The sequence below is a fragment of the Helianthus annuus genome, chromosome 1, assembly GCF_002127325.2.
Source record: "Helianthus annuus cultivar XRQ/B chromosome 1, HanXRQr2.0-SUNRISE, whole genome shotgun sequence".
Lineage (NCBI taxonomy): Eukaryota > Viridiplantae > Streptophyta > Magnoliopsida > Asterales > Asteraceae > Helianthus > Helianthus annuus.
In genome coordinates this window covers 12574056-12646144 of record NC_035433.2, presented here as the reverse complement: position 1 = coordinate 12646144, position 72089 = coordinate 12574056, and the positions used below count along the sequence as shown (strand labels likewise).

The 72089-nt window shown below is 39.0% G+C and overlaps 4 protein-coding genes across 5 annotated transcripts; all 4 read right to left on the bottom strand.

Annotated features, from left to right (window-relative positions):
• Positions 1 to 6123: 6123 nt before the first annotated feature.
• LOC118485940 (secreted RxLR effector protein 161-like) lies at positions 6124 to 6795 on the bottom strand. Its single transcript, XM_035982484.1, has one exon. The coding sequence runs from the start codon at positions 6793 to 6795 to the stop codon at positions 6124 to 6126; it is 672 nt and encodes a 223-aa protein (XP_035838377.1).
• Positions 6796 to 35263: 28468 nt separating this feature from the next.
• Positions 35264 to 37175, bottom strand: LOC110943994 (F-box/kelch-repeat protein At1g30090). Of its 2 annotated transcripts, none has more exons than XM_022185724.2 (2): positions 36982 to 37175; positions 35264 to 36901 (listed from the first exon to the last, which is right to left on the bottom strand). In XM_022185724.2, exon 2 carries the CDS (start codon positions 36618 to 36620, stop codon positions 35412 to 35414), a length of 1209 nt encoding a protein of 402 aa, XP_022041416.1. In that variant the 5' UTR covers positions 36621 to 36901; positions 36982 to 37175; the 3' UTR covers positions 35264 to 35411. The 2 variants fall into 2 exon arrangements, with proteins under 2 accessions (XP_022041416.1, XP_022041422.1); XM_022185730.2 differs by having other exon boundaries at positions 35268 to 36738.
• A 10469-nt stretch (positions 37176 to 47644) lies between these two features.
• Positions 47645 to 48127, bottom strand: LOC110931895. Its single transcript, XM_022175287.1, has one exon. It carries the CDS (start codon positions 48125 to 48127, stop codon positions 47645 to 47647), a length of 483 nt encoding a protein of 160 aa, XP_022030979.1.
• A 19625-nt stretch (positions 48128 to 67752) lies between these two features.
• LOC110931823 lies at positions 67753 to 68628 on the bottom strand. Its single transcript, XM_022175220.1, has one exon. The coding sequence runs from the start codon at positions 68626 to 68628 to the stop codon at positions 67753 to 67755; it is 876 nt and encodes a 291-aa protein (XP_022030912.1).
• Between the last annotated feature and the right edge of the window lie 3461 nt (positions 68629 to 72089).

Here is a 72089-nt window from a genome sequence, read left to right as displayed (position 1 = left end):
GATTCGGGTGCATGGAGGGTAGAAGTGATGGTCAAAATCCGTTGAAGGAGGGTGTCACTCCGGGGACGGAAGAGAAGTCACCTCTGATTCGGGGTATTGGATTGCGAGTAACGAATATTGAGGGCAACAATTGGCTTCCTAGGCGGGGTATGTACTCAACTAATAGTAATTCAGTTATTGATGGGCTGTTCGAGATTTCTAAACCTGTTGAATTAAATGAGGATCGTGCATGTGGAGGGAGCTATGTGGCGGCAATGGGAGCCCCCCATGCAAACCCTATGTCGGCTGCTAAAGGGGTAAACCCTAATTCGGCTGGGCATGTTTCTTCTAATGTTCAGGGAAGTAGTTCCACTCCTAAGTCGTATGCGGATTCGGTGGTAGCTAGTAACATTCAGAAAGTTAATTTCCGTTCGTTGTCTAGCTCGGTTGTGCATGAAGGGTGTGACGTTGTTCTACCCAAGGAATCTGTCCGAACCGTGCAGGAGAAATTGTCTAATACTTTATATGGGTATTTTTTGGGGGACCGGGTTGCTTTCCCGGTTGTTGACTATTTTGTTAAGTGTAACTGGAAGAAGTATGGTTTGCAAAAGACGATGATGAATGCAAATGGTTTTTTCTTCTTTAAGTTTAATGATGAAGGTGGGATGATGAATGTCCTCAAAGATGGTCCGTGGATTATCAGGTCGCAACCGTTGTTCCTTAACACATGGACTCCTACTACCAAGCTAGAAAAGAAAGAAGTTAAGAAGGTGCAGGTTTGGGTTAAAATTCATGAGGTCCCTATTGCGGCATACACGGAAGATGGCCTTAGTTTGATAGCTACAACAATCGGTGAGCCAAAAATGCTGGATTCTTTTACAACTTCTATGTGTACGGATTCATGGGGCCGTAGCAGCTATGCTAGAGCGTTGGTGGAAATTTCGGCTGACAAGGAGTTTCGTGAGGAGATTACAATGGCGATACCCGAACCGGAAGGGGAGGGTTTTATTAAGGAAACTATGTATGTGGAGTATGAATGGAGTCCGCATCGTTGCCCTACATGTTGTGTCTTTGGTCACACGGTTGAGATGTGTCCAAAGAGGCCAATGAAAAATGTTAGGAAGGACATGCCAACTCGTAATGTTCAAATGAGCGTGCAATTGAAAAAGGTTCCGATTGTTGATCAGGATGGGTATACTGAAGTTCATGGGAAGAAGGCTGCTAGAAAGACGGGAATTCCGGTGAATAAACAGAAAAACAGATTTGAATATCGGTCGGTGGTCTCAAAACCTCAACCGAAAGGTAATAATGGGCCTTCTTCGATGCCTGTTAAATTGAATAACCCTTTTGATGTGTTAAATCAAGTTGATTCGGGGGAGGGTACAAGCAACAAGCATTCGGGTACGGGCCTGGAGGATACGGATGATGAGGTTGAAGATGTGTATAATGAAATGGATGATTTTATGCAGCAAGGCACGCAAAAAATACAGAATAAACAAGGGGCAAGCACTCCTTCACAGGTTGTTGCTGATGATTAGTCTCGCGGTTTGGAACATAAGGGGGTTGAACCGCCCGCTTAAACAAATGGAGGTTCGACAAGCTGTGAAGGATTATAAGTTGAGTTTGTGTGCTATTCTAGAGTCCCATGTTAATGTTGCTAATCTGGCGAGTGTGTGTAAGTCCGTGTTCCGCTCGTGGGATTGGACTTCAAATGGAGGTTGTTGTGACAAAGGTACTAGAATCATTGTTGGATGGAATCCGGCGATTTTTGATGTGATGATATTGGCTCAGTCTGATCAGGTTATGCATCTCCAGCTGGTGTTTAAACTGGATAAACGGATGGTCTTTTGTTCTATTGTCTATGCAGCCAACTATTATGTAACTCGTAGGGATTTGTGGCACCAACTTTCTATGCACAAAACCCTTGTGGCGGATAGTCCGTGGTTTATCATGGGTGACTTTAATTCGGTGCTAAATATAGAGGATAAGTCTATGGGCACGTCTTCTATATCCATCGGTATGAGGGAGTTCCAAGCATGTGTAGATGATATTGAAGTGGTTGATATCAATCGATCAGGTATTCATTTTACTTGGAATCAAAAGCCAAAGCAAGGGGTTGGGTTACTGAAGAAAATTGACCGGGTAATGGGGAACACTCCTTTTTTGGCTGATTATTCGAATTCGGTTGCTATCTTCAAACCTTATCGGCTCTCGGATCACTGCCCTTGCATTTTATCTATCCCGGAAGCTATGAATCTGAAACCGAGGTCGTTTAAATTTGCTAATTTTCTCGTCTTTAAGCCCGAATTCTTAGAGATTGTCAATAAGTGGTGGGGGACTCATGTTGATGGAGTGCATCAGTTCAAAGTTGTCAAGAAACTGCGTTTGCTGAAAAATCCACTTCGGTCGCTTCTTTTTAAGCAAGGGAATCTACATAAGAAAGTCGAGAATCTTAGATTGAAGTTAGATGTGATTCAACAACACATTGATCAGGACCCGTCTAATGTTGATTTCCGAGCTGATGAGGCTTCAACTAGCCGTGATTTACAGGTAGCTTTATTGGATGAGGAGCGTTTCCTGAAACAAAAATCTAAAGTGGATTGGTTAGCTGCAGGCGATATGAACACGGCTTTCTTTCACTCTTCTTTGAAAGCCAGAAACCATTTTTCCAGGATTGATGTTATTACTGATTCAGGTGGTATTCTTTTTGAAGGCGACATGGTTTATAAGGCGTTTGTTCAGCATTATGAAAAGTTTTTTGGTTCGCAAGGAGATATTTCGCTACAGCCGGCCCCAGATTTATTCCCACGAACGTTATCTCACAATGTGGCTTCTCATATGGTTCGACAAGTTACGACGGAGGAGGTAAAAAAAGCGATGTTTTCTATTGGTAACGATAAAGCCCCTGGGCTGGATGGTTACACGGCAGCCTTTTTTAAAAGTGCTTGGTCTTTAGTTGGTAATGATATATCTACTGCGATTAAGGATTTCTTCGAAACAGGTAATTTGCTTCGGGAATTGAATCATACGCTCATTGTTCTCATTCCAAAGGTTTCGACTCCCATGCTTGTTACTGACTTTCGTCCGATTGCTTGCTGTAATGTTTTCTACAAATGCATTAGTAAGATTGTTGCAGACAGAATTAAAGGGGCTCTTAATGATATTGTCGGTATCAACCAATCGGCATTTGTTCCGGGTCGGAAGATATCGGATAATATTCTTTTAACCCAAGAGTTAATGCATAATTATCATAGAGATGTGGGTCCTCCTAGATGTGCGTTTAAAGTTGATATTCAGAAAGCTTATGATACGGTGGATTGGGGGTTTCTGAAAAATGTGCTGATTGGGTTTGGTTTTCACATCAAAATGGTGGAGTGGATTATGCTTTGTGTCTCTACTACCTCATTCTCGGTTTGTGTTAATGGCTCAGTGCATGGGTTTTTTAAAGGCAACCGTGGACTAAGGCAAGGTGATCCAATGTCCCCATATTTATTTACTCTAGTCATGGAGGTCTTAACGAGTATTTTGCACCATTCGGTTCGAATTGACTCTTCGTTTAAATTTCACAATAGATGCGAAAAACAGCGGATTATTAATCTATGTTTTGCAGATGACCTTTTTCTTTTTGCTAGAGGGGAAGTTAATTCGGCTAATTGTATTATGTCATCTCTCTCGAAGTTTACCAAGATGTCGGGTTTGGTGCCTAGCAACCAGAAAAGCACGGTTTTCTTTTATAATGTTAAAAATCAAACTAAACAAGCTATTCTGGATATTATGCCTTTTACGGAAGGAAAGTTGCCTGTCAAGTACTTGGGGGTCCCCCTGGTTTCGGCTAGGCTAGGGTACAATGATTGTCGAGTGCTAGTGGAAAGATTAGAAAAGTGAATTATGCATTGGAGGAATAAGCTCTTATCTTTTGCGGGTAGACTTCAACTTATTGTTTCGGTTCTATCATCTATGCATATTTATTGGTCCTCGGTCTTTATCCTGCCGGTTCGAATTATTAAGGAGCTTGAAGCTAAAATGAGAAACTTTCTTTGGTCTCAAGAGGCTGCGTTTAACAAAGGTAAATCTAAAGTTTCTTGGAAATTGGTTTGCACGCCGAAATATGAAGGGGGTTTGGGTATTCGTCGTGTTGGGGATATGAATAAAGCGCTGATGACGTCTCATATTTGGAGCATTGTCTCCAAGCGAGATTCCTTGTGGGTTGATTGGGTGTATTCGTATCGTTTAAAAGGTAAGAGTTTTTGGGTTTGCAAAACGCCCTCAAATAGCTGTTGGTCGTGGCGAAAGCTCACTCAATTGCGGCCTCTAATTAGACGTCATATATGGTCGGAAGTGGGTAATGGTGCTAACACTTCAGCATGGTTCGATAATTGGACTGATTTGGGGCCTCTGGGTGATTTTCTCTCATCTAGAGTTATCACTGATGCTGATTTCAGATTGGAAGATTCGGTGGCTGATGTGTTTTCGAATGGTGCTTGGAGATGGCCTACGGCTTGGAGGGATCTATTCCCTGTTCTTATTCAAACTGATCAAGTTCTATTGGATCCCTTGAAAAATGATAGGCTGTTATGGAAGGATGGGAATGATCTTAATGGGTTTTCGTCTTCTGGGGTTTGGCACTCGTTACGACACAAAGAGCCGGAAGTGAATTGGTGTAGTATCGTGTGGTTCGCTCAGTGTATTCCGAGGCAAGCCTTCATGATGTGGTTGATTATGAAACGTAAGCTACTTACGCAGGATAAAATTCTGCAATGGGATCTGTCTTGTCGAAAAAACATGAACATGATGTGTTGTTTATTGTGCTTTGAGGATTTCGATTCTCATCCTCACCTGTTCTTTGAATGTAAGTACTCTTCTCAGGTGTGGACGCAAATTCGAGATCAAGGAGGGATGAACTCGGTTTGCCCAAGATGGTCGGAGATTATTACTTGGCTTTGTGCTCGTCCTCATCATAAGAGGGCTGATACGTATGTTGCTAAGCTTCTAGTTGCGGCTACTGCATACAACATTTGGCAAGAGAGGAATGCAAGGCTGTTTAAAAATCAACTAAGACCTCCAGAGACTGTTAGCGATGTTATTATAAAAACAGTGCGATACAAGTCGATGGGTGCAAAACTGAAGGATACTGGGAGGGTACGGAAGATTCTTGAAGAATGGGAGATTCATGCGCATAAAGATGGCGACGATGGTTGCTGATTAGTTGTTTTGTTGTGTTGGCCGGTTGATTCTAGAGTTTAGTCTAGTTGTCGTTCCTTTGCTTGGTTGTTTGTTTAGTGTTTTGGTTTTCGAGTTTACTTTCATGGGGCATGTCTCATGATTGAACTAGTGTAGACTCACTACACTACTTATGTTTTTTGGTTGTGAATATATAGAATCACCGGGGTAACCCTTTACCCCAAAAAAAAAAAATAATGTTTTATTTTCTTTTTTCATCTTATTACTATTAATAAATAAAGTTTGTTAATTATATTATAAAAATATTTAAATATAATAATAATACTAATAAAATAGAAATAGAAAGATGAAAAAACTAAAATATGAAATAAATTAAAAATATAAAATCAAATATTTTTTCCTAAAAAAGTTCTAAAACTTTTTATTGTTTAAAAATATCTTTTTTATTAATTTGTAATGATGTTTTGTAGAAACATAATAAAATACTAGTTAGAGAAAAATCTTCAAAAACAATATTTGAATTGTATAGAGGGGTGAAATTTAACAATTTTTAAATTGTATTTTTAGAAAGGAGGTATGACTAGTAAAAGGGGTGCATTAAGCCAATCTTTTTTTATATTAATATTTGATAAAAACCAAAGAGAAAAGAGATCAAAACTGAATTCTCACTATTCAACATTACAATATATAGATGAACATAGCTATAAACCCTAAAGCCCATAAGTAATGGGTTGGGCCTAAAATGTCTGGTTTATAACACTCCCCCTCAGACATTTAGAATTATACACAGTTTAACAACGTACTTCAGGATGATGTTAAATAGGTACTTTAGGACCTGAATAAATAAACTGATACTACTGGATCAGCTATGCTGCCTCATTAAAAACCTTACTAAGAAAACCCAGTGGGATAAAACTTAGTTAAGGGAAAAAGAGTACAGCGTGTATAATTCTCCCCCTGAATTTAACAAACGTCTTTCAATCTACGAAGACCGATCTTGTGTGATAGCTGCTCGAAACTGCTTCTAGGTAAAGATTTCGTGAACAGGTCAGCTAGATTTTCATTTGACGTAATCTGGCGAACATCAATTTCCCCTTCTTTTTGCACGTCATATGTTGAGAAAAATTTTGGTGAGATGTGGTTTGTTCGATCACCCTTGATATAACATTCTCTGTTCTGAGCTATGCAAGCAGCATTATCTTCATAAATAATTGTCAGCTCCTTCTTGAGCTGTTCTAATCCGCATGCTTCTTGTATGTGATTAATCATTGATCTCAACCACACGCATTCTCGACCAGCATCATATAGTGCTATCAATTCGACATGGTTTGATGATGTTGCTGTAAGTGTTTGCTTAGTTGACTTCCAAGAAATTGTTGTGCCACCATATGTGAATATGTAACCTGTTTGAGATTTTTCTTTGTGAGGATCTGATAGATATCCGGCATCAGCATACCCAACAAGCTGGGACTTTTGATCTCTCTGATAGAAAAGACCTAAGTCTTGTGTCCCGTAAATATACCGGAATATATGTTTTACGCCATTCCAGTGTCTACGTGTTGGATTCGAACTGTATCTCGCTAGTACATGTACTGCAAATGCAATGTCAAGTATTGTGTTATTTGCGAGATACATACGGGCACCGATCACGCTTAAGTACGGTACTTCTGGACCAAGTACTTCTTCGCCTTCTTCTTGAGGGCGATAAGGATCCTTTTGTGGATCTAGCGGTCGGACAACCATAGGTATGCTAAACGGATGTGCTTTATCCATATTGAAACGTACTAACATCTTCTGGATGTAGTTTAATTGATGGACAAATGTGCTATTGCACAGATACTCAAATTGTAGTCCGATACATAATTTCGTCATACCAAGATCTTTCATTTTGAATTCCTTCTTTAACAACTGAGCAGCTTTCTCTATCTCTTCAGGAGATCCGATAATGTTGATATCGTCAACATAGACTGCTATTATAGTGAAATTTGAGAGTGATCGTTTTATAAAGACACATGGACTGATTACATCAGACTTGTATCATTCCTTTTCGAGATATTCACTAAGTCGATTGTACCACATACGACTAGATTGTTTGAGACCATATAAAGATCTCTGGAGCTTTATAGAACACATATCTCGAGGTGTTGATTTTAATGCTTCAGGCAATTTTAATCCTTTAGGGATTTTCATATAGATGTCATTTTCAAGTGTCCCGTATAAGGGGCTGTTTGGTAGCCTCTGAATGGTCATTAAGAGGCTACCTCTTAATGGAACCATTAAGAATTTTACCAATGAGAATGTAGAAGAATGTGACATGTGATGATTTACCATTCAGAGGTTACCTCTTAACCATTCAGACTTGAGGTTACCTCTTATTCATTCAGAGGTTTTAAACCATTAAGAGGTAGCATCTGAATGATCATTAAGAGGCTACCAAACAGCCCCTAAGTATGCGGTGACGACATCCATTACTCATATGAAGTCCTTCAGAGATTGTGAGGTGGGGGGGGGGGGGTTAGTGCACGGTCCTCCCAACCGCCGGAGTGATCTCACTCCGGGAGCCGCTACCCGACCAAGCTAGCTCCGCGGTGACTTCCCCATGCCGAGCTCTTACCCTAGGCGACATATTTCACTCCCAAGACTCGAACCCGGTACCTCTAGGAAGAGGTGGGTGTCGGTGGCCAACTAGGCTACCCCAGTTGGTTGAGATTGTGAGGTCGATTAGGAACCTAAGGGTTATCGCATCCACTACAGGGGAATACGTTTCCTCATAATCAACTCCTGGGATTTGGGAAAACCCTTGTGCTACAAGTCGAGCCTTATACCATACAATCTCATTCTTTTCATTTCTCTTTATTGCAAACACCCATTTATAACCTACTGGTTTGACGTCTATGGGCGTTCGGACTACAGGTCCGAAAATATGTCGCTTTTCGAGCGAATTCAATTCGGCATTTATGGCTTCTTGCCTTCTTGGCCAATCATTTCTGTGCATGCACTCTTCTAAAGTTTTAGGTACGTAATCATTTTCATTGATTACATCCGTTGCTATAGCATATGCGAATATATCATCAACACGTGTTTTATTCCGGTTCCACATTGTACTATCTTGTACGTAATTAATAGAGATCTCATTTTCGTTCGGTACCGGTGTTTCTTCTGAAACTTCATTTTCCTCTGGATTCATAGTTGTCTCTTCTGGGACATTTACCTCTACCGGGGTTTTTGTCTTTTCCTCTGGAAGTTTTCACCAACTGCGTTACTTTGCTCTTTTCGTTTCCGTGGGTTTTTGTCTTTGGAACCGATTGTTCTCCCACGCTTTCGTTGTATAGTAATCGCTTCTGGGATTACTTCAATTCAAGCAGGTGCATTTGATGCTGGTACATGTGACTTTGTCACTCTATTCGTGTATGTGAATGCATCTGGTAATTCATTCGTTATTCTTTGCAAATGTATGATCTTTTGGACTTCATATTCACATTGACCACTTCGGGGGTCGAGATTTGATAGAGATGATGCATTCCATGTTATTTCTTGTGTTACCAGTCTTTCTTTGTCCTTATCTCCCCCTAAGACTGGGAACATTGTTTCATCAAAATGACAGTCAGCATACCGTGCTGTAAACATGTCTCCCATCATTGGTTCTAAATATTTAATTATGGACAGGGAGTTAAAACCAATATAGATATCGAGTCTTTTTTGGGGTCCCATTGTAGTACATTGTGGTGGCGGTATTGGTATATATACCGCACAACCAAAAATTCTAAGGTGGGACAAACTTGGTTCTCATCCGGAGACCAGTTGCAATGGGGAGTATTCGCGATCAGCAGTTGGTCTCAATCTAATTAGTGTAGCGGCATGCAAAATAGCATGACCCCATGCAGAAGATGGTAATTTACATCTCATTAAGAGTGGTCTAGCGATTATATGTAATCGTTTGATTAGAGATTCAGCTAAACCGTTTTGTGTGTGAACATGAGGTACTGAATGGTCAACATACAATAGTCGTTAAAAGCTTGAGATGTGAACTCTCCTGCATTATCCATCCGGATGTTTCTAATTTGATTATCGGGGAAATTTGCTCTCAATTGTATGATTTGAGCTAAAAGTCGGGCAAATGCTACATTTGGAGTAGCTAAAAGGCTCACATATGACCATCTGGAGGATGTGTCTATTAAGACCAAGAAATAGCGGAATGGTCCACACGGAGGATGAATAGGCCCACAAATATCCCCTTGGATTCTTTTCAAAAATGAGGGGATTTCATGTATTAATTTAGTTTGTGAGGGCCGAGTTATAAATTTGCACAGAGAGCATGCTGCACATAATAAGTCTTGTGGTAGCAAAACTTTTAAGTTTTTGAGAGGGTGCCTAGTTGCACTTTTGATTATTCGTCTCATCATTATGCTACCAGGGTGACCTAGACGGTCATACCATATATTGAATGTATCTTTATCTAACAGCTTTTGGTTACTCATGTCACACCCTGGCTTTGCGGAAGCGTGGTTAATTTGGTGTAACTTCTTAATACCATAGCTTAACCATAAAAAAGCTATATGAATAAAACCATGCAAGATCATCCATTCAATTAAGTTTTAAAACCAAATACAACAACATTGTATCAACGGGAACACACCCTAACAACGTAAACATTGTTCAACAAACACAAACATCAACATAACACAAACACAGTTTAAGGACTGTGACTTGTCCAGGAAAGAGTCACATTCCCTAAACCCGGATGACCTCGTACTAGTGCAGCGGGAAAACGTGCCATACCGTGCCAGATCCTTTAATTCCCTGAAATACATGTAAGTTGAAAAATCAACAATAATGTTGAGCGAGTTCATGTGTAAGTGAGCAAATAAACCTTTGTTTGTATAAAAATCTTGGTATGTAGCAAATAAGGAAAAAGAGATCACCAATGGTTTGCAAGGCCATTGATATGTGTGAAATGCAAGTAGGAAGGCTCAAACCTAGCAGATTTATGCGTTGGGTACAAAGTCACCCCGAGGTCCGTTATGCTGGGCCTGGGGTTGGGCTCGCTACACCCAAGTAGATCTACCGCTCCTGCCCCTCTGTCCTATCCTGAGGATTAATGACCTCAAGTTTCCGCCTACCCATTCACATGATCTAAGTAACAACCCTCCTTACGCTAACCATACCATGTAAGAAATATTCGTAATCATAGTAACATGTATTTCACCCCCGCAGTTTAGAAAACTGAAAACAGTTAAGAGAAAAGGGGGACATGAACTCACAGCGGTGCGTCTCTACCAAGTATGTCTCCAAGTCAAGCAGCTATGCAACGACCTATATGTGCTAACTCTATTAGACGGACGGCCGTGCCTTAACTTTATGGTTTAAGTTTTGGGAAATAGTTAGACAACTATTTCGTGTTTACATTCTGCGCATACTTGGTAATTATTTTCCTTCCCAAGGATGGGGGATTTAATACATGTGTGTTCGTAATATATTATTAAGTCTCACTTAATATATTTTATTTCCAACTCCAAAATATAAATATTCTTCTCAAAAATATTATATTTTAACACGTATGATTTTCCCAAAATAATACTTTAACAAAAGTACGCGTTCATAATTATTTCCGTAAAATGCGTAAGTTACGTTTTAACGGTCGAGTGGTAATAATAATTACCGGTGTAACTTATATATTTATCGTGAAAGCGTTCGTATTATTTTGGATTCGTTAACGTCTGATAATATTATTTTTACCCTAAAAATAATATTTAAATATCTTCACAAATAAGTGACAAGTAACGTTGTGAAAAATATATTTACTAAATATATATTTATCACGTTTAATTTTATGAAAATCCCACCTCCGATATTTGTAAATAAAGTCGTGGCGAAACCTGTATTTTAAAAACATGTCGAAAAGTATTTCTAACACTTATGGTGAAAATAATTCTAAGTGTTAGGTTTTTGGAAAAATTTCGCCAGAGTTTCCTCTGTAACTGGAGGTGGCCACGCTTTCAAGCGTATCATTTTCTTTTATAAATCAAACCAACCATTTTCTTACTTAACCAAAACAATATTCAACACATCAACTAGTCCATAACATGTAAATCGCAAAGATTTCATGAACTTGTGATTTACTCAAAAATACGAAGTAAATCTCATTACTTTTAGTGGATCTTTATATAAATTAGTCCGGTTTCGTAAAAACCTTGCTTTTAAAGAAATTCCGTCTTCACAACTTCTCGTCATCTTTTACAAAAATTGTTATTTTGTCGAAACTTTGTGCTACACAAGTGTTTACACACTTGTGTGTTCTAAAAATCATTCTAGTTAACGTAAGATCCGTCTTTAGAAAACATAATTTCCTTGACACTCGGTCCTTTGAAAATACCACTTGTAGATCCGTAGATCTACTAGTTTTAAACACTATTTTGTAAGTAAAATCACTTTTACACAAGTTCATGATTTGTGTGTGGTAGAGTTTCATCCTTTAACCCTTGTTACTTCCAAAACATCCTTATGTCATTATCCATGATCATGACCAACCCGGGTTAAATGATGATCCGAGCTACCACAACATAGATCGGGTCCAAATAACCACACAAATCAATTACTACAACATTTACACAACATATAAGCTTTTATCCATCATTACAAGCATTTTTAGTAAACTTTAATGTATCATCTTGTAAGATTACTAGTTTTAACCATTACAAATCGTTTTAACCACTTTAAGATAGTTCAAGAAGGTGATTTAAGCAACATACCACTAGCTCGAGGCTAGGGAAGAATCTAGACGCAAAAAGGGTGGATAAAAGCAAGAGAGTGAGGTCCTTTAAGCTCCGAGTGCACCAAGACTCCTTATACGTGATCCTTGACACTTGTGTGTTCTTGAAATGGGGTGATCAAAACCGAAAATATGATGGATGGATATGGGGATGTTCGGCCGAAGCCTCTAGAGAGAGAGAGGGAGTGTGTTTGAGTGGTAAAATGTGATGAATGTTCTTATGTGCATCACTTGTTACTTATAGGCAAAATTAGAGTTATGATCCATTGGACTTCATGTTCTCTAGATATGGGACCAAAGAAATAAAATAATCAAACGTTGTACCATGGTGGTCACAAAGTGACCGAAATCGGCTAGGGGGGGGGTAGTTTGGTTAGATTTCAAGTGTTAGTTAGATAATAGTTAGGTTAATCTAGTTAAGTTTGGGATTAACTCGGTTAGTTGTGCGTTGTGCTTTATGGCGGGTGTTAGGGTATTCGGGGATCCTAACTGGCTCAGAAAAAGACAAATAATGTTATTAACAATATTTTCATGTTCCGGGTATAGTCCGGTTGTCTGGTTGGATAGTAATCCGTTAAAGCGCTTAACAAAGCTTTAAAGTGTCGTTAATACCATTTTTAGTGACACAACTTATTCCTGACACTTTGGAAAGTGTCTAGTAATATTTTTCTCATGTTTTGGCACTTTATTAGTTAGCTAAAAGCTGGATTGTTTATTAAAGTGCTGAGTTTTGTGCTTAGTGTATGTCCTAGGCACATCCTGTCATTGTATCTTATTCCTAGAGACGCAGTTCTACAATCCTTGTATCCCTACACTCACTATTGGTGTAGTGAAATATTTCTGGCTCATACAGGCCTTAGAGGCAGTGTCTGCCTGATGCTGGCTTTATCAGCATGTTCAATAGGTTATCCGTTTGTAGTGCTACTGTGCTTTTGTGCATCATGTTTGTCACTAAGGTTCAACGTGTAAGTAATGTAGTGACAGTATGTAAAGTATGATGCAGGAATATGCATGTATCAACATTCAAGTAGCAGTTTGTTCACAAGTTCAAGTAAGCACAGTAATCAAGCAGTAATTAATTATTAATCAAGTCGTACGGATACCTGGTTTAGTGAGGGTTGTCACATTCTCCCCCCGTTAGAAAAATTTCGTCTCGAAATTTTAAGTTCTGCTTCTAGTCGCAAGGTTCTTGGGAAATAAGTGAGGGTATTTCTCTTTCATCCGGTCCTCACGTTCCCAGGTGTATTCAGGACCATGTCTGGCATTCCAACGAACCTTGACGAGCTTGACACTGCTCCGGCGGGTCTTGTTCACTTTCCATTCCGTAACCTCAACAGGTTCTTCAACGAAGTGGAGTGTGTCGTCAACATGAATTTCGTCGGTAGGAATGACAACGGTATCTTGCGTTGGACTCTTCCTCAAATTTGATACGCGGAACGTATCGTGAACACCATTCAGTTCGGCAGGTAGATCCAACTTGTATGCTACGGACCCAATTCTTTCCAGAATTCTGAACGGGCCAATATACCGCGGATTCAACTTCCCACGCTTCCCGAAGCGTGCCACACCCTTCCAGGGTGATACCTTCAACAAAACCATATCTCCTACCTCAAATTCCAGAGGTTTCCTTTTTCGATCCGCGTAGGCTTTCTGACGGTCACGAGCCGCACTGATGCGATCCCGGATCTGTGCAATCTTGTCTGTGGTTTCCTGGACCACATCAGGACCAACCAACTGTCTATCACCTGCGTCAGACCAACAATGCGGTGATCTGCACTTGCGGCCATATAGAGCTTCGAATGGTGCAGCACCAATACTGGCATGATAGCTGTTGTTGTATGAAAATTCGACCAAAGGCAAATGCTTACCCCAGCTACCGCCCAAATCCATAACACATGCCCTCAGCATGTCTTCCAAAGTCTGTATAGTCCGTTCGCTTTGCCCGTCGGTCTGCGGGTGAAACGCGGTGCTCATATTCAATTGCGAGCCAAAAGCTTCTTGGAAGGATTGCCAAATCCTTGATACGAACCTTCCGTCTCTATCAGAGATGATGGAGAGAGGTACTCCATGGCGTGTAACAATTTCTCTCATGTAAATTTCGGCCAACTTGCTCGTATTATCCTTCTCTCTGATAGGTAAGAAGTGCGCTGACTTCGTTAATCGATCCACTATTACCCAAATAGTGTCATGGCCTTTTGGCGTTCTTGGCAACTTCGTAATAAAATCCATGGAGATTTGTTCCCACTTCCACTTGGGAATTTCCGGTTGTTGCAGAAGTCCTGAAGGCTTCTGGTATTCCGCTTTCACTTTAGCGCATGTTAAACATTTGCTCACATAAACAGCAACATCGCCTTTCATCCTAGGCCACCAGTAGTAATCCTTAAGATCTTGGTACATCTTATCCGCTCCTGGGTGGATAGAGTACCGCGATTTGTGTGCCTCATCAAAAATAACCTTCCTTAAACCTCCAAACAGAGGAACCCAAATCCTTTTCTCAAAACATAACGTCCCTTCCTCGTTTGGTATCAATATCTTCTCCATCCCACGGAGATATTCTTCTTCAAGGTTCCCTTCCTTGAGAGCTTCTTTCTGCGCGGCACGAATGCGCAAGGAAAGATTGGTCTGAATTATCATTTCTAAAGCCCTAACCCTTATGGGCTTGATCCTTTCTTTTCGACTTAGGGCATCGGCGACCACATTCTCCTTTCCTGGGTGGTACTTTATTTCACAGTCGTAGTCATTCAACAACTCTACCCATCGTCTTTGTCTCATATTCAACTCCTTCTGGTTGAATATATGTTGTAGGCTCTTGTGATATGTGAAGATTGTACACTTCGTACCATAAAGGTAGTGTCTCCAGATCTTTAAAGCAAAAATTACTGCGCCAAGTTCCAAATCATGTGTGGTATAGTTCTTTTCGTGCACTTTCAATTGACGCGATGCGTAAGCAATAACCTTTTGGCGTTGCATCAACACACAACCCAATCCTTGACGTGAGGCGTCACAATATACCACAAAATCATCTGTACCTTCCGGTAGTGCTAAGATTGGTGCGTTGCAGAGCTTTTCCTTCAATATCTGGAACGCTTCCTTCTGTTTGATTCCCCAATCAAACTTCTTATCCTTCTGAGTGAGGAGCGTCAATGGTTGAGCGATCTTTGAATAATCCTCAATGAATCTTCGGTAGTAACCAGCCAAACCTAAGAATTGTCGAATCTCGGTTGCCGTCTTTGGCGTTTCCCAATTCTTGATCGCCTCGATCTTGGTTGGATCCACGTGGATTCCATCTCCATTTACCACATGTCCAAGGAATTGGACTTCGCGTAGCCAAAACTCGCACTTAGAGAACTTGGCATACAGCTGTTCCTTCTTCAGCAGTTCCAAAATGGCTCTTAAATGTTGTTCGTGCTCAGCCTTCGTCTTTGAATAAATCAAGATATCATCGATGAATACTATCACGAACTTATCCAAGTACGGCTTGCAAACTCTATTCATCAAATCCATGAAGACTGCAGGTGCGTTTGTTAACCCAAACGGCATAACTAGGAACTCGTAGTGTTCATAACGAGTTCTGAAGACTGTCTTCGGGATACTCTCCTCTTGTATCCTTAACTGATGGTATCCAGATCGAAGATCGATCTTTGAATAAAAGCTTGAACCTTGCAGTTGGTCAAACAGATCATCAATCCTTGGCAGAGGGTATCTATTCTTGATCGTCAACTTGTTCAACTCCCGGTAGTCAATACACATACGAAAACTACTGTCCTTCTTCTTGACAAACAGGACCGAAGCTCCCCAAGGCGAGAAGCTTGGTCGGATAAATCCCTTGTCTAACAACTCCTGAAGTTGTGTCGACAGTTCTTGCATCTCAGACGGAGCAAGTCTACAGGGTGCCTTAGCCACAGGCGCGGCACCTGGAACTAAGTCGATGCGAAACTCCACTTGTCTCTGAGGTGGTAGTCCAGGTAAATCCTCTGGGAAGACCTCTGGGTATTCCCTCACGACAGGGATGTCTTCGATCTTCGGTTCTTCAGCTTTCTTATCTACAATGTGTGCCAGAAAGGCAGCACATCCCTTCTGTAAACATTTTCGCGCATCCTTAACGGTGTATCACGTTTTTCTCCGTGAACCACAATTGTCTCACCATCATCAGTTGGGATACGAACTACCTTTTCGTGACAAACTATCTCAGCCTTGTTGCCTGATAACCAATCCATTCCTACCACCACGTCGAAGCTTCCCAACTGGACTGGTAGTAGATCCAGAGCAAACTCACGCTCTCCCAATTCGATCACACAACCTCTGATAACTTCATTGGCTTCTACTAACTTTCCATTAGCCAATTCGATCGAGCACGGAATATCTAACTTACTAGCGGCTAATCCAAGCATATTCTTAAACTCTAATGGTACGAAGCTATAATCGGCGCCAATATCAAATAAAATGGATGCATAGCGTTGGTTTACAGGGAACGTACCAGTAACGACATTGGGATCTTGGCGCGCTTCCCTTGCTTCAATATTAAACACTCTTCCACGGGCTTGGTTCAACTCTGAGCAGTTCCTTTTGTAGTGCCCAAGATCACCATAGTTGAAGCATCCGGATCTTTGCCCATTTCCACCAGCTTGATTATTCCTCTGATTACGATTCACAGCGCCCGCTTGATTAGCATTGTTAACTCGATTTCCATCACCTCCATTGTTCCCTTGTGGGCGATTTCCATTTCCGCCCCGGTTGGTGTTTCTATTTCCGAATCCTCCCTGGCCTCTCTGGCCAGCTATGGCCCAACAAGAATCCTTCAAGTGGCCAGTCTTTCCACAAGCTTCACAAACTTTCAAACCACAACGGCCAGAATGGTGGTGCTGGCAGGTATTACACTTGGGTTGGGTGCCCATGTATCCTTTTCCTTTCTTCCCACTACCAGCTGTAACCTGAGCTGGCGTGCTTGATTCCCCTTTCTTAACCACACCGCTAGTGCCTTGCTTGAAGTTCGAAAACTTCCGCTTGTTACCTCCTGATGACTCCACATGAGTCTCTTTCTTCTTTGGCTCAGCTTCATCAAACTTGTTCAGGCGAATAGCTTCCTCTGTGAGAGCCACGCTCAAATCAATCGCCTCAGTAATAGTCGCAGGCTTGGAGGAGGTCACCATGCTTATGATTTGAGGAGCTAATCCCCAAATAAAACGTTCAATCCTTTTGAACTCTGGAGTGACCATGTAGGGTACCACATGCGATAAGTCATGAAACCTCTGAACGTATTCTGCGATCTTTGGACCTTCCATCTTTAAATGCCAGAACTCTGTTTCCAATCTTTGGATTTCAGCGCGGGAACAGTACTTTTTGCGCATAAGTTCCTTCAGTTCGGTCCAGGTTAGCGCGTAGGCAGCAGCTTCACCAAGTGTCTGTACTTGCAAATTCCACCAAGATAAGGCTCCATCCAAGAATAGCCCAGAGATATAGGTGACTTGCTGATCTAGTGCGCATTTGCTCATGCGAAGAACAGATTCAGTTTTCTCAGCCCAACGAACAAAGGCGACAGCACCTCCTGTGCCATCAAAGTTGACCGGCTTGCAGTCTAGAAACTGTTTGTAGGTGCATCCTGCACGTACAGTATAACATGTGAACGGCATTAGCATCTTTGCTATAGATATCCAATTAGGTCATGGTATGTCTTAATGACTTAGTATTACCATGAGGTGGGTTGTTGTTGTTGCCAGTATTGCCTGAGTTGCTTCCACTAGTCCCTCCTTGAGAGGCGGCATATTGTGCGATGGCAGCAGCGATGATTTGCTGGAGTTCTGCCTGATTGGTAGGCATTTGCGGTTGTTGACGTCTCGGCGGCATCTTCTAAAGATGTGCTTACGTTGGTCAGGCAATAGTAAAGTGTACGTATATAATGATAGTAATAGTACATAACATCTCATGTTATCAGTATATCATTCACATATCATCTCATGTCACAAATATCATTCACACAACATCCCATGTCATAAAAATATAAATAACCAATCAAGCATCAAATATGATGAGAATACTGCGATTGCCATATATCGAGACCACATAGTAAGTGTACAAGTACATCACAGTGTCATACAACATCAATCGACTAAGGGCTACATCACCCCTGTCCAAAAACTATATCAAATCAGTGTCACTACATCCCATGTACAAAATCAACAAAAGTCATAATCAGAAAGTAGTCTCCAAAAATGTTGTGCAGTCAAAAGCAATCGCCGTCTTCTCACCAACGTCTACCCATACGGTACTGATGAGCTCTACACGGCTGGCGGTGGAGGAGGGGGAAAGTGAGTGTAAAACAAACGACGCAACTGGAGCCAGTCCTCCTCCATGGCTCTCTGGGTACGCAAGAAAGAGGCAAACTGCTGCTCTAATGCAAAGAGGCGTGCAGCATAGTCTGGTGGTAAAGGTCGAGAGGGTTGCAAAGGGGTGTGGGTCTGACCCTGGCACTGACACGGCGGAGGCTGAGCTCTCTCGAGCTCCTGAATGCGCTGTGTGTGTGCCTCATGCTGGGCGACAAAAGACATCAAGACGTCCTCAATAGTGTGCCCCATGTGGAAGGGATGGTAGGGGTCGGTCGGTGGCATAACAGGTGGTGATGACCAGAGAAACGGCTCCCTGGCTGGATCAAAAGGTGCCACATGAAATGGAGAAACAGGGGGTAAAACAGGTGGAAACTGTGGCATGAAGGGAACAGATGTCGGCACATGCCCAAAGGGATGGGCCGAGGAAACCTCTCCAGGTCGCGCTGGAGGTGTAAACTGAGGGAATGAAAAGGAGGTATCAACGTGACGAGTATCAGTGATCTGAGGGGGAATAGGTGGAACCTCATCATCAGCAGGAATCCACCCGTGCTATGCGTGCTCATCTCGTGGATCCATGTGGGTTGCGAATAGTGCATGCTCGGGCTCTAGTGGAACGGGATCAGGTGGGGGAGCAACAAGAGGGTGAACGGGTGCATCAGCAATAAGTGGGGGATCAACATGATCAGCAGCAATGACATGATCGCCCTCCAACAACGGAGCATCCACAGGGTGATCATCAGCAGGTGGGTCATCAATCATAGGCTCAATAGGTAGGCCAACATGAACGGGGTCATGCTCAAGCACTGGGTCTAGAGCGGCTGCCTGCTCAGGGGCCATGGCAGGCTCGAGATCATCAAAAGCCATCTCAAATTCAAACTCAGGGTCAATGGGATCAACTGGGTCAGCTGGGTCGACTGGATCCTCCATAGGCTGATCCATAGGTATAAACTCTATATCCTGATCCGGGTCGAATCCTGGGGGAAAGATAGGATCGGACTCCTCCACATCATCGTGGTCGAAAGCAAAGCTAGGAATAGGGGCAACAGAGGATGTCTGGTCAGGATCTGAACCATGTGAAAAGTGTTGTGCGCTCAGAGTGTGGGAAGGTGCGGAGGCCACAGACTCGAAGGAGTCTGGAGCAGGTGAGTGTGCAGGTGACTCCGCAGCTGGAGCATCTGCGAGCAGTAAAAGTCCTCCGTCGGCTATGAGGGCCTCGCCCTCCTCATCGTCCTCTAGGAGATCATCGTCAAACAGATCAATATCGCCATCAGCCTCGGCGTCAAGAAGTAAATCGTAGGCAGGGTAAACAGCTAAGGGTATGGGAGCAGGGATCTCCACTAACGGTAGGTCCCCAATAAGAGGGCCATCGGCGAGCTCATCAGCCTCGTCAGGTAGCGCGAAGGGCTGAAAGTCGTCCTCATCCATGCTAGAAACGTCCGACGTGTGCACCTCGTGCTCTGAAGATGCTAGGTCATCTGATACTATAGGTCTAGGTCCTGTGGTGTCTGAGTCGCCAGTGCCGGGCAAGTCCATGTGTCTGTAACATAAACACAAATATGCACAAATAATCAGTCATACAATCAGGTAAACACATTAGTCACCAAGTAAGAAATCACATAATTCTCCTAGTCCCACTAGCCTCCCAGTCTCCTAGACTGACATTCCTAGTCCCACTAGCCAAATTCTCCCAGTCTCTAAGACTGCTCTATCATCTACCTCGACCTCTTAGATCGAGCCTCGGCCTCCAAGACCGAGCCTCAGCCTCCAAGACTGAGCCTACTCTTCCTAGCCTCACTAACCATCTACCTCGATCTCTTAGATCGAGCCTCGGTCTCCAAGACCGAGCCTCAGCCCCCAAGACTGAGCCTAAAAATAATAAATAAAATGTGCTCAACATTTGTTTGGAAAAATGTTTTGGATCTGGACTTAAGTGGTATGCAGTAAAAAATGTTTTCGTGAGAGCCCTAGTGATCATAGTCTAGACTCGAGAAGGAATCCTAGTTCGCTATGATCAGAGCTCTGATACCAAGCTGTCACACCCTGGCTTTGCGGAAGCGTGGTTAATTTAGTGTGACTTGTTAATACCATAGCTTAACCATAACAAAGCTATATGAATAAAACCATGCAAGATCATCCATTCAATTAAGTTTTAAAACCAAATACAACATTGTATCAACGGGAACACACCCTAACGACGTAAACATTGTTCAACAAACACAAACATCAACATAACACAAACACAGTTTAAGGATTGTGACTTGTCCAGGAAAGAGTCACATTCCCTAAACCCGGATGACCTCGTACTAGTGCAGCGGGAAAACGTGCCATACCGTGCCAGATCCTTTAATTCCCTGAAATACATGTAAGTTGAAAAATCAACAATAATGTTGAGCGAGTTCATGTGTAAGTGAGCAAATAAACCTTTGTTTGTATAAAAATCCTGGTATGTAGCAAATAAGGAAAAAGAGATCACCAATGGTTTGCAAGGCCATTGATATGTGTGAAATGCAAGTAGGAAGGCTCAAACCTAGCAGATTTATGCGTTGGGTACAAAGTCACCCCGAGGTCCGTTATGCTGGGCCTGGGGTTGGACTCGCTACACCCAAGTAGATCTACCGCTCCTGCCCCTCGGTCCTATCCTGAGGATTAATGACCTCAAGTTTTCGCCTACCCATTCACATGATCTAAGTAACAACTCTCCTTACGCTAACCATACCATGTAAGAAATATTCGTAATCATAGTAACATGTATTTCACCCCGCAGTTTAGAAAACTGAAAACAGTTAAGAGAAAAGGGGGACATGAACTCACAGCGGTGCGTCTCTACCAAGTATGTCTCCAAGTCAAGCAGCTGTGCAACGACCTACATGTGCTAACTCTATTAGACGGACGGCCGTGCCTTAACTTTATGGTTTAAGTTTTGGGAAATAGTTAGACAACTATTTCGTGTTTACATTCTGCGCATACTTGGTAATTATTTTCCTTCCCAAGGATGGGGGATTTAATACATGTGTGTTCGTAATATATTATTAAGTCTCACTTAATATATTTTATTTCCAACTCCAAAATATAAATATTCTTCTCAAAAATATTATATTTTAACACGTATGATTTTCCCAAAATAATACTTTAACAAAAGTACGCGTTCATAATTATTTCCGTAAAATGCGTAAGTTACGTTTTAACGATCGAGTGGTAATAATAATTACCGGTGTAACTTATATATTTATCGTGAAAGTGTTCGTATTATTTTGGATTCGTTAACGTCTGATAATATTATTTTTACCCTAAAAATAATATTTAAGTATCTTCACAAATAAGTGACAAGTAACGTTGTGAAAAATATATTTACTAAATATATATTTATCACGTTTAATTTTGTGAAAATCCCACCTCCGATATTTGTAAATAAAGTCGTGGCGAAACTTGTATTTTAAAAACATGTCGAAAAGTATTTCTAACACTTATAGTGAAAATAATTCTAAGTGTTAGGTTTTTGGAAAAATTTCTTTTTTGGGTAAAGGGTTACCCCGGTAAATTTTATATATCACAACCAAAGAAATACAAGTAGTAAGGAGAGTCCTCACTAATTCACTATCCTGACATGCCAGGAAGTGTTAACAAGCAAACAGCAAACCACAAAAAACCAAGACATACTCTAGAAAACTAGAGATACAAAATTAGGAAACTACATAATTGGCACATTCCATCTTTCCAACAAGCTCATCCCAGTCGTAGAAGTCTTGACTTTCACCGAAGCTAGTTTCAACCGAACAGTAGCAACAATTGCCTCACACAGCACTGCAACTGAACGTTTATTTGTTTTAAATAATCTCCGATTCCGCTCTTGCCAAATGAAGTATGCTGTAGCTGCCAGAAGTAGCCGGCCAAATTTTTTGGAAAAATTTCGCCAGAGTTTCCTCTGTAACTGGAGGTGGCCACGCTTTCAAGCGTATCATTTTCTTTTATAAATCAAACCAACCATTTTCTTACTTAACCAAAACAATATTCAACACATCAACTAGTCCATAACATGTAAATCGCAAAGATTTCATGAACTTGTGATTTACTCAAAAATACGAAGTAAATCTCATTACTTTTAGCGGATCTTTATATAAATTAGTCCGGTTTCGTAGAAACCTTGCTTTTAAAGAAATTTCGTCTTCACAACTTCTCGTCATCTTTTACAAAAATTGTTATTTTGTCGAAGCTTTTGTGCTACACAAGTGTTTACACACTTGTGTGTTCTAAAAATCATTCTAGTTAACGTAAGATCCGTCTTTAGAAAACATAATTTCCTTGACACTCGGTCCTTTGAAAATACCACTTGTAGATCCGTAGATCTACTAGTTTTAAACACTATTTTGTAAGTAAAATCACTTTTACACAAGTTCATGATTTGTGTGTGGTAGAGTTTCATCCTTTAACCCTTGTTACTTCCAAAACATCCTTATGTCATGATCCATGATCATGACCAACCCGGGTTAAATGATGATCTGAGCTACCACAACATAGATCGGGTCCAAATAACCACACAAATCAATTACTACAACATTTACACAACATATAAGCTTTTATCCATCATTACAAGCATTTTTAGTAAACTTTAATGTATCATCTTGTAAGATTACTAGTTTTAACCATTACAAATCGTTTTAACCACTTTAAGATAGTTCAAGAAGGTGATTTAAGCAACATACCACTAGCTCGAGGCTAGGGAAGAATCTAGACGCAAAAAGGGTGGATAAAAGCAAGAGAGTGAGGTCCTTTAAGCTCCGAGTGCACCAAGACTCCTTATACGTGATCCTTGACACTTGTGTGTTCTTGAAATGGGGTGATCAAAACCGAAAATATGATGGATGGATATGGGGATGTTCGGCCGAAGCCTCTAGAGAGAGAGAGGGAGTGTGTTTGAGTGGTAAAATGTGATGAATGTTCTTATGTGCATCACTTGTTATTTATAGGCAAAATTAGAGTTATGATCCATTGGACTTCATGTTCTCTAGATATGGGACCAAAGAAATAAAATAATCAAAAGTTGTACCATGGTGGTCACAAAGTGACCGAAATCGGCCAAGGGGGGGGGTAGTTTGGTTAGATTTCAAGTGTTAGTTAGATAATAGTTAGGTTAATCTAGTTAAGTTAGGGATTAACTCGGTTAGTTGTGCGTTGTGCTTTATGGCAGGTGTTAGGGTATTTGGGGATCCTAACTGGCTCAGAAAAAGACAAATAATGTTATTAACAATATTTTCATGTTCCGGGTATAGTCCGGTCGTCTGGTTGGATAGTAATCCGTTAAAGCGCTTAACAAAGCTTTAAAGTGTCGTTAGTACCATTTTTAGTGACACAACTTATTCCTGACACTTTGGAAAGTGTCTAGTAATATTTTTCTCATGTTTTGGCACTTTATTAGTTAGCTAAAAGCTGGATTGTTTATTAAAGTGCTGAGTTTTGTGCTTAGTGTATGTCCTAGGCACATCCTGTCATTGTATCTTATTCCTAGAGACGCAGTTCTACAATCCTTGTATCCCTACACTCACTATTGGTGTAGTGAAATATTTCTGGCTCATACAGCCTTAGAGGCAGTGTCTGCCTGATGCTGGCTTTATCAGCATGTTCAATAGGTTATCCCTTTGTAGTGCTACTGTGCTTTTGTGCATCATGTTTGTCACTAAGGTTCAGCGTGTAAGTAATGTAGTGACAGTATGTAAAGTATGATGCAGGAATATGCATGTATCAACATTCAAGTAGCAGTTTGTTCACAAGTTCAAGTAAGCACAGTAATCAAGCAGTAATTAATTATTAATCAAGTCGTACGGATACCTGGTTTAGTGAAGGTTGTCACAACTCACCATGTATGATTCGATAGAATTGATATTAATACAATATAGCCCAGAGGATAAGGCTTCTAATTGTTCAACAATTGTTTCTTTGCCATTTTTGTTTGAAGTAATTTGAAGATATTCAATATTACTTTCAGATATTGTTTTTAGGTGGTAACCGTTTTTTCGAATATCTTTAAAGCTGAGTAAATTTCTTCTGGATTTACTAGAATATAATGCATTATCAATAGTTAATTGGGTACCCGAAGATAATGTTATATGTGCTCTGTCGGAGCCTTCTAGAAGGTTACTGACACCAGAGAAAAATTTCATATCTTTGAGAATAGTGTTAGTACTACCACTATCTACCAGACATTCATCACCAATAATAGCTCTGCTGGAGCTGGTATTTCTTCAGGAAATAAAAATAAATAAAAGTTAATTCAAAGAAGTAAAATGAAACATTGTAAGAGTTTATAACAAATGCGTTGATACGCCTCAATGAGGTGTTTAGGGGTGCGACATGTGCGGGACCAATGATTTAACATTCCACATTTATAACAAATGTTGTTTTGATTCCCGCTACTTTTCCCTTTTGAAGGTCGCCCGTATTATGTCGACTCAATTCACCACCGCCATTTTTTTAGTGTTCTGGGACTCGCAATGCCATGTGTATCCCCGTCCTCGACCACGACCACGACCTCTGCTGGGGCCGCGGCCTCTACCTCTACCTCGTCCGCTTTGAGAATTGGCCACATTCGCTTCAGGGAATGGGCTTGCACCGGCGGGTCGCGATTGATGGTTTTGTAGTAGGAGCTTGTTGTTTTGCTCCGCGATCAGAAGACATGATATCAATTCAGAATACTTAGTAAATTGACGTTCCCTGTATTGCTTCGACAGGAGCATATTTGAGGCATGGAACGTTGAGAAAGTTTTTTCAAGCATGTCTTCATCGGTAATTTTCTCACCACATAATTTAAGTTCAAAGGTAATGCGGAACAGAGCACAGTTATACTCACTGACGGTCTTAAAATCATGTAGTCGTAAATGAAGTCATTCATAGCGGGCTTTGGGGAGTAAGACCAACTTCTGGTGGTCAAAACGTTCTTTGATGTTTGTCCATAATTCAAGGGGGTCCTCAACAGCTAGATATTCCCGCTTTAGATCTTCGTGAAGATGATGGCGAAGGAATATCATAGCTTTCGCTTTATTTTGAGGTGAGGTCTGATTATCAACATTAATTGTCTCCCCCAAATTATTTGCCGTCAAATGGATTTTAGCATCAAGAGTCCACGGGAGGTAGTTATTGCCCGATATGTCAAGTGCGGTGAATTCAAGGTTTGATAAGTTCGACTTATTTTCTACGAAGGAAAAGAATAAGGCATTTTAAAAACAAGCCTTCTAATGAAATGTATATTGTATTAGAACTTCGGGTTCTTTACAATTAGAACTTCGGGTTCTATACAAGAAGATAGTTTACATATGTAGTGATGAGTTTATATTTTTTATTGTTTTGTGTTAGGAATATAACATATGGAAAAAGGAAAACATGAATTGCATTAGGTGTTCGCATTCTCTATTTGCGATTTGTAATGTGCTTTATTTCTTTAATGATTTTTATTATCATAAGGAAAAAAATCTAAAGAATAATAATATATGATAAAATGTGGTACATGAAAAAGCTTTAAACCCCACTATCAAAGATGACATACACGTGTCTAATTAAATAATAAAACTCAATGACTTGGGATACTTGAAAAAGAAAATTGTCAAAGAGAAAGAGTGTAAAACTTAAATATCTTTTAAACTTCTCAACTGCTTCCTTTTTTTTTTTCTAGAAAAGCAAACTGATTTCTACTAAAATGAAATTTCTATTCAATCTACGAATGTCTATTCTCTCATTTTCTTTTCATTTTTATCGCACAAAGTTAAATTTAACGATGGTTGAAGACTGTTGGAGTGACGAGAGACTGAATACTCATATTAAACAACTCACCATCATGAGCCGGCAATCGCCGGTGAACAACCACCACTGTCGTCATCGGAGGCACCACCGTCACGGCGAAGAGGCGGATTGAAACGGAAAGCGTCAAAAACTCCACAACAACAACACATCGGCACCGCCGCCATCGTCATCGAAGCGTCAAACGCGAGCGAAACCGTCGCCGGTGTTGTTTTCTCCGATCCACAACGGTCCGTTGACTAGAGCGAGGTTACAGCCTAATTTCGTCGATACGACGTCGACGTTTTGGGAGGCGGTGAAACAATTTCGGATCAGATTTTAGTGTCTTATTGCTCGTTTAATTGTGATTATTATTATTTTTTTTTCGGTTTGTTGTTCTTGCGGCTGATTGATGTGAAAAAGTGTTTAATCGATTTTGTGATTGTGGTTTTTGTGAGTACAGAATGAAGAATGAAAAACCCTATGTTGATTTCTAAAATTTCTAGAGAATAATCCTAATTTAGGCATTCTAAAAAAATGGATACAATTATCAACTGGCATCAAAATCACTTGGAAAAAAAAATTGAAATTTACGTATCTACGTTTTTATATATACAATGTTCCAAAAACTTGAAATAGGTGAATCTACTTTTTTTTATTAGAGATGCAGATGTATGCGTGGTATAGGATAACATATAATCAACATATATAATCATGGGCAATACATATTAGAGATTGTGATGATGCGTACCAGGATAAAGTGTGATGAATAGAGAATTATATGAAAAAGTATAGATACGTATGAATCTCCGATGAAGAACAAACGTTGCAGATGGCTTGTAAATCCCAGTGGAGAGGCAAAGGTGCTGATAACGTGATAAAAACCAAAGAGAAAAGAGATCAAAACTGAATTCTCACTATTCAACATTACAATATATAGATGAACATAGCTATAAACCCTAAAGCCCATAAGTAATGGGTTGGGCCTAAAATTTTTGGTTTATAACAATATTCTGATTCTCATCTGATCTGATTTCTTAGTATCACTAAAATCAAACCCAACACGAATAAAGGTTTGTTTGGGTTTGTTAGTTAAGGAAATAAGTATATTTATGAACACTTAAGGAATAGATTTTTAGTTGAGTGAATTATAAATTTTGTCTTTTATCTTTATGTCAAATTCTGATTTGCAAAATTGAAGAGTTTATATTTAATGTTCTAAAATCTTGCATGTTTTGTCATTTAACTCTAACCCAGTTTATTTTAACTGTTAAATAGAGGGTAAATTTAGGCCTGTAAACGAACCGAACGAACACGAAGATATAGTCGAACACATTTTTTTGTTCGTGTTCGTTCATTAAGAACTCGAGCACGTTCGTGTTCATTTATGTTTGTTCGTTTAAAGCCTAAACGAAGAGTTCACGAACATTAACGAACACAAACGAACATAAACAAAAAAAAATTAAGTGAATGTATTTGAATAAACAGAAACAAACATAAATTAGCATGATTGAACAACAAGTCTAAACATATTACAGTTCATCCGAAAACACTTCTAAATTAGAGTTCATAGATATACTAATGAGTTACATTTATATAAGTAGTTAGAAAATCTAATATTTATATAAATATAACTACTTATGTATTTATTAAAAATTAAACGAACATAAACAAACGTAAATAAGCGAATGTTCACGAACATAAATGAACGAATGTTCATGAACATAAATGAACGAACACAAGGTGTGTTCATGTTCGTTCATTTAATTAAACGAACAAACTTTTATGTTCATGTTCGTTCATTTATTAAATAAACGAACATAATCGAACTTCCCGCCGAACAAGTTCATGAACAGTTCATGAACGTTCGGTTCGTTTACAGGCCTAGGTAGATTGGTGTTAACAACCATTTTAATAATGCCAACACCACCACCCTTGAGGGAAGGGTTGCCGATTACTAACAGATACATCTAGGACACAACTCAAAAACTAGAAAATTTTAGGTGCTAACTTTCCACTCTCAATAACATCATCAAATTCAACTAATAACTTTCCTTACCGCCTAGTGTTCTCTCGGTCGAACAACCGATTTAACATGCATATTCAAGACGTCAGCTCACCGATCTTAATCCGATCTCCGTCATGGAGAGCAGATGGAGCATAAAGTGTCGTTTGGCGAATCGAGATCCCAAAGTGTTCATTTGCTCAGTTGATTATCGAATAGATGCACATGTGTTTGGATGGGATTCAAGAATCCTTGATTGCGAATGTGTTGTCGCTGACTACACACCCGATTTTGATAATGAGGTTGATGAGTATTCTAGAGTTTCACCTGCTCTAAGGCCCTTTTCTATTACCGGCTTCAAGGTTGTTGTTGTGTTGTTGTTCTCTCTGTTGATACATTGTGAGTATATATATTTCTTTGTGTGTGTATGTGTGTGTTGTGGAGGTTTTTTCTTTTGAAATGAAATTCAAATTTGTTTTGCGCAATTCGGACCCAAATTTTGAAAATGGGTTTAGATCAAGCCTGAACTCATGGGTGGTGGTGGGTTGATGGCTGGTGGAGAGGTAAGGTTGGGGTGATGATGTTGATGATGATAGATAGAGATCGAGAGCGAGATAGATGGGGGTAAGAAATATGTATATATATGTGTGTGTGTGTGTGTGTGTATAGGGAGAGTTATCTTGAGAACGCTAAATATTGCAAAAAGCTTGAGAACGAATGAGAAAACTAATCAAAATCAACTTTTTTAATACAAAGCTAATCATATTTGAAATACAACACTAAAAAAATTACTGTTAGGTCCTAGAAGTGTGAGATTGACACATCAAATATACCAACGGGCTATGGTAGCGAACTGGGATTAATTGGGTTAGTTTATATGAGGTTTTGGACCTTTAACAAGTAATTTGGTGTCATACCCTAATCGATGGCGGAAACATCGGGGCAAGACGAAATAGATTGCTCAAAGACTTCATAACACTATGTGACAATAAGTAATTCAAAACCGATTTCATATCATAACAATAATTGTCAAATACAACATGAAAATAAAAATACAACATCGAAAGTTCAACAAAAATAAAGTAAGCTAATCTAGTGTTTCAATATGCGTTTCTAAGTCGTCCCTACTAGATTTCGGTCATAATCATCATCATCAACCTGCAACATGTTAAAAGTATAGTTCAACACAAAAAGCATTGGCGAGTACACAAGTTTTAAGTACGTATCATAAGTATAAAATGTTTAAACGAATCCACATGGCAAACTACGTTATCAAGATTAACGTAAATCTAGCATGTGAATAATTAAGTCAAACCAAAGTTAACGCAAGTAAAAGAATCTTAACATAACCCAACGTTCACAGACGGTGCGTTACTCCTATAGGGCTATACATGTTAAGGGTAGGCTTGATCGAAGTTAATGACAAGTTTAATCACAAAACAAACAAACCTAGATAAACGAATCAAGTATAACGTATGCATGCATGTATTGGATTATTTGTGCATTGAGATAAAGTATAAGTGTTTGTGGTTTTAATAAGCTAACATGTTGCACCCAAAATGTGTAAAACGTAAAATGAGTCGAGTGTACTCACGGTTTTGCAAAGCTTTAACTTTAGAATCCTGTGAAGAGTTGTAAGTTGGAGGATGGAATCACTACAGTCACCCTACATTGGGGAAACGAAGGTGTGTAAGTAATGGATTTAAGATGGAGGATTCGGATTTGGAATTTAAAGTACCAAAAAGTATGTATACAAAAGTATTATCTAGTTCTAAGTACCCGTTTCTGACACTATTTTGTATGTGGTTTCATGGGTCCTAGTTTGCGCATTAGAATCGTCAGCGAGAGTCTTAGATCGTAGATATGATAGCCTATGTTTATGATGAATAATCATGGTTTGATTATCATCACAAATTCAGCCTTGTTTATATAGATATGTATATTTATATGGTAATAATAATATCCTACAACTAAGTCCAATCCTAGATATCATGTAAGTCAAGCATGGAGGTTTAAACCTGTTTATATGATTCACCACTACATGAAATCATCATAAGGATGATTCAGGGGGTCATGAATTACAAGAAATAAATATATCTAATACATTCACAAGTGGCCAAGTAAGTCTTTAACCCGGGTGAGCCAACACGACATGGAAAGGTAATCCTAAGTGTCAGAGGCTAGGCGGGGCTATGTTACTTTGATTCTAGGAAACCACTTAAGTGTTTATACACAAAGTTTCACAAGTTAAGGAATGGAACTAAGTTGGAAAGCCCAAGCCTCCATGGTGTCGCAGCCCCCGACCCCTGTCGCGTAAGGCGGGCGGTCGCGGGTACTCAGAGCTGGTGGTATCGATGTTTATTAATTTGGCAGCAGAATTCTTACGTCAAGACCGTAGTTAGGAAATATTTTTATCAGAGTTAAAACACCAAACTTTTTATAATAAATAAATGGGGTATAACCCAAGTTTCCATTACAATACATTTATAGGGATAAACCCTAATTTATTGAAAACAAAACTCCTTTTTATTTTGGTAACTGTTATAGCCACTTTTCCAAGACTTCAGTGCTCTCCAACTGGCTTCTATTAGCCTCACATTAAGTTACCTGAAACGCGTTTTAAAAAGATTTTATCAGCAAGAAATACTGGCGAGAAAACCATAAACTTGAATACGATACCGGTACCGATGTTGTTCAAACGATATTTGTTTTGTTCCTTATGGTAAAGAAAAAAATCAAGTATATTTGACCGGTTTGAATGAATATTTTATCGAATCATGGATAAAAATAAGCATGTTGCAATGGTTTATTTGAAATTATAATTTTATTACTAAAATAACGAAAAAACTAAATGAAGAAGTTGCTAATGAGAAGCACATGGTTTATGGTAAGAAAGTAGAAGAAGCATCTGTTGGAAAATGTTCCATCAAACCAATAGATATAACAATTAGTTGTGTGAATAATACTAATGCCTCTACTTCATGTGTAGAGAAAGTAAAGATTGAGGATTGGGATAGTGAAGATGATGAATGTGATGTTTTTAGTGATTCATACTTAACAACTGTTTGTAATGCTTCTTCTAAAAACTGATTCTTATGTGGGATCTGTTGTTGAGAGCATTGAACCTTGTTTAAATGCTTGTCCTAAGATTTAAAAAAATCCTAAGAATCAGAAGTCTAGATGTGTGGATGCATCTAATGCGAAAACTGTTTTTGTAAAGCCTGATAGTGAAAGAAAACATGAAAATATGCCTTTAACTGTTATAACAAAGAGTTTTACAAGGTGAATGAAAACTCTAAACAGGATGCAAAGTCAAAGAAAGTTGTTCACAACAATAAAGCGTCTGCAAACAACAAATACAAGCATCTTAATTCATCCTTGTTTGCTAGACATGATGACACAGGATATGCTCCATATGCAAGAAACAAACATGCTACAAATGCGGCAATGCGGGTCACATTGCACGAAACTACAATTATGGTCCTTACGTACCTTATTACATGCAAAAACAGAGGGTCACACCAAAGGACAAGACACATTGTAAGTCAATGAAGGTGACACCACCTAAGACAGTGAAGAATGTGCAACCCAAAGTTAAACCTTCTGACGGTGATTGGAATGTTGCAAAGGATAAACAAAATGCTTTTCATGAACAAAAACATTTTTCCAAAGCTAAAAATGTACAAAAACCTAAGGTTTCTGCACCAAAGGTAACCAAACCATTCATTAAGCCTAAACAAGTAGGGAAAGTCAAACAAACTACAACATCATCATCAATCTTTGATAACAATAAGGATATGTGTTTGCAAGAAATGTCTTATATTGATGCTTTAGGAATGCCCAGGACTACGATGGCATGGGTACCTATGTGTAATTAATCTCCTAATCCATTTAGGAATAGCCAAGGAGGAACTGTTAACAATCTCTGGAATGTTTATAGTGGTTGTTCCAAGGATATGCCGGGTGACACTTCTCTGTTGCATAATGTTCAATTTTTTTTAACAAATGATATGTTTCCTTTGAATGAGATAAGGGAGGTAAGATCAACAAGAGAGATACAATTAAATTTGGTACTCTGATTTTGAAAATGATTAGTTTTAAATATGATGAAGTTAAGCAAAAAGAACAAATTTGGTACTTTGATTTACGCACTAAGTTTATGCACAAATTTAAGGGGAGAGTAATGGGGCATACAAAAAGAGTTTAAGTAAATACAGTTGTTATCCTTTATGCATTGTTTTAGAGAGAGAAAATAGAAAAAAAAAATACAAAAATAGATTGTTGCATCATATAGGAAATGAGATGATTTTTGTTTGTGGGTAAGGCTGACACATGTAAGGCATTAAGCTGAAAAGACTGGGATCCAATGTGATATGTTGATAGGCTCTGTTTTAACTTGGAAAATATGTTGTCTTGTTGTAGGATTGAATCTAATTATATGACTCTACTGGGGAATATAACTTAGATTTAGTACAACTTCTATTTAATTGCTTATGTGATGTCTAGATTCACACTTGTTTGTTCTAGGGCCTGAAATCGGATCTAAAAACATTCTGGTATCTTGTCTGTTTTATGAAAACAAAGACCTAAAGATACTTAACACATCAGCTTCTGTTCTAAGAAACTGGAGACCTAGCTGTTTGTTGATTCAAATCCAATGTGCTTTTAGATCAACCAAAACACCAAAAGAGACCATATGAGTAAAAAAAAGATGCCAATATGCACAACAAAAGAGACCTTTTAGTGGCTGAAACCCTTAAACTGAAATCCTACGAGAAATCATTTGATCTATATATTATACCATCTCTAAATATGATCTATTATGTTCTTTTCTCAACCCACTTCTGTAAGATCTGCGAAAAACAGATCATAGAAAAAAAACCGATTCGTATTGTAAACCGGATTACAAGTAATAAATGAAAATAAGAATTTTTGTTACTTTTTATTTCTTTTAACTTTGTCATGTATTGATTTAATTAATGTAAATGTTTTATATTAAAAACATTAAGATTATAATGAAATTTCTGTTAGTTTATAAAGGAAAACCTAATGGGGTTACCCAGTTAAGTAAGGTTAGGAACTATAAGGGCTAAAGGTGACCATTATTGAAACTCATTGGAAAACATTCATCCAATGTTGCATATATCTCTAATTGTTGCTTATTCTCTTTAGACCATACAAAATACTTGGTCATAATCACACCACAATGAATATGTTCAACTCCTTTCTAGACTATTAAATCCAACATTCTTTGCATATGTGCAATAAAACACATATGCTTGTTCAATTGAATTAAATTTCATGCCATCCACAGATACACATGATGATGCTACCTCTCGTATATACACATTGTCTTCTGCACATCGTAAATAAGAATACAAAATAAAAATCACGCATGTTATAATAAATAGTCATGCATGTTAATCTTTAAAATGACCACTAATCATGTATGTTATCTGATAATAATTGCGGATGTTATTTGATAATAATCCCACATGTTATTATTGTATACTACAATGAAACAAACAAGTATGCCTAAATGCATATTTATTACGCACGTTATATTATTAATCACGCATGTTGTAAAGAGTTATAACATTCATAAATGTTAAACGTCTCCATAAATACGATTATCATTAAATATTGACTGTCTCCATCAAAACAACATGAATTGATCCCAACATTTAAAAATCAAAAAATATACCTGAATTTCGTAATGTAAATCTTACTACAAGGTTCCCCTGATTCGTCAATAATCATGCTCAGGTTTCATATTTCTTCAATTGAAACACATTCCTTACGCATTTCGACATCTTCCATTCCTTCGGTGCTGCTTTGTGGATCTGCCATCGTAATCACCCTCAAAGAAACCTTAATCGCTAAAATTGAAACCGCTACAAGTTTATTAAAACTTCTGAAATATTTGAATTGATACGTTTCATAAAAATTAGTATTCCTTTGTAAAAAACTCATTATTCGAATTTGGATGCAAATTGCCTAATTTTCCCTTCGGTATAAAAAATGAATGACACGTGTCGCAATCTGCTAATCGTATATCTTCTCACGATAAGGAGGTTTTGTATTCTAAACTTTTCCTATAAAATAATTCAAAAATTAATTGAAGATGATAGTTATCATTCTAAACCTTTTCTATAAAATAATTCAAAAATTAATTGAAGATGATAGTTATCATCTTAATACCCCTAATATAGATATGATAAAAAAATATGTTCATACATTAAATAATATAAAACAAAACAAATAAGACTTCTCTTTTATTTTATAAACTAGTATCTAGGATCTACGTTTTGTGATGAAGCCATTAGATCGAAACGTAAAATATATAAAATAATAACTAATAGGATCAACGTATTACGACGCAGCCGTTAAACCACAAAAACAAATAACATAAAAACATTGAACCACGCTCACAAATTGCAATTTGTTAACTCACAAAATTTAGACCGAAATGTAAAACGAAAAATTTCTAAAATATGAAAAGTATAAAGGAGCAAAGTTGAAAATAGAAAAGTGTTGGGGTAAAAAAATCAATGAAAAATGTTTATGATAAAGTTGTAAAATAAGCAAAATATAGAGGTTAAATGTATAAGAAAATTGAATAGTGATTTTTTTAGCATAAATAAATAAACTCTAGCTACAATCAAATCAAACGTAAAGCAAGTGAAATATACAACTAAGGGGGAGTGGAGTGGGGGCGGTAAATCCACTCGGTACCGTTCGGTGACCACTGCTAACCTTTATACCGATCACATGTTACCGATTTGTTGGCCAATTTCGGTGAACCTTTACCGAGTTGGGGAGAGGGAGGGAAGAGGGAGAGAGATGAGTGTGTGGTTGGCTCCATTCCTTCTCAACCAATCGCACATTTTCTCTTTTTAAAAAAAATAGTTTATCTAAACCCCCGCCCATGTTTTTGAGCATTAGGTAAATATTTTAGGTAATTTGACATGACACTGTATGATTGATTGAATTGGGAGTTTACCTAATACCATTAGGTAACCACTCCCCTCACCCTAATCAAACCTAGTATTCAAATAAAAAAAAATCTTAGACCCACTATACTCTTATCTCTTTCGGCTAATATTCTAACATAATTTATCCATTTGACACATCAGATATAAGTAAACTGAGTCGCGCAACTCATTAGTATTCAAGTAGAGGTTGTCACCTCTAGTTACAACAAAAAGTGACCCCGTTAAGGGCACCCTTGAACTCAAACCGTATGAAAACATTCAAAACCGAATTCTCATTAAAATTTATATCATATAACATTACAAAATATATATAAAATAAAAGATACACACACAATATACTAACACAAACAACAACCAAAACATACAAAGAAACATCAAAATCAAACCTAAGTTCATTACGCGACTATGACCTGTGCACTGGAAGGCGTTAAATTAGAAAACGCTTCCGGTGCTCCAACAACGCACCATTGAACCCAAAAGCTTGGGCTTTTCTCAGTTTCATTCCATCTCGAAATACAACCAACAGCTACATGAAGGTTCCTTCCCACAACATAAATCTTACTATTACTACAATTAACCGAAAAGGGCTTGCAAATTTGCTCCGGTAAAGGAGGCCCGCCAACAGTTTTCCAAGAATCGCTATTCATGTCATACACCTTGAGTTTAGTCCTTTCGTGCTCGGTTACCACAAACAAGTGACCATAGATCACTACACTCGAACCGGTCCATCCTTCTCTAAGCCCATCCGCCATGTTTTCCCAATGATCAGTTTTTGGGTCGTAAACTTGACCTCTCGGAACCACATAAAATGGCCAAAACCACCCTTCAGTCACAAGAAGCTTTCCATCAAGAACCGCTGCATCATAAGAAGCCATATTTGTGTGCATATTTGCAATCGGGTACCAAGTCCCTTTCATTGGGTCCATAACCTCAGCAGAATTGAGCTCAAACATATCTGTGCTGTTGCCACCCGCCACATAAATCTTTCCATTTATAACCCCACTCGCGAAAAACGACCTTGCTGTGATCATTTTCTTCATAACAGTCCAACAGTTCTTTTGAACATCAAACTTCATCACTAGATTTAAAGGACAATCCGCGTCATAGACCACACCTCCACACACGAAAAGAGACCCATCAAACGGGAATGAAACACACCTAAACCCGTGCGGACAAACCTTATCGATGCAAGGCATCTGTGGAATCGTGTGCCACGAGTGATGAACAAGATCAAGAACATGCCACTGAATCTTTCCTGTACATTTATGAAACGCGAACACAAACAACCACGGATTCTGAAACCCCATCTCTTTTCTTTGCGTGAAAAACCGTTCTTTGTTCCCAAACAACTGATACCAGCGCCTACAGACCGTTTTCGCAGCCGAATGGCTCGAGACGGGCAGCCTTAGAAGACAGCTTAAGGCGATATCATCAGGAAGACCCGGAATCAGCGGGTCACCTCTAAGACTCAACTCGGTTTCAACCAAAGGATCTAATAAGCGCGATTGAAGCGCGGATAATTTAAACTTAGGAGATAATGTCATCTGTGAATCCCCTAATTTCTGCACTGGCACTTGCTGTGATGAAACACGAACTCTTTGCATCTTTTTTTAAAAACCCCAACTCGAATTCAAGAAACAGAAAGCAAAAAGAGCTTTATAACCCGCAATTGGAGTTGAATTCCATCCCCAGGTGTGAAACCTTGTGTAGTTGCAAAGTAGCCTTTTTGACAATCACATCAAATATGAACGAATTAAAAAAAGTAATCTCAAAGTCAGTATTTGCTGCAGGAGTAGAGATTTCTTTATCTTATCTCCGCAACATGATTCAATCAATAATTAGCAACCTTGTGAAATACCCAGTTCAGGAATTGCTGTTTTATGATCTGGGTACAGTTCGAATTCGAATAAGAATCTGCGATAAACGACACAGAAGCAAACAAAGTGGAAACAGACAAGAACTTACAGATAACAAGGAGTGAAGCTTGAGGTTGAAGATTGTTGATAATAGTGGAAACCCTGGTCTGAAAGAAGTGAAGCAATAATTCCCACGCGCAACAGAAGAACGTGGACAGAAGGGAAGGGAGGGTTCCGGTTGAAGAGTGAAGACCCACCCGTGCACGCCACTGCGAGCCTGAATGCTAGGCTAGGCCCACCGCAATTATGACCATAAGTTGGGTCTATCAATTTGCGGATAACACTTAATTAACAACTAGTTTTATTAAAGTCGCGGCAAAACGGAGTAAATGGTAATGTTAATTTATAATTTTATTTAATTTTATTAAAGTCGCACGTTGCGGCAAAACGGATAACACTTAATTAACAACTAGTTTATAAGCTTGTCTGGCACTTCCCTATTGGACTAACCTATTTTTTATTTAATTTTATTTTCAGTTTAAAATTACGCTTTCGTCTTTCGTTTAAAATTACGTTTTTGCCCCCAGCTCATAATAAATTTATAATTTTACTACTGGCTCAAAATTACGCTTTTGCTCCCGATTCAAAACTCATTTTTAATTTTGTTCCCAGTTTAAAATTATGGTTTCGCCCTCCGTTTAAAATTACGTTTTTGCCCCCAGTTCAAAATAAAATGTTCTTTTTTCCTCTAGCTCAAAATTACGCTTCTACACTCAGCTTAAAATTACGTTTTCCTAACGCTTCTCTATTAGACCAACCTATTTTTATTTTTATTTTATTCCCAGTTTAAAATTACGCTTTCGTCCTTTGTTTAAAATTACATTTTTGCCCCCAGCTCAAAATAAAATTATAATTTTGCCCTTAGCTCAAAATTACGCTTTTGCCCTTGGTTCAAAAACTCATTTTTTATTTTGTTCCCAGTTTAAATTACGGTTTCGCCATCCGTTTAAAATTACGTTTTTGCCCCCCAGTTCAAAATAAAATGTTGTTTTCTCCTCTAGCTCAAAATTACGATTCTGCTCTCAGCTCAAAATTACGTTTTCCCCACAGTTCAAAATAAAATTATGTTTTCCCCCCTAGCTCAAAATTATGATTTTGCACTCAGTTTAAAATTATGATTTTGCCTACAGTTCAAAATATAATAACGATTTTACTATCTGTGCAGATATACATGTTATGAGAGAGAAATATTCCGCCTATTGCCCCGCAACACGAGCGGGGCAAAAACTAGTTAAAAATACAAAATAGAATCTATATTTAATAAAGGAAAAACAATTATTATAAAGAAAATCCGATTTAAAAAAAGAAAAAAATACATTTGAGAATAAACAATTATTAAAAAATAAGGGCCGTGTTACTATTCATGGCCCTTCACCACTAATATATATAATTGAAACTTGAAAGTGAAGGGGAACTATAAGACTTGTAAAGTCCTTTGGGGTGTCGAAAAGGACAAGACTTTATATCATAAGAGGGTGTAATGGTAAGGGGTTATATAACATCTTCAATTTATACATACATACATATGTACGTATATATATATATATATATATATATATATATATATATATATATATATATATATATATATGTGTGTGTGTGTGTGTGTGTGTGTGTGTGTGTGTGTGAGAGAGAGAGAGAGAGTGGAGAAGGAAGGGCAACGGCGTGATGATTTTCGCGTTGAGTCAAAATTTAGATCTTATAGCGCCGACCGTAGTGGCGTGCCGGGGCGCTATGGAGCGTTATGCTCTCTTTTGCCGTGATATGCCGCCCCACTACGGGTGGCCTAAGAACAATCACCATGGTAGAAAATAGTGTTTTCTTGTCATTGGTCGAAATGGGCGGCAGCTGCTATGCTGACATTTCACTATTAGTCAAGCTATATTACGAATTTTTCCGTTTAAATTTTACAGTTTTTCTATTGTTTTGTTTTTTCCTTTACAATCAAATTACGATTCTACCATCAGCTCAAATTTACAGTTTTGCCATCCTTTTTGCTTTTCTCCCCTGTGCAATTACGATTTTGAGCCTAGTGTAAAATTATGGTCATGTCATCATTTTAGTTTTTTTTTTTTTTATGAAATTATGGTAGTATTTTGTTTTAATTTGTTGAATCGGTGTAATTTTTATTTGTGTCAGTCGGCTGTCTGGCACACCTCATTTGTCTTAAAAATTACAATTTTGCCCCTAGTATGAAATTATAGTATTTCCATCGTTTTAGTTTTTTTTTATAGCAAAACTGTGGTAGTATTTTATTTTAATTGGTTGACTCGATATAAAATTTTTTGGTTGTGTTATTAGTAGTATGTACATGTAACCGAAGCACAGACCTACATGTTATGAGAGAGAAATATTTGAATTAATGTCCCATAACATACATGGTGGGGCAAAAACTAGTTAGATATATATTTCCAACCTTACATATTACTTTACCCTACCCTATTATCATAAATTATTTCTTTTCTTTTTTTCATGTTTGAACCTAATATCTCATCTTTAACAGACACATGCCTTTATTTTTTTGGGTAAAGGGTTACGCCGGTGATTTTATATATTCACAAACAAACCAAAACAAGTAGTGTAGAGAAACCTACACTAGTTCAAATATGAGACATGTCACACCCCAACCAATGGCGGAAACATCGAGATGAGACGAAGTGTGAAGATTGCTAGAGACATCATAACGCTATTTGTGATAATATTTAATAAACCGATTTCATTTCATAATTCATTTGTCAACGTTACAAAGAAATCAAATAACGTCAAGTTCAAAGGAATTAGAATACAACATAATCAAAATTGATACAACGATTAAACCTAAACGTCTATATGTGTATCTAGGCATCAACGCTACTTCATTTCATAGCATCATCATCCTCAACCTGTAACATGTTTAAAATAAAGTTCAATGCAAAAGCAAAGGCGAGTATACAAGTTTAAGCATAAGTATAAGTATAAGTATAAAAGTTTAAAACGAATCCACATGGCAACTTAGTTTATACGAGATCAACCTATCGTGGCATGCAATATTTCTAGCCAACCTCTGTTTACGCAAGTAAGTTTAATTAATTCAACATGACCCAAGTTTAAGGGGGGCGGTGCGTTACTCCTATAGCGCTATACATGTCGAAGGGAGGCTCGTGAGAGCTAATGACTAAAACATATCACATAAGTATGGTCCACGTAAGCATCAAGTATCATAACACAGTATTCATGTATAAGGATTGTTTTGTGCATTGCATAAAGAATAAGTTTAAGTGTAGTTTAATAGTAAAACATGTTACACCCCAAAAAGTGGTAAACATAAAAAAGGGGGTTGCGAGTATACTCACAAATTTGCATATCTTTCCGATTATCCAATGTGACGAAGTTGATGGGGTTAGAAAGTTGAATGTGTAGGGTTAAAGTTCTAGTATGCTTAGAGTCGAGATTCGGTATTTAAAACAACATAAAAGTAAGATATGAGAATAGCATGTGAAAATAATCATCTTCAACACTTAACCCTTGTATGACACTTGGTAACCACAAGGGTTATGATAATGTTTTCATGAGTTGAACACCCATAAGAATCACAACAAGGTTTAGGTCTTAGGTGATGTTCTACTACTTTAACATATAAACACAAGTTCAACATCAAAGGTTCGAATGAGTGTGTATATATACTTAGGTTAGGTACTACATATTATTTAGTCCAATAATTCAAGTAGGAGGTAGAAGATTAGGATCTTCATTTAGGCACCTCGTATTATCATAGATGTCATGTATGGGGTAGGAAGGACATGCTTCCATTTAGGAACCCCTTGAATGTTCACCACTTCACTTGGTGTAACAACAACCAAGGAGGGTCACGAACTAGGATTTGCACAATAACATAAACAACCTAACTATAGAGAAATCATCAAATCATGTGAGGATTGTATGTAGGACAACCCAAGTCGTTCCATAATCACTCATGTATCAAAGGCTATGTTTGACATGATTTGTGGGTTGAAACCCTAAACAAAACACCAAGTTTATAAGGTTTAATCCTCTGATTTTAAATGTCTCAACCTTGTTTTTAAGCTTAACCAACCATGGGATAAGTTGTAAGCATTAGGACATAGGTATGAGATGTGTTGAACACAAGTTACATAGGTTTAAACAAGTTTTTGATGAACATAAAAACAAACAGAAAGTTTATGGACGATTTCGGGGTATTTCCAGGTCTGATTTCTCCAAGGAGAAGTCTAGGAATCGAACCCCATGATTATCCAAGTAAGTAGGAAAAAGAATCAAGTGATTTCGTTAAGAAATGAGTGAGTTATGCTCATTTTCGTGAAGGGGTGTCAATCTGCTCGAACCCTTGCTTTCAGCTACGGTTTGGAGGATGTTTTGAGAGTTTTTAGTGTTGCAAAAGTGGTAGGGAGGCTGGTTATAAGTGGTATTTATAGGGGGAAGGATTAGGGTTTCAATGGGTTGGGCTTTGGAAGTGTTTAGAAGGGGTTACACCTTGAAACTAGCCCACAAAGCCCAACTATATGGGGCTGAATTTTGCTGAATTGGGGCTGCCATATTTCTTTATTTTTTATTCTTTTAAAACATTATAATGAGTAATTTTGTTAATTAAGTTGTGTAATAATATGCAACAATGTTTCCCCTAACTTGTAACAAGGTGAAATATGAAATAAAACATGATTTAACTAGGTAAAAAGTGTAATGTACAAGTATGTAACATGTTTGTAACTGACAAGTATATGTCACATATTAGATGATTAACCGTTGTATAAATAAGCATATTATTAGGGGTTTTTAGGTAACAATTTGAGGACAAGCATGGACATGCATCGTGAATAAGTATCGTATAAGTATGAATTACAAATAAGGATTCGATGTACAATGAATTCCAACGTATGAACATGTATGAATATGTAGATGGCGAATTTAAAGAAATACGAATTTTATTTATGATCCAAGTCTCGGATTTTACAACGAAAAGACGACTACAATAATACAAGATTTCCAAAAATAGCATTACAAGGCGAGCTTTCTAATTATGGAAAGTATGAAAAAGCAGGGCGTTACAGTCTCCCCTCCTTTAGGAAATTTCGTCCCGAAATTTATTTAAGAGGTAGATTTAAAGAGTTTTGGTAACAGTTCGAAACTTGAGATTTTGAAACGTTTTGAAAAGTACGAGATTTTGGGAAGATAAAGATAAGTTTGTAAAATGATTTGTCGAGCCGAAATGGGTTTGAGGCATAAGCAGGGGTAAACAGGTATAGGTAAACGATTTGTAATGGCTAATAATTAGAAAGTTCTAAGGGTAATAAGATAAGTTAGGATTTGAACGCTTAAACGAGCTTGATTGTGAACGAGGTTCGTATGAAAGGAAGGAAATAGGAGCATGGGGCGAACAATTGACACTAAATGAACGCAAGTATACGAATGATATGGGCATTAGATAGATGAAAGTAGCATGTTAAGTATGAAGTCTCGTCATGGATAATCGGACATAATGTGTTTGTGAGTTGCTTAAAGCTTGTATTAGGTCCAAGAGGTCTGTAAAACACTGAATTTCCCATGGCACGTTTTACGAAATTTTGGTAACATGGTGAAAACACTTATATATAGGAAGTACCAGCGGCGTATCCACCATGTTTTGACCATGTTACGTCCGTTTCGTCTTCGGTGTCATGTTACGTTCCGTGTATTACCATACGCAGTAGCACACTCTATGGTTCTCATACGCCTATCACTATAATCCCGTGTGCACCCGTGATTATTTTGATCGTCGCATGATCTGCATAGCTTGTACTAGTTGTGTATGCATCGGGGTATACATAAAAAAGTTTAGAATGTGTACGTACAAGAATATAGTATATAAGCAAGTCCATGTTTAAGTATGTGTGGGACCCACGCAAGCGAATCCCTCAGGTTACGCTCGCGTATAGGTACGAATGTATGAATCATGAGTAAGGATGAAAGTATGAGCATAAGTTTAAGTATGAATACGCATGTATGTATGAGCATAAACATAAAATGTGTAAGTAGTATGTGTACAAGCAGAAGCGTAAAACGTATAAGTAGTATGTGTATGAGTACAAGCATAAAACGTATGAACATAGGTGTAGGCATGAAAAATAAATATTGCGTATATAGTGTTCGTTGGGACATCACGGATCTAAGTGTAATAAACATTCAAAAGGTCGAGTACGTAAATACGAATGATATAAATGATGTTATCGCGAGGTATCGACCAAAATGTGTACGATGATATGCATGTATAGTTGTTTAAACGAAACGTTGAGTTTATTGAATCAAATTTAGATTGAGCTTGGTTTGAAAGGTAGAATATAGTTTGCATATGTAAGAGGATATAAAGTACTTATTGGTCATGCATATCGTATTTTGTAATGAATGGAAATGCTACCTTTGTTTTAAAAGAGTTTACGAAATCCGAAGATGGTCGGTCCCCATGGAGTCTTCTTGCCCACGTGTTTTGAAAAATAGGTGTAGAAAAAGGTAAGTTCGTTTCATCAAAACAAGAAATTTTGGAGTTTTTGTGAATACGTTGATCCTTGGAAAAGGGATTTATCAAAGGTCTTAGTGTTCATTTTAAAGGGTTTTGACAAATGGTTCGTTGATGTTGGAAATATTCTTTGGTAAAACGATCTCATAATATCTATAAGATCCTGTAGGTAATTGAGAAAGGTTGGTTTGGTTTCAATTAAGAATGGAAGTCTCTAGTATGACGATATAATGTGAGCAAGTTTTAGTGATTAAGTCGAATACGAAGTTCATGGGCAAGAGTTTCATTGGGCCGATTAAATTGATAGGTAGCATTTCGTAAGGTTTTGAAGTTTGCGTAATAAAATGTTTTAAGACATGATTAAGAATCTCGTGTATATGAATTGAGTACGTTTTGACAAATCAATGTATTTTGAAATTGGTATGAGTGGGTATTTTGAATAATGATAAACAATTTGGGTATAAAATATGATCAAGTTTGCATAATAAGATATTTTGAAGAGACGTTTTGGTCACGATCACCTAGGTAAGGGAATCACCCCTAACTCGTTGGTGAGGTCGTTTTTAAGAAAAGGGGAGTGGAGTTAATCGTCAAGGTAAGGAAATCACTCCAATCTCGATGATACCTCTCCACTAGTTGTTACAAGGAATATGAATTTAAATTATATGAAAATCATGCATATATAAATGTATCGAAAAGGTTCGATATGTTGTGCGTGTGAAAAGAGAAATCAAAGGTAAACTCGAGGTTGAAAGATTGCATCGTATAAAATGAACAATAGAAACACATGTTTGACCAAAGTTTGGAGTGTTCCAAAACGGAACTTTGACTAACCAAAGTGGTCGAAAAGTCTTTTGAATTTGTGGAGCATGCTTTGGCCTAATAGGTAAAATACTCTCGCCGACAAGTCGGTTAACGGTATTTACCCTTCCGGTTACTACATGTCCCAAATCAATCGAAATTTCGAGACTTGGCGGGATTTATGAAAAAAAAATGCCAAGGAGTGGAACTAGTCGACAAGGTGCGGGTTTCACCCCTAACTTGACGATTTCGTATCCTAAGTGTGGTTGGTACTCGTTGGGTCAAAATTTAATTTCGACGTGTTGACGAGGGTCCACTAGAATTTGAAATTCGAATTTCTCCATCAAGGTGAGGATTTCACTCCTAACTTGGTGGTGAATTCCGTGTAAAAAGAAAGGTAGAAGGATTGAGAGTCATTCACCAAATTGTGGGTTTCACGCCTATTTTGGTGGACTCGTCTCGTTTGTGCAATATGTGTGTTGTCGGATTTAGAATAGTCGAGCAAAACGCGTGAGGAAAAGTGTATATTAAAGATTAAACAAACAAGTATAACATGTCAAGAATATCACAATAAAAGTGAAATGATGAAACGAATATTAATGCATAAAAGTATGTCAAGAACACACATAAAGGATAAGACGATGAAACAGGTATTAACACATAATAAAAATAAGTATAGCATGTTAAGTGTTAACGCATAAGTGACACATATGCTTACAAGATCAAGAGAATAAATAAAAGCAAATAAGATAGCATGCAAGTAGTTTTTAGTAAAACGTACGAATAAGGCTCTAGAACTATAGACTAGGTTAAAGCATTCCTACTTTTCCTAATTCCCTATAGTTATGGCTCTGATACCAATCTGTCACACCCCAACCAATGGCGGAAACATCGGGATGAGACGAAGTGTGAAGATTGCTAGAGACATCATAACGCTATTTGTGATAATATTTAATAAACCGATTTCATTTCATAATTCATTTGTCAACGTTACAAAGAAATCAAATAACGTCAAGTTCAAAGGAATTAGAATACAACATAATCAAAATTGATACAACGATTAAACCTAAACGTCTATATGTGTATCTAGGCATCAACGCTACTTCATTTCATAGCATCATCATCCTCAACCTGTAACATGTTTAAAATAAAGTTCAATGCAAAAGCAAAGGCGAGTATACAAGTTTAAGCATAAGTATAAGTATAAGTATAAAAGTTTAAAACGAATCCACATGGCAACTTAGTTTATACGAGATCAACCTATCGTGGCATGCAATATTTCTAGCCAACCTCTGTTTACGCAAGTAAGTTTAATTAATTCAACATGACCCAAGTTTAAGGGGGGCGGTGCGTTACTCCTATAGCGCTATACATGTCGAAGGGAGGCACGTGAGAGCTAATGACTAAAACATATCACATAAGTATGGTCCACGTAAGCATCAAGTATCATAACACAATATTCATGTATAAGGATAGTTTTGTGCATTGCATAAAGAATAAGTTTAAGTGTAGTTTAATAGTAAAACATGTTACACCCCAAAAAGTGGTAACAATAAAAAAGGGGGTTGCGAGTATACTCACAAATTTGCATATGCTTTCCGATTATCCAATGTGACGAAGTTGATGGGGTTAGAAAGTTGAATGTGTAGGGTTAAAGTTCTAGTATGCTTAGAGTCGAGATTCGGTATTTAAAACAACATAAAAGTAAGATATGAGAATAGCATGTGAAAATAATCATCTTCAACACTTAACCCTTTATGACACTTGGTAACCACAAGGGTTATGATAATGTTTTCATGAGTTGAACACCCATAAGAATCACAACAAGGTTTAGGTCTTAGGTGATGTTCTACTACTTTAACATATAAACACAAGTTCAACATCAAAGGTTCGAATGAGTGTATATATATACTTAGGTTAGGTACTACATATTATTTAGTCCAATAATTCAAGTAGGAGGTAGAAGATTAGGATCTTCATTTAGGCACCTCGTATTATCATAGATGTCATGTATGGGGTAGGAAGGACATGCTTCCATTTAGGAACCCCTTGAATGTTCACCACTTCACTTGGTGTAACAACAACCAAGGAGGGTCACGAACTAGGATTTGCACAATAACATAAACAACCTAACTATAGAGAAATCATCAAATCATGTGAGGATTGTATGTAGGACAACCCAAGTCGTTCCATAATCACTCATGTATCAAAGGCTATGTTTGACATGATTTGTGGGTTGAAACCCTAAACAAAACACCAAGTTTATAAGGTTTAATACTCTGATTTTAAATGTCTCAACCTTGTTTTTAAGCTTAACCAACCATGGGATAAGTTGTAAGCATTAGGACATAGGTATGAGATGTGTTGAACACAAGTTACATAGGTTTAAACAAGTTTTTGATGAACATAAAAACAAACAGAAAGTTTATGGACGATTTCGGGGTATTTCCAGGTCTGATTTCTCCAAGGAGAAGTCTAGGAATCGAACCCCATGATTATCCAAGTAAGTAGGAAAAAGAATCAAGTGATTTCGTTAAGAAATGAGTGAGTTATGCTCATTTTCGTGAAGGGGTGTCAATCTGCTCGAACCCTTGCTTTCAGCTACGGTTTGGAGGATGTTTTGAGAGTTTTTAGTGTTGCAAAAGTGGTAGGGAGGCTGGTTATAAGTGGTATTTATAGGGGGAAGGATTAGGGTTTCAATGGGTTGGGCTTTGGAAGTGTTTAGAAGGGGTTACACCTTGAAACTAGCCCACAAAGCCCAACTATATGGGGCTGAATTTTGCTGAATTGGGGCTGCCATATTTCTTTATTTTTTTTATTCTTTTAAAACATTATAATGAGTAATTTTGTTAACTAAGTTGTGTAATAATATGCAACAATGTTTCCCCTAACTTGTAACAAGGTGAAATATGAAATAAAACATGATTTAACTAGGTAAAAAGTGTAATGTACAAGTATGTAACATGTTTGTAAGTGACAAGTATATGTCACATATTAGATGATTAACCGTTGTATAAATAAGCATATTATTAGGGGTTTTTAGGTAACAATTTGAGGACAAGCATGGACATGCATCGTGAATAAGTATCGTATAAGTATGAATTACAAATAAGGATTCGATGTACAATGAATTCCAACGTATGAACATGTATGAATATGTAGATGGCGAATTTAAAGAAATACGAATTTTATTTATGATCCAAGTCTCGGATTTTACAACGAAAAGACGACTACAATAATACAAGATTTCTAAAAATAGCATTACAAGGCAAAGTATGAAAAAGCAGGGCGTTACAAGACATGCCTCATGAATGTAGCACCACGCAACAACGTAACACGAAAATTAAATATAAAGACAAACAACTAGTCTAACAAACTAGAAAGAACTCGAAGACTAGAAAACTAATCAGCCACCATCGTCCGAGCACCCATCATCATGAATCTCCCATTCCTGCAACAACCTTGCCACTTTATCAGTCCGCTTCAGCCGAACTCCCGTAAGTTTATACCGAACAGTATTGATGACTACTTGACATAAATGATCTGGCGGTCTCATTTGATTCTTGAACAATCTAGCATTCCGTTCTTGCCAAATGAAATAAGCAGTAGCCGCTACCAAAATTCTGCTCACATAGTTAGCAGCCGATTTGGAGTTTGCACGCACCAAAAGCCATTCCACAATCTCCTCCCATTTAGGAGCAACATCGTCCATACCCACCTTTTGTCTAACCTTATTCCAGATCTTCGAAGAGAATTTGCACTCAAAAAACAGATGATCGTGAGAATCATGATTTTCATAGCATAACAAGCAACACATCATATTCATATTCTTCCTTCTTGAGAGATCCCATTGAAGGATAATATCTTGGGTTAACAATTTCTTCCTCATAATCAGCCACAAAAGAAAAGCATGCCTCGGAATACAATGCGCAAACCAGACAATCCCGCTCCAACCCACCTCTGAGTCACTATATCGAACAGTATGCCAAATATTGGAAGCCGAGACCTCAGACACAACATTCCCATCTTTCCATTGGACACTATCTCGTTTATTATCAATAATATGGACTTGATCTGTCACACCCCGACCACGTTAAAACAACAAACCGTGGCGGAAACGTCGGGGAGTGTTGTAACAGAATCATCGTTTCACAACCATGGTAGTTAAAAGTTTCGTTTTATTGAATTATTATGTAATGTACATTGTCTTTAAACCAAAACAAACAAACAAACTACACATTGTTTATAACTGTTTTTAAGTCACTAAGGCCTCGTCCAGGTCCTATGTGACACAAGCTTCCTAGCAAGCAACATCAAGCAATACCACCTGAAACATATGTAAAAATAAAGGCAGCAAAGAAATGCTGGCGAGTACATAGGTTTTGTGAGAGTATCGGATTCATGGCTCGTTTATATGTTGCAGTACCTCGTTAGACTATAAGAGTCAAAAGTACAAACCTCGTTTGGAAAAGTGTATTGCAACATAATTAACCAACTCAAACCGAATTGGTTATAGTTTATAAAATCTCATAGCCATGATTCTTAACCCAAAAACATTTGTTTTAGTAAACCAAGTCATAAATCGTTTCGTAAAAACTCGTTAATAAAACTCGTATGATTTATATCGTTTCGAAAACCTCGTTGTGTGACATCGTTCCAAAATTGTTTCCCACGTGGACTAAATAATGACACACAATGTAGTATGATAGAAGCACTTATATATAAGATGTACCAGCGGCGTATCTACCATGCTTATATCATGCTACACCCGTCCCATTATCTAATCACTACCCAAAACCAATCGTTTATCCAAATCGTTTATCTTGTTTAAGTTGTCTCAAATCGTTTAACTCGTCCCAAAATCGTATTTGTTTTAATTGTGAAACTACTTTTGGTCATCTCGCTAACAACATTCAAACCTTCGTGACTCGTCTACCTCGTTTCTTGTATTAACAAACCACCAAAGGGTAAGTTAACAATCACAGATTCGGTCGTTACCTACATAACCCCCCACACATAACCATGGGTGTAGTCAAATAACAGGATTTGTCAGATCCTATGGTACCATAACCTAATACTGGTCGGCTCGGCCAAAGCTAATGAATGTCATTTGTTATGTAACTACAACCAACAAGTCTTGTTCACTTTATTGAAATCGTTTTTAGTTTAGTATAAACCATCTTAATCGTTTTTGAAATCATCGTTTAAACCTTGAAATCGTTTTGTACATATGAATCACCCCAAAACAATTGAAAATAGTAAAATAGGGGAAATATGTACTCACATTGAAGTGCAAAGTATCTGTCACACCCCGACCGCGTATAACATGCAACCGCGGCAGAAAACGTCGGGGAGTGTTGTGGACAGAATTAATTGTTATACAACCATGGAAATTAAAGTTACATTTTATTTATCAAACACGGGTGTTACATTGTCTTAAAAGGAAGTACAGAATTCCAAACATAGTTATACTAGTTCTATCTTCACTTTTAGTCTCTAAGGCACAAGTCCGCCCTAGTATCGTGATCAACATCTTATGGAACAGCTCCTGAAAACACATGTGAAAGTAGGTACGAGCATAAAAATGCCTGTGAGATACATAGGTTTTGTGAAAGTGGGATTCATGACTTGAGTTTTAAAGAAATGTTTAATAACAGTCAGTCATGAACCTTGTAATTTGTCTCGCTTTGTAAACCATTTGAAAAACGATAATATCAGGTGATATGTATAGATAAACGTAAGGTTAAATGAATAACCTAGTAAAATGAGTTGAATATAATAAGTTGTTTTGTAAGACAATGTTTTAAGAAAAGTATGTTATTTGTATAAAATGTTATATGTCTAAACTGAAATGATTTAGATAACGCTAAGATATATAATATTATACAAACATTTATATATAGGAAGTACCAGCGGCGTATCCACCATGTTTGCATCATATTACATACTCCACGTTACTCAAACCATTTACCCAAACCATCCACCATGTAAGATTGCTCTTGTATAACTCAATTGCCAAGTGTTATTGTGTAAATCATGTCAAATGTCTATGTTCAATGTAAACCACCAAATGTGTATGTCAATGTCAACGTGTTTATGTTCAATGTAAATCATGTAATCTGTATCCCAAAATGTATCATGTACGGTAAGCGAAATGTATCAACTTAAACCATATGTAAAATGCACAAAACAAGTCGTTGAAGTAAAACGTGGTTTAAATCAACGTTATGTTCTGTGGAAAAATGCATGCTCTATTGATATTAACATTTATGCGGTATTGTGAAATATGCATACATCCAAGCCTTGAGACTGTGGCGATAAACCCTTAAACAAATTAAAGGTTTATCTAAGTTATGTATATCGAATTCGGTCATTCCTTACAATCCTATCAAACCCAGGATTTCAGGAATGGGAGTTGTCAATTCCTATGGTACCACTACCTACTAACGAACGGCGTAGCTAATGTTAGTGAATGTATTGTCCCACAAACCAAATGTCATAACAAAATGAAGGCATGTGATGTAAACAATTGTACTAAGTATGCTAAGTAAACATACGAAGCAGAAGTGCTCATGTAAATCAATGTGCCCATATGCTGAGTAAACATATGCAGCAGAAATGTTCATGTAAATCAATGTGCCCATATGCTGAGTAAACATATGCAGCAGAAATGTTCATGTAAATCAATGTGCCCATATGTTGAGTAAACATATACAACAGAAATGTTCATGTAAATCAATGTGCCCATATGCTGAGTAAACATATGCAGCAGAAATGTTCATGTAAATCGATGTGTCCATATGCTGAGTAAACATATGCAACAGAAATGTAATGTAAATCAATGTACTAAGTACGCACACAATGGGTATACATAGCATGAAATGTAATGTAAAGCAATGTACTAAGTACGCACACAATGGGCATACATAGCATGAAATGTAATGAAAACATGTACTATAATGTACTAACGAGCATAGCAGATATACGATGTGAAAACATGGAAAGCATGAAAGTAACAGATAGGCACATGTGTTTCACCCCAAAACAGTTTGGAAAACAGTAAAAGAGGGGTTCAATGTACTCACCTGAGATTGCTTTGGAGTTCTTGTGTAATAACCAGATAATGCTAGAGATCACGGGATATCAAACGGCACCTAATAGGTAGCTATATTAATATACCGGACCAAAATCGGAAGGATCGGATAGTATGCGGGTTTGTAAACCAAACGAGTGTGGAGACTCGTGTAATATGGTTTAACAAAGCCTACATACTAAAATGAAACCTAACCTAAGTGCTTGCGACCCATTACGACCCGTTTAGGTAGCTTATGCTACCTTAACGTGTCGTTCGCGTAGAACGCGTTTGGAACGCCTAACATCGTGACCATAAGGTATAACATCGGAAGGTTATAGCTATGGTCACCTAATGTGTTTGGTCGGATCCTAATGATCGACCAAATGGGTTGGGTTCGAAAGTATAAGCGATGGTTTAGATCGCTTACCTTACGACCCTATATAAGCACTAAACTAAAAGTGACGAGCTAAGCATGTTAGAACATGCTTAACTAAGTTTAGAAAACAGGTTTGGCATCAAAACAAACGGCTTTGATGCTCACGAGTAGTTTGGTTACAAAATATGCAAGAATGCACATTTTGGCCGAAACTACGACTCGTCACTGAGCCTAGATAACGTGGTAATTAGTAGGTATAGTCACTACGGACTATAACCATCGTGATCACGCTCATGTTATGAAGTTCCACGAACTTCTTGTTGACCATAGGCTGGTCAATGCAGAAAGTCAACAAAACGTTGACTTTCGGACTCAAAAAGCGAATAAAAGAAGGAAAGAATACTTACGGAGGGTCCCCGAATGCTAATCTAGATCAAAGAGCTCAGGTATGAAGCAATGGCATCAACTTAGAGCATTTTGATCAGATTTGTGTGGGTTTTACATCAAAGGGGGGGGTATTTATAGGAAAAGTAAAGTCGTTAGGATCGTTTCTTGATTTTCGTGCCACGATCCTAAGCGTCCACTTGTCAAAATGTTGTGGTTACTGAAAATGGCCCTTGGCTCTTGATTGGGTGAAAGGACATTGCCCCTTGAACGAACGAAAGGCCAACTGCAAGTGGATTCAAACATTGAATCTGGTCTGTTAGTCCCATGCGGCCCGTGTGAAGGTGCAGGCCAGACTTACGCGGGCCGCCTGGCCCCGTCTGATCTGCACCACTTGCAGAATTTACAGTATAGGTCCTTGTCGCGTGTTTAAGCCATTTCCGACACTTCTAAGGCCCGTAAAGCCAACTTTAAGGCCCTAAAATGATGCCTAAACATTGTGGACATGAAACATGCTCAAAAACATGACGGATGTTGGTTCGTTTGGCCGTACGATCGCGATGTTCGCTTAATTACGACGGAATGCGCATAAGCGCGAAAAACGATCCAAATGACGCGACGAATGGATTTTTCTCATGCCAAACACTAAGGCATAATATTAGGATGCTTACATAAATTTTTGGATGTCCGGATGTATCCAGAACGTAAGTTATGCGCGAAAGTGCAAACTTGTGCACTTTTTGACACTTTTAGTCCCTGAATGTTCCAAAAGTTTGTTTTAGCATACCAAACCTCTCAAAGCCTATTTCTAAGCTATGTAAAGGATATTTATGGTATGTTTAACTTATGGACATGTTCCGGAATGTTCGTTACAGTTCGAATTGGCATACTTTCGCAGTTTGTCAAGTTTAGTCCCTGTAAGCGAATTAACTTGTTTTTGCTATACCAAAGCCTTCAAAACTTATTTCTAAGTTATGTAAAGGTTATTTAAGGTACGTTGAGTATATGTTGATGTTCCGGAGTATTTGTCGCAATAAACTGAGTACGTTTACGCACCAGTTTGCGTATAATTCTCCAGAAAGCGATGTAGAGTTTGAAATTGGACAAAAGTCAAAACATGAAAAATGTAAAACACAACTAAACAAACATTGGGATCAAATAACATTGTTTTATTGATAATTTAACTGTTCATGATGATTACAAGCACAAATGTTATAGTCTCCCCTACTTGTGGAAATTTCGTCCCGAAATTTATTTAGAGGAAACTCGTGGAAAAAGATGCGGATATTTTGCCATCATTTGATCTTCGCGTCCCCAAGTAAACTCGGGTCCACGTTTAGATTCCCAGCGAACCTTGACCAAAGGAATGCGCTTGCGTTTAAGCCACTTGACTTCACGTTCCATGATTTCTACCGGTTTCTCAACAAATTTCAGTGTTTTATCAACACGAATTTCGTCAAGCGGTATGTGGAGGTTCTCATCAGCTAAACACCTCTTGAGACTGGACACGTGAAAGGTTGGATGAACATTTCCATGTTCAGGAGGTAACTCAAGTCTGTAGGCTACCTTACCGATTCTTTCGACGATCTTGAATGGTCCAACGTATCTAGGTGCAAGTTTTCCTTTCTTTCCGAATCTGATCACACCTTTCCAAGGTGAGACCTTAAGTAATACACGATCACCGACTTGAAAATCCAAGGGCTTGCGTTTTAGGTCCGCGTAACTCTTTTGACGGCTTCTAGCTGTCTGAAGGTTATCACGAACTTTCTTAACCTTATCTGTTGTCTCTAAAATGAGGGCAGGTCCAGTAAGCTGAGCCTCGCCGATCTCATTCCAGCAGACTGGTGAACGACATTTTCGACCATAGAGAGCCTCGAAAGGAGCCATGTTGATGCTGGAGTGATAACTGTTGTTGTAGGAGAATTCAATCAATGGAAGATGTGAATCCCAACTACCACCAAAATCGATCACACAAGCTCTAAGCATATCCTCCAGTGTCTGGATTGTTCTTTCAGATTGACCATCCGTTTGCGGATGATAAGCTGTGCTCAGATTAAGTTGAGACCCGTAGCAGATTGCATGGTTCTCCAAAAATGAGAAGTGAAACGAGCATCTCTGTCAGAAATGATGTTCAAAGGAACACCATGTCGAGGTACAATTTCATCTACGTAGATTTGAGCAAGTTTGTCAGCCGAAAAATCCTCACGGATTGGCAAGAAATGCGCTGATTTGGTAAGACGATCCACGACTACCCAGATGGCATCGTGACCTTTCTTTGTGCGCGGGAGTTTAGTAATGAGATCCATAGTAATGTTTTCCCATTTCCAAACTGGGATCTCAGGTTGCTCCAATAATCCGGAAGGACGCTGATGTTCAGCCTTAACCTTAAGACAAGTAAGGCATTTTGATACGCATAAGGCAATGTCTTTCTTCATACCAGGCCACCATTACTGAATACGAAGATCCTTATACATCTTATCTGAGCCAGGATGAATAGAATAACGAGACTTATGGGCTTCATCCATAAGCAAGGTACGAAGATTATCTTGGCTTGGGACCCACAAACGGTCCATGAAGTAATATGATCCATTGTCCTTCAGTTCAAGAGCAGGTGTTATGTGATAAGGAAATTCCTTATCCATCAAACCTTGTGAAACATAAGCTTGTTGAGCCTGAGAAATATGGGCTTGGATATCGGTTTGAATAACAGATTGGACACGTACACAATGAAGCTTAGTACGTTCCTTGCGACTCAATGCATCGGCTACGACATTCGCCTTACCAGGATGGTAGCGAATCTCGCAGTTGTAGTCGTTTAGAAGTTCAACCCAACGTCTTTGCCTCATGTTGAGTTCTTTCTGATTGAATATATGCTGAAGACTCTTGTGGTCCGTGAAAACCACACATTTTGTACCGTACAAATAGTGTCTCCAGATTTTGAGAGCGAAGACAACTGCACCCAACTCAAGATCATGAGTGGTGTAGTTCTTCTCATGAATCTTCAACTGCCTTGATGTGTATGCTATGACTTTGTTTCTTTGCATCAGGACGCAGCCAAGACCTAATTTAGATGCGTCGCAATAAACGACGAAATTATCATTGCCCTCGGGCAAAGTTAAGACAGGCGCGTCGCAAAGCTTTTGTTTCAAAGTTAGAAACGCTTCCTCTTGTTTGACTCCCCAATCAAATGGCTTGTTCTTCTGAGTTAGAGCAGTTAGAGGAACTACAATCTTTGAGAAGTTCTCAATGAAGCGGCGGTAATAACCCGCTAGACCAAGAAAAGAACGAACCTCAGTAGGGGTAGTAGGTGTATCCCAATCCCTAATCGCACTGATCTTGGAGGGATCTACATGAATACCTTGTTCGTTGACAACATGTCCTAAGAATTGAACTTCTTTAACCCAGAATTCACACTTGGAGAATTTGGCGAAAAGTTGCTCTTTCTTTAGGAGTTCCAAAGTGAGACGGAGATGTTGCTCATGATCAGCTCGCGTCTTAGAATATATCAAGATGTCATCAATAAAAACGATGATGAACTTATCCAAGTAAGGTTTGCAGACCCTATTCATCAAGTCCATGAAAATAGCAGGAGCATTAGTCAAACCGAATGGCATGACTGTGAACTCATAATGTCCATAACGAGTACGGAACACTGTCTTGGGAATATCTTCTTCATGCACCCGAAGTTGATGATATCCGGATCGCAGATCAATCTTTGAAAAATTAGAAGCGCCTTGCAATTGATCAAAGAGATCATCAATGCGAGGTAAGGGATATCGATTCTTGATGGTAAGCTTGTTAAGCTCACGATAATCGATACACATCCTAAAAGATCCATCCTTCTTTTTGACAAAAAGAACGGGAGCACCCCAAGGTGAAAAGCTAGGACGGATGAAACCTTTGTCAGAAAGTTCCTGCAGCTGCTTAGACAACGCTTGCATCTCGGACGGTGCAAGACGGTATGGGGCTCTGGCAATGGGATTTGCACCAGGTACGAGATCAATACGGAACTCGACTTGGCATGCTGGAGGTAGACCAGGTAACTCTTCAGGGAAAACTTCAGAATAATCCCGAACGACAGGAATATCTGAAATAGACTTACCCTTGCCTTTATCTGCTGTAACATGTGCTAAGAAAGCCACATAGTTCTTCCGTAGATACTTCCGTGCTTTAAAACAAGACATGATTCTGAGACCACCGGCAGGCTTCTCACCACGAACCTGTAGGATCTCGCCTGTCGATAGCGGCACACGAACAATCTTCTCAGAACAAACTATCTCTGCGCGATGCTTAGATAACCAATCCATACCCACAATAACGTCGAAGCTTCCAAGTTGCATTGGCGTGAGGTCAATAGGAAAACGTTAAGGTTTAACTGGCAGTCGCATAGAACAGAATTAAGAACAATGGGTTCACCACTGGCAACCTCTACTGTCAAAGGTTTACCTAGTTTCATTCTAGACACGCGAAGCATTGGCTCAAAAGACAATGACACAAAACTCTTGTCGGCACCCGAATCAAAAAGAACAGATGCTGGCTGATTATTAATAATGAACGTACCGTTCACCACTTTGTTGTCTGCTTGTGCCTCTTGTGCATTCATGTTGAAGACTCGACCTCGAGCCTGAGCCTGATTCTGGTTTGCATTCTGGTTTTGGTTGGCTAGTCTTGGACACCGATTTCTGTAGTGGGTCAGATCCCCACAGTTATAACAAGCACCCGATGGGTATTGTGGTCGTGCAGCTTGACCCTGTTGCTGCGCAAGAGGCTGAGCAAATTGTTGAGCAGGGTTCTGAACTGCGCGGTTTTGAGCAAACCGACAAACATCGGCAAGATGACCTGACTTCCCACAGTTAGTACAGAAACGGCACTGATGTTGCGGCTGATGGTGACTGTTGCATTGATTGCACAAAGGTGCACTTCCTGAATAGGGCTTCTTTGCTGGAGGCTGGTTGGGAGCTGCCTGGTTAGCTTGGGTAGTGACAGCATAGTTTTGGGAAGCCTTACGCTTCTTTGCCCTTTTCGATGAACCAGTCTCCTTTCCGTTCTTGTTTTGACCTTTCTTGCTATCTTCCTTGTCAGCCGACTGTTTCTTGCCCTTGTCACCCTTCCTGTGTAACTTATTCTTTCGAATCTGCGACTCAGTCAGTGTCGCTGATAACTCGATCGCCTGACGGAGTGTGGTAGGGTTGCTACCAGTAAGGATGTCTTGTACCGAGTCAGGCAGGCCGTCGATGTACCTTTCGATAGCCTTATCGAGTGGGGTAACCATAGTTGGGCAAAGCAGACTCAACTCCTCAAACCTATCAGTATAAGCCATGTGCTCGCCACTATCTTGCTTCAAAACATCAAATTCTTTCTCCAACGCTCGTTGTTCATGACGAGGACAAAACTCCCTCATCATAAGAGCTCTCAGTTCAGCCCATGTCTGAGCTAGAGCAACTTCTGCACCTTGATCTCTCATAACCCCGTTCCACCACGTAAGAGCCTTCTTCTGAAACACACTCGAAGAAAACTCGACCTTGCGATTGTCAGGACACTGCACATGACGGAAAGTGTTCTCGATGCTCTCGAACCACTGAAGAAGCCCAGTTGCTCCCTCAGAACCACTAAACTTGAGTGGTTTAGCCGAGTTAAAATCCTTGTATTTGCATGTGCCATTGTTGTTGTTGTTGGCCTGGTTCCATTGAGCAAAGAGATTTGGGAATTGAGCAGCCATCTGCTGCGCAATAATTTCTGCCAGCTCGACAGTAGCTATCTGGTTGTCGCGTCGAGGAGGCATTCTAGAAGAGAAAAACATGAAATGAAACGAGTGAGATGATTGGATAAAGAGAATGAGATGAAGCAAAATCAACAAAAGCAAAGATGGCGATTATGCATCGCAAAGCAAACAAGCGACACGAAATGTCTAGTCAAAGTAAGTGGGTCAGAATTAGTGTATCGCGAAGACATGCTCACATATAAGTGAACACTCACCCCAAGAGTTCCCATGTAAGAGTGACTGGTCCGATTATGTGGATTTGTACGAACACTCTAGCCTTAGACAGAAAACCCAGGGTACAGGCATTCACTCTTCCAGTTCGCACGTGTTCACACTATTAACCCAAAACTTTGACGGGATTTTTGAAATCCAAAGAGGTTCAAAACCATATAACAGAGGGTTCAAAACCTAGTAATCAATCATCCTCGAACAGATGATATTTCAAAGCGGATTCGGAACCGAAGTTCTCGTTGTGGTTATCACCTAAGGATAGGTGATGTGCATGTTTTAAACTCTAAACACAAGATAACTTGTGTTAGGGTCCTAGAAAGTTATAGTCTAGGTCAAAGCATTACTAATAACCTAATTCCCTATAACCAATGGCTCTGATACCAACTCTTCTGTCACACCCCGACCGCGTATAACATGCAACCGCGGCGGAAAACGTTGGGGAGTGTTGTGGACAGAATTAATTGTTATACAACCATGGAAATTAAAGTTACATTTTATTTATCAAACACGGGTGTTACATTGTCTTAAAAGGAAGTACAAAATTCCAAACATAGTTATACTAGTTCTATCTTCACTTTTAGTCTCTAAGGCACAGGTCCGCCCTAGTATCGTGATCAACATCTTATGCAACAGCTCCTGAAAACACATGTGAAAGTAGGTACGTCAGCATAAAAATGCCTGTGAGATACATAGGTTTTGTGAAAGTGGGATTCATGACTTGAGTTTTAAAGAAATGTTTAATAACAGTCAGTCATGAACCTTGTAATTTGTCTCGCTTTGTAAACCATTTGAAAAACGATAATATCAGGTGATATGTATAGATAAACGTAAGGTTAAATGAATAACCTAGTAAAATGAGTTGAATATAATAAGTTGTTTTGTAAGACAATGTTTTAAGAAAAGTATGTTATTTGTATAAAATGTTATATGTCTAAACTGAAATGATTTAGATAACGCTAAGATATATAATATTATACAAACATTTATATATAGGAAGTACCAGCGGCGTATCCACCATGTTTGCATCATATTACATACTCCACGTTACTGAAACCATTTACCCAAACCATCCACCATGTAAGATTGCTCTTGTATAACTCAATTGCCAAGTGTTATTGTGTAAATCATGTCAAATGTCTATGTTCAATGTAAACCACCAAATGTGTATGTCAATGTCAACGTGTTTATGTTCAATGTAGATCATGTAATGTGTATCCCAAAATGTATCATGTACGGTAAGCGAAATGTATCAACTTAAACCATATGTAAAATGCACAAAACAAGTCGTTGAAGTAAAACGTGGTTTAAATCAACGTTATGTTCTGTGGAAAAATGCATGCTCTATTGATATTAACATTTATGCGGTACTGTGAAATATGCATACATCCAAGCCTTGAGACTGTGGCGATAAACCCTTAAACAAATTAAAGGTTTATCTAAGTTATGTATATCGAATTCGGTCATTCCTTACAATCCTATCAAACCCAGGATTTCAGGAACGGGAGTTGTCAATTCCTATGGTACCACTACCTACTAACGAACGGCGTAGCTAATGTTAATGAATGTATTGTCCCATGTTAAACAAACCAAATGTCATAACAAAATGAAGGCATGTGATGTAAACAATTGTACTAAGTATGCTAACTAAACATACGAAGCAGAAGTGCTCATGTAAATCAATGTGCCCATATGCTGAGTAAACATATGCAAGCAGAAATGTTCATGTAAATCAATGTGCCCATATGCTGAGTAAACATATGCAGCAGAAATGTTCATGTAAATCAATGTGCCCATATGCTGAGTAAACATATGCAGCAAAAATGTTCATGTAAATCAATGTGCCCATATGCTGAGTAAACATATGCAGCAGAAATGTTCATGTAAATCGATGTGTCCATATGCTGAGTAAACATATGCAACAGAAATGTAATGTAAATCAATGTACTAAGTACGCACACAATGGGCATACATAGCATGAAATGTAATGAAAACATGTACTATAATGTACTAACGAGCATAGCAGATATACGATGTGAAAACATGGAAAACATGAAAGTAACAGATAGGCACATGTGTTTCACCCCAAAACAGTTTGGAAAACAGTAAAAGAGGGGTTCAATGTACTCACCTGAGATTGCTTTGGAGTTCTTGTGTAATAACCAGATAATGCTAGAGATCACGGGATATCAAACGACACCTAATAGGTAGCTATATTAATATACCGGACCAAAATCGGAAGGATCGGATAGTATGCGGGTTTGTAAACCAAACGAGTGTGGAGACTCGTGTAATATGGTTTAACAAAGCCTACATACTAAAATTAAACCTAACCTAAGTGCTTGCGACCCATTACGACCTGTTTAGGTAGCTTATGCTACCTTAACGCGTCGTTGGCGTAGAACGCGTTTGGAACGCCTAACATCGTGGCCATAAGGTATAACCTCGGAAGGTTATAGCTATGGTCAGCTAATGTGTTTGGTCGGATCCTAATGATCGACCAAATGGGTCGGGTTCGAAAGTATAAGCGATGGTTTAGATCGCTTACCTTACGACCCTATATAAGCACTAAACTAAAAGTGACGAGCTAAGCATGTTAAAACATGCTTAACTAAGTTTAGAAAACAGGTTTGGCATCAAAACAAACGGCTTTGATGCTCACGAGTAGTTTCGTTACAAAATATGCAAGAATGCACATTTTGGCCGAAACTACGACTCGTCACTGAGCCTAGATAACGTGGTAATCAGTAGGTATAGTCACTACGGACTATAACCATCGTGATCACGCTCACGTTATGAAGTTCCACGAACTTCTTGTTCACCATAGGCTGGTCAATGCAGAAAGTCAACAAAACGTTGACTTTCGGACTCGAAAAGCGAATAAAAGAACGAAAGAATACTTACGCAGGGTCCCCGAATGCTAATCTAGATCAAAGAGCTCAGGTATGAAGCAATGGCATCAACTTAGAGCATTTTGATCAGATTTGTGTGGGTTTTACATCAAAGGGGGGGGGGGTATTTATAGGAAAAGTAGAGCCGTTAGGATCGTTTCTTAATTTTCATGCCACGATCCTAAGCGTCCACTTGTCAAAATGTTGTGGTTACTGAAAATGGCCCTTGGCTCTTGATTGGGTGAAAGGACATTGCCCCTTGAACGAACGAAAGGCCAACTGCAAGTGGATTCAAACATTGAATCTGGTCTGTTAGTCCCATGCGGCCCGCGTGAAGGTGCAGGCCAGACTTACGCGGGCCGCCTGGCCCCGTCTGATCTGCACCACTTGCAGAATTTACAGTTTAGGTCCCTGTCGCGTGTTTAAGCCATTTCCGACACTTCTAAGGCCCGTAAAGCCAACTTTAAGGCCCTAAAATGATGCCTAAACATTGTGGACACGAAACATGCTCAAAAACATGACGGATGTTGGTTCGTTTGGCTATACGATCGCGATGTTCGCTTAATTACGACGGAATGCGCATAAGCGCGAAAAACGATCCAAATGACGCAACGAATGGATTTTTCTCATGCCTAACACTAAGGCATAATATTAGGATGCCTACATAAATTTTTGGATGTCCGGATGTATCCAGAACGTAAGTTATGCGCGAAAGTGCAAACTTGTGCACTTTTTGACACTTTTAGTCCCTGAATGTTCCAAAAGTTTGTTTTAGCATACCAAACCTCTCAAAGCCTATTTCTAAGCTATGTAAAGGATATTTATGGTATGTTTAACTTATGGACATGTTCCGGAATGTTCGTTACAGTTCGAATTGGCATACTTTCGCAGTTTGTCAAGTTTAGTCCCTGTAAGCGAATTAACTTGTTTTTGCTATACCAAAGCCTTCAAAACTTATTTCTAAGTTATGTAAAGGTTATTTAAGGTACGTTGAGTATATGTTGATGTTCCGGAGTATTTGTCGCAATAAACTGAGTACGTTTACGCACCAGTTTGCGTATAATTCTCCAGAAAGCGATGTAGAGTTTGAAATTGGACAAAAGTCAAAACATGAAAAATGTAAAACACAACTAAACAAACATTGGGATCAAATAACATTGTTTTATTGATAATTGAACTGTTCATGATAATTACAAGCACAAATGTTACAGTATCCTCAATCTAAAGAACTCAACAAGCTCAATCAAACCAAGGAAACTCAAGCAGCACCTAATAATCGAATCACTAGTCAAACAATAGACGGCTAAATCGGGAGATCGGACAGAATGAGGTCTTGTAAACCAAATGAGTGTTGGAACTCATGTGATATGGTTTAACAAAGCCTACATTCTAAAATGAAACCTAACCTAAGTGCTTTTGACCCGTTGCAACCCATTAAGGTAGCTTACGCTACTTTAACGCGTCGTGCGCGCATACGCGCGTTCGAGACGTCTAACTAGTCCTATGATAAGTATTATATGCCTAAACATGTTTAAATAGGTTGCTTAATCAGTTTAGGTGACAAAAGTTAGGTTACATATGCTTAAAGTCCAATTATGCATGAAAAGGGCATTTTGGTAATTTACCTAAGGCATATAATCTACCTATCATACTACTTAAACTCGGTGACCATAAGGTATAACCTCGGAAGGTTATTCCCTATGCAGCTATGGTCACTAACCATGCTTGGTCGGATCCTAATGATCGACCAAACGGGTCGAGTTCGAAAGTCTAAGCGGTGGTTTAGACCGCTTGACTTACGACTCTAAACAAGCAATAAACTAAAAGTGACGAGCTAAACATGTCAAAACATGTTTAACCTACTGATTTGGTATCAAAACAAAGTGTTTTGATACCTAATAGTAGTTCCGTTGCAAAATGCGTGCTAAAACGCATTTTGACCGAAACTTTGACTCGTCACTACACCTAGGTAATGTGGTAATCAATAGGTATAATCGCTAAGGATTATAACCATCGTGATTACAATCACGTTGCAAAGTTCAACCGAACTTTGCGTTGACCATAGACTGGTCAAACTGAAAGTCAAACAATATTTGACTTTCAAACTAGGAAAGCAATAAAAAGAATGAAAGAATGCTCACTAAAGTCCTTGCTATCTTTTCTACAAGAAAATAAGCTTCCAATCAGATGAGAGAGCTCCCAAATCAGATGTAGAGAAGAGAATAGGAGAATGAGCAAGGAACAAATGAAAGTTGATGGCTATATATACTTGTTGTGAGTTCATGAGATCATTCCAAGTGGTTTGTGTGACCAACAAGGAATAATCTTGACCCTACAAGTGTTAGGAACTGATTGGGAACCCTGGTGATCACACAAACTTGCCCATCACACAAAGAAGTTACCATAACAGCCCCTAAATTATCAAACAACAGCAAAAATCAACTTTCTGGTCGCTGGGCATGCTTTACGGTCCGCAAGGGGACCCTTACGGTCCGTAAGGTCTTTGCTGCAGATCAGCAAGTTTCACAAAAAGGAAGTTTTGGCCCCTGAGCTTGTTTCGTCGCGTATTGGCACTTCTAACATCCGTCAAGCCCATTTTTAAGCTTCGTAATGAAGTTAAAGTATATGAAACATGAAACATGCTCAAAAATATGTCGGATGTCGGTTCGTTTGGCCGTACGGTTGCGTTGTTCGGCTAATTACGACGGAAATCGTAACAGGCGTGAAAACGATCCAAATTAAGCGACGAATGGAAATTTACCCTGGCAATCACCAAAATAAAATATTTTAATGATTACATAAATTTTTGGGTGTCCAGATATATTCAGACCATAAGATATGCGCGAAAATGCAAACTTATGCATTTTTTTACTTTTAGTCCCTGAATGACCAATAAGTTTATTTTTGCGCACCAAACACCTCAAAGCCTATTTCTAAGCTATGTAAAGGATATTTAGGGCATATTTAACTTATGATTAAGTTCCGGAATGTTCGTTACTATACAAATCGGTATAGTTTCGCAGTTTGACATAAATAGTCCCTGCGATCGAACAAACTTGTTTTCGATACACCAAACCATCCAAAACTTATTTCTAAGTTATGTGAAGGTTATTTAAGGTGTGTTAAGCCTATTTCACTATCCCGGAGTGTTTGTCGCATTTAACTGATTGCGTATACGCACCAGTTTGCGTACAACCTTCCAGAAAGCGATTTAAAGCTTGAAATCGGATCGAATCAAATTGTAAAATCATCAAACACAAAGACACACGTAATAATACCAAAACACATTGTTTTATTAATAATTGACATTGTTTTGCATTGTTCATCGATTAAAGAGCACAGTTGTCACAGTCTCCCCTACTTTAGGAAATTTCGTCCCGAAATTTTAACTAGAGGAAACTTGTGAGAACAATTGCGGATATTTCGCCTTCATTTGGTCCTCACATTCCCAAGTAAACTCTGGGCCACGTTTGGACTCCCAACGAACTTTGACTAATTTAATCCGTTTGTTCTTCAACTGTTTGAATGTACGGTCCACTATCTCCACAGGTTTCTCGACAAAGTGCATCATTTCATCGATTTGGATCTCGTCGAGAGGAATGTGAAGATCAGCGTCAGCTAAACACTTTCGCAAATTGGACACGTGAAAAGTTGAATGAATATTTCCAAGCTCTGGAGGTAGCTCTAGATGATAGGCAACCTTTCCAACTCTTTCAATAATCTTAAATGGTCCAACATATCGTGGTGCAAGTTTTCCTTTCTTTCCAAATCTCACCACTCCCTTCCAAGGTGACACCTTGAGTAGGACATGGTCTCCGACTTGAAATTCTAGGGGCTTGCGTCGCATATCCGCATAACTCTTTTGACGGCTTCTAGCTGTCACAAGATTATCGCGAATTTTCTTGATTTTGTCTGTCGTTTCCAGAATGAGCTCAGGTCCAGTAAGCTGAGCCTCACCAACCTCATTCCAACAGATAGGTGAATGACATTTTCGACCATAAAGAGCTTCGAATGGTGCCATATTGATGAGAGTCCCAATTACCACCAAAGTCTATTACGCATGCTCTAAGCATATCCTCCAAAGTTTGAATCATCCTCTCAGATTGTCCATCTGTTTGGGGATGATAAGCAGTGCTTAGATTTAGTTGGGTTCCCAAAGCAGATTGCATGGTTCTCCAAAAATGAGATGAAAATCGAGCATCACGATCGGAAATGATATCCAAAGGAACACCATGTCGTGATACCATCTCATCAACATAAATCTTTGCAAGTTTATCAGCAGATAGATCCTTGCGAATCGCAATAAAATGAGCTGACTTCGTTAATCGATCGATGATAACCCAAATAGCATCGTGACCTTTAGAAGTACGTGGTAATTTAGTGATGAGATCCATAGAAATGTTCTCCCACTTCCAAACCGGTATCTCTGGTTGTACAAGCAAACCAGAAGGTCGTTGATGTTCAGCCTTGACTTTGAGACAAGTTAGGCATTTCGATACATACAAGGCAACATCTTTCTTCATACCAGGCCACCAGAACTTAGTACGAAGATCCTTGTACATTTTATCAGCACCAGGATGGATAGAATATCGAGACTTGTGAGATTCGTCCATCACTAAGGTGCGAAGATCGTCTTGTTTCGGAACCCACAAACGATCCTTGAAATAAAGCAAACCATCGTCTCTCGCTTCGAGTTTAAGCTCAAGCTAACGTGGCAATTCCTCACCTATCAAATTTTGTGAAACACAAAATTGTTGAGCTTGAAGAACACGAGTTTGAAGATCAGATAGAGTTCGAGCAGAATGAAGCTTAACTCGTTCTTTTCGACTTAGCGCATCGGCTACGACATTCGCCTTACCAGGATGGTAGCGAATCTCGCAATCGTAGTCACTTAAGAGTTCAACCCAACGCCGTTGCCTCATGTTTAACTCCTTCTGATTAAGAATATGCTGGAGACTTTTGTGGTCTGTGAAAACCACACATTTCGTGCCATAAAGATAGTGTCTCCAGATTTTGAAAGCAAAAACTACAGCTCCTAACTCAAGATCATGAGTCGTGTAGTTCTTCTCGTGAACTTTCAATTGTCTAGATGCCTATGCTATAACTTTACCTCGTTGCATAAGAACACAACCAAGGCCTAAGTTGGACGCATCGCAGTAGACAACGAAATCATTGTTTCCCTCGGGTAAAGATAGAACAGGAGCATTACATAGCTTCTGTTTCAGCGTTTGGAACGCTTCTTCTCTCTTGGGTCCCCACTCAAAAGGCTTATTCTTCTGAGTCAAAGCAGTGAGGGGAACCGCAATCTTTGAGAAGTTTGCAATGAAACGACGATAATATCCAGCGAGACCAAGAAAAGATCGAATCTCCGTCGGTGTCGTTGGTGTATTCCAATCCTTAATTGCAGCGATTTTGCAAGGATCCACATGAATACCCTGCTCGTTGATTATATGTCCCAAAAACTGAACTTCTTTAAGCCAAAATTCACACTTAGAGAATTTAGCAAAAAGTTGTTCCTTCTTCAGGAGTTCCAAAGTCAAACGAAGATGTTGCTCGTGATCGGCTCAAGAATTTGAATAAACAAGAATATCATCGATGAACACAATGATGAACTTGTCTAAATAAGGTTTACAGACCCTATTCATTAAGTCCATGAAGATGGCTGGAGCATTCGTCAGACCAAAAGGCATGACAGTAAACTCATAGTGCCCATATCTCGTGCGAAAAGCAGTTTTGGGGATATCTTCTTCGAATACACGAAGTTGATGATACCCAGAACGCAGATTGATCTTGGAAAAACAAGTAGCACCTTGCAGCTGATCAAAGAGATCATCGATTCGAGGTAGGGGATATCGATTCTTGATGGTAAGCTTATTAAGCTCACGATAATCGATACACATTCGAAAAGATCCATCTTTCTTTTTCACAAAGAGGACAGGAGCTCCCCAAGGTGAATAACTCGGTCGGATGAATCCTTTATCAGATAACTCTTGAAGCTATTTCGATAACTCTTGCATCTCGGAAGGTGCAAGACGATAAGGTGCTTTTGCAATCGGGTTAGCATTGGGTACAAGGTCAATATGAAACACCTCTGGATAATCCCGAACAATCGGAATATCCTGAATACTCTTGTTCTTGCCTTTTTCCTTGGTGACATGTGCCAGGACAGCTACATATCCTTTTCATAGATAACGTTGGGCCTTCGTACACGACATGAGTTTCAAACCATCAGATGGTTTCTCGCCACGAACCTCTAAGACATCACCAGACGAAAGAGGAATACGAATGATCTTATCGAAACAAACATCCTTGGCATGATGTTTGGTTAACCAATCCATCCCTACGATGATGTCAAAACTCCCAAGTTGCATCGGCGTGAGGTCAATAGGGAAAAGATGGTTATCGAGGTTCAATTGACAACCACGAAGAACATAATCGAGTATGAGTGGTTTACCAGTAGCAACTTCGACAGATAAGGGCTTCCTCAGTTTAGTTCTAGGTATCGCAAGTAAAGGCTCAAAGGATAACGAAACAAAACTCCTATCGGCACCAGAATCGAAAAGAACAGATGCAAGTTGATTTTTTTGGGTAAAGGGTTACCCCGGTTAATTTTATAAATCACCAAACCAAATAAGAACAGGGTGTGCCAAGACATTGACACACACTACTAGTCAAGACAAACCAAGACTAGAACATCCAAGAAAAAACAACCAACGACAAAAAACATACAACCAGGAAAATAAAAAACAAAGCCCGACAACTAAGCCTCTAGCAACAGAAGACCCGAACCAAACAGACTCTAGCCCGGATCACAATCCAAATTCTTCATCGAAATCTGCCAAGTATCCAATACGTTACGGTGCTTCCGGTCACTCCCAAGCTTGAACCCCATAATCTTCAATCTAACCGTAGAGATGATTACATGTGAAAGCATATCAGGTGTGCGTTGGACACTAGAAAACAAGCGGTTATTCCTCTCCTGCCATACGTAGTATGTAGTAGCCGCAATAAGGATCTTCCCAACAATCCGGTCAAGCGTTCGCGCGGTTGCATTTTGAACCATCCACTGCATAACCGAGGACCATGTGTTATTGACACTCTCCATGTTGACCATTTTCCTCACTGAATCCCAAACTTTCGTAGCAAAGGGGCATTGAAAGAAAAGGTGGTCTCTAGAATCTCGATCATGGTAACAAAGAGGACAACACATAAGAATCAAATTAGTAGCACTACCCGCTTCCCAAGTAGCCATCCTGTCTTGCGTCTTTAACTTATTATTCATCACTAACCACAAATGAAAAGAATGCCGAGGAATGCATTGGCTGAACCAAATAGAGTCAACCCAATCAACCCTATCACCCCTATGACGCAAAGTATTCCAAACCTCCCACGACCGAAAGTGACAAAGGTTCCCTTCCAAATCTTTCCAACTACATCGATCAGCCATTTCAACTAGCGGATGCGGAGAAGGAATATTTATAAGAACCGGAAAGATATCAAACCAAGCTTGAGGCCATTTCCATTGGCCGGTATCATCAATAATATCCGCAACCGTCGACCGAAGATTTAAACCCGCATTGGCAATTGCCCGAGGAGAGATGAATGATCTGAGGGGACTACAAGAACACCAGTTATCACTCCAAGCATTCGTTTGCCGACCGCTTAGGATAGACATCCAAATATAAGGCCTTATGCGATCACGAATAGCAAGAATATGTCTCCATCCTCAGCTTACCCTACCCCGTTTCGTCACCTCCCAGAAGTTCGTACCTTTCAATTTGTAGGAATGGATCCATTGTACCCAAAGAGAAGGACGATTAGTAATAATACTCCAAACATGGCCAGCCAGTAATGCAATATTGACATCCTTAATGCTGCGAACACCCAGACCCCCTTCGTCTTTCGGCAAGCAAACATTGGACCAAGCAACTTTAGAACGAACGTTACCCTGAGAGCCACCATTCCAAAGAAAACGACGCATAGACTTTTCAAGCTCTTTAACAATACGAACCGGAAGCATAAAGACAGAAGCCCAATAAGTGTACATAGAACCCAAAACTGAATTAATCAGTTGAAGCCTACCTGCAAAGGATAAAGATCGAGACATCCAATTATCAATTCGCCGTTTAACTCTCTCAATCAGGATTTTACAATCCCTATAAGCAAGACGGGTTTAAATCAGCGGAACTCCAAGGTAGAGAACCGGAAGGGAACCCTCCTGAAATGGCATCAACCCTAGCATTTGCGTTTTCACCTGGTTAGGAACATTACAAAAGAAAATCGTACTCTTTGGAGCACTAGGAACCAAACCCGAAATCTTTGTAAAGCAACCCAAAGCATCCCTTAATACTTTAACCGAAGGCCGATCCCCATGAGCAAAAATGAATAAATCATCCGCAAATGAAACATTTATAATTCTTTGCTTAGCACATAGAGAGTGGAATTTAAACGACGCATGAGTTCTCGCTGCATGTTGAAGAAGAAGAGACAAGACTTCCATCACAAGCGTAAACAGATACGGAGACAAGGGGTCCCCTTGTCTAAGGCCCCGCTTCCCATAAAAGAAGCCATGAATGTTACCATTGATGCATAGGGAATACGAAACCGTAGAAACGCATGTCATAATCCACTTTACCATTTTCCGATGAAAGCCAAACCTCATTAAAACAGTTTCCAGGAAAGACCAGTTAACTGTATCGTATGCCTTTTGAATATCAATTTTTAAGGCACATCTAGAGGGACCTCTATTGATATGATAGTTGTGCATAAGCTCTTGCGTGAGGAGAATGTTATCGGTTATCTTACGACCAGGAACAAAAGCCGATTGGTTTATGCTAACCAAGCTATCCAGATTGCCTTTAATTCTTTCCGTGATGATTTTGCTGATGCATTTGAATAGCACATTACAACAAGAAATCGGCCTATAATCAAGAACCGAATTGGGGGCGTCCTTTTTAGGAACCAATGCAATGATCGTGTGATTAATCTGTTTAAGCAATTGACCATTATCAAAGAAGGTAAGAACTGCGTCTGTAACCTCCTCACACACAGTGTCCCAAGCATGTTTAAAGAACGCTGACGTGAACCCATCAGGCCCCGGAGCTTTGTTTTCCCCAATGCTAAACATCGCCTTTTTAACTTCCTCTCTGGTCACCGGGCGAACCATATGATTAGCAGCATCACTAGAGAGAGTATTAACAAACAAGTTATCAATATCAAGCTGGTCAACCTGGTCCGAATTACCCAAAAAATCCGTGTAATGATTAACAAAAACAGCAGGGACATCATCACCCTCAAACTGGTTACCATGAGCATCTTTGATACACGAAATTTTACTTCTCGCGTTTCTACTTTTCACACACTTATGGAAATATGAAGTATTAGCATCCCCCGTACTAAGCCAATCAACCTTAGCTTTCTGCTTAAGAAAGCATTCCTCATCATAAACCGCAACTTGAAAATCACGAAGACACGAAGATTGCAACTCACGCAGGCAAGAATCCGACGGGTTAGCATCTATTTGCTGCTGAAGATGATCAAGTTGCTTCCGAAGGGAAGACACACGTTCATGAAGGTTACCCTGATTATGAAGAATCTTGCGGAAAACTGGCTTAAGATTCTTCATTTTCTTGACCACCGAAAACATGGTATGACCCGTCACACTATTAGACCACTCCTTAACAACAGCTGGCATAAACTCCGGTTTAGATGTTATAAAGTTCGGGAATTTAAAAGGTCTCGGCTTAGGACGGAGAGCCGAAGACGATTTAAACACACAAGGAGTATGATCCAAAATGCGAGGAGGATGAAAGAAAGCAAACCCGTCCGGAAATAAAGAGAGGAGATGAACATTACCCATGATCCGATCAAGCTTTTTCAAGACACCAATACCCTCTCTCGGCTTCTGGTTCCAGGTGAAATGCATACCATGACAAGGAATATCTAGAATCTCCAATTGCTTGACGCATTCATAGAAATCCCTCATGCCAATAGATAGACTAGATGAACCCGACGAACAATCATCTAGGCTAAGGGCCACATTAAAATCACCAAGAATTAACCACGGCTTATCTCGAGCCAAACTATTATGCTTGGAAAGATCCTCCCATAGCACACGCCTAGCTTGGTAGGAATTTTCAGCATAAACAAAGGAGCAAAGAACCACTTTCCTGTCAGCCTTAAAATGGATCTGAGTGTGGATAACTTGGTCCGATTGTGAAAGAACCATTAAGTCCACGTCATCCGCATTCCATCCAAGAATTATACGAGTACCTCTAGCACACAAACCCCCATTAGACGTCCAACTCCAAGAACGAAAAACTTTGTTACAAATTCTGTCTAAATTATTCACATGGACATGAGATTCCAAAACCGCACAAACACTAAGCTGATTTTCAGAAATAAGAACCCGCACCTCGTTTTGTTTCAGGGGACGATTCAAACCCCTAATGTTCCATGCAGCTATACTACCCATTTAAACCCGTTAAACCGGGAGTGCTTGCCCCCTCAGCGTTTTTCCCCACAGATTTGCTCGACATAAAGCTAGCCATTTCCGTTTGAACTCTGTCAACAACTTCCTCTTCCTGAAAAGAGCCATTTTTATTACCAACATTTGCCTGAGGACCCGAATCATAATGTTTCTCAATGTCAACCACACGAGCATCCCCCTCCATACTATTAAGAGCTTCAAACGAGTTCCTGATCTCCACACTACCTCGGTTAGCATTGTTAGGTTTATCATGTTTAGTACCCGAAGAACTGGCACCCACATTAGCTACCTTTGGTTTATAAATGAACTTTTGTTTCTGATTCTTCGGCATCACTCCTACTCTAGCCGTTTTCCTTTTGTCAGTAACAAAGCCATCCTCATCCACCACAACTTGCTTATCTTTCTTATTGTTCACATTTTTAGGACATGACTGATCATTGTGACCAAAAACACAACAACCCGAACATCGTTGAGGCTTCCATTCATATTCTACTTTGATTCTTTCAGTAACATATCCCTCCTCATCAAGCTTAGGAATAGCAACAGTGACACACTCTTTAATATCAGAATCCGCGTTGATTTCAATTAAAGCCCTGGCAAAACTACTCCGACCCCAGTGATCTGAACACATATCAGCAGTATAACCA

What these genes read in the sequence shown, in the direction of transcription:
- LOC118485940 (XM_035982484.1), bottom strand. Translation starts at nt 6,795, where the DNA reads ATGTATCTCGCAAATAACACAATACTTGACATTGCATTTGCAGTACAT.
- LOC110943994 (XM_022185724.2), bottom strand. Translation starts at nt 36,620, where the DNA reads ATGCAAAGAGTTCGTGTTTCATCACAGCAAGTGCCAGTGCAGAAATTA.
- LOC110931895 (XM_022175287.1), bottom strand. Translation starts at nt 48,127, where the DNA reads ATGAGGAAGAAATTGTTAACCCAAGATATTATCCTTCAATGGGATCTC.
- LOC110931823 (XM_022175220.1), bottom strand. Translation starts at nt 68,628, where the DNA reads ATGTCTATCCTAAGCGGTCGGCAAACGAATGCTTGGAGTGATAACTGG.